The 72,089-nt window shown below is 35.8% G+C and overlaps 3 protein-coding genes and 1 long non-coding RNA gene across 4 annotated transcripts; 3 read left to right on the top strand and 1 right to left on the bottom strand.

The window, feature by feature from the left end:
* Positions 1–17,687: 17,687 nt before the first annotated feature.
* On the top strand, positions 17,688–18,386 carry LOC122584837. The gene has a single exon (XM_043756904.1). The coding sequence runs from the start codon at positions 17,688–17,690 to the stop codon at positions 18,384–18,386; it is 699 nt and encodes a 232-aa protein (XP_043612839.1).
* A 22,750-nt stretch (positions 18,387–41,136) lies between these two features.
* LOC122584818 (uncharacterized mitochondrial protein AtMg00860-like) lies at positions 41,137–41,619 on the top strand. The gene has a single exon (XM_043756883.1). The coding sequence runs from the start codon at positions 41,137–41,139 to the stop codon at positions 41,617–41,619; it is 483 nt and encodes a 160-aa protein (XP_043612818.1).
* A 24,818-nt stretch (positions 41,620–66,437) lies between these two features.
* LOC122584773 lies at positions 66,438–67,482 on the top strand. The gene is made up of 3 exons (XM_043756834.1): positions 66,438–66,593; positions 66,696–66,924; positions 67,034–67,482. Exons 1-3 carry the CDS (start codon positions 66,438–66,440, stop codon positions 67,480–67,482), a joined length of 834 nt encoding a protein of 277 aa, XP_043612769.1.
* A 908-nt stretch (positions 67,483–68,390) lies between these two features.
* On the bottom strand, positions 68,391–70,516 carry LOC122593501. Its single transcript, XR_006322839.1, has 3 exons — positions 70,290–70,516; positions 68,881–68,987; positions 68,391–68,654 (listed from the first exon to the last, which is right to left on the bottom strand). It is a non-coding gene; the product is annotated as an uncharacterized LOC122593501 (long non-coding RNA).
* Positions 70,517–72,089: the final 1,573 nt, after the last annotated feature.

Below are 72,089 nucleotides of genomic sequence, written 5' to 3'. Positions count from 1 at the left end.
CCAGATCGATTGCCAATGTGATGCGAAGATTAATTGTTGTTGTCGCTACTTATTTCATTTGGCATGAGAGGAACAATAGACCTTTTGCTAACCATGCTCGACCACCTAATCAACTATTGAAGATTATTAAAGATACTGTTAGATCGAGATTGTTGAGATTGAAGTTCAAAAAGAATGCTTGAGTAGAGAGTACACTTGAAGCATGGGGAATTCGTGGGGGTTTCCTTTTCCAGGATGGCTTATAGTTTTTATGTTTTTCCTTGTCCTTTTATATGCGCTTTATAGCATGTAGATAGGCTGGTTGGCTTTTATGTTTTTCTTTACTACATGTAGATAGGGGTTTCTTTACTACCATGGTAGTCGATTGGAAACCTTCCTTCCTCTTGCTGATTATGGTAGTCGATTGTGATCATTGTATCTCTTTTGGTGATCTGATCATCCTTGATTTACTAGTTTTTAGTTAAGGTTTCACGTTTTAGGGTTTCTTTCACCATTTCTTTTTCGTCTTCTAAACCCTAGCTTTGTTAACTCTTTCCTCCTGATCTCTTACCTGGTCTTTAATCGCGGCTACCTTGTGTAGTTTAGCTAGATTAGCTCATACTTGTTGAAGAGAGATTGTGCATTTAATTTTAAAGAGATTGAAGATCGTATCAATAGGTTAAAAACAGGTGGTGTTTCTAATCAGCCACCTATTGAGGAGATGTCAGGGAAGAAGAAAAAAGGAGGAAATCAAAATACTAGTCCTAGCTAAACAGTTAACACTATCGTTTCTGTTGAGGAGGGGAAGAAACCTATAGCGAATGAGGTGAAGATGGATAAACCAGGTGGGAGTTGCGATACTACCCAAAAAACTCCTGGTGGAGAAGCTTCTAAGTCGACGTGTAATCTGCTAATGAAGATGGGAAACTTAACTTTTCGGTTGATGATATCTTCAAAGTTGTTGAAAAGGATAAGGAAATGAAATCGAGCATGGATGATGAGCGAAAGAAGGATCTTAAGTTTTCTTTTGCTCCGAAACAACCTAATCCAATTGTTGAAGAGATAAACTTTGGCACATAGCTTCCTGAAAATAATGAAACAATTAATTAGAGGCTTGAACCAAAGGAGTATGACAAACATGGATACCCTTCGACCATGCCACAGTCTACTAAAATAGTTGATGAATCTGTTAAGAATAATAATCAGACTACAAGCTGAAAAAATGAAAACCGGTATTGATAATAACGGTGCTATTGGGCGTCAGAATCAAACTTCTCAAACTCCTGGTATGAACTCTTATGCTGCAAAACTTAAAGTTGGGTCCATTAAAGAAGTTGTCAATTTTAGGAAAGATGAAAATTTGGAAAAACGTGATGGTATTGATGTGGTTCCCCCCCCCCCCCTGAGTCTGTTCGAATTATTCAAGATAAGTTCTCGAGTACTTTATTTAGGTATTTCTTGGGGGATAGATTAGATTTTCCTGTTGTTGAATATTTTGTTAAAATGAACTGGAAGGAATTTGGATTGGAGAAGATTATGATGAATGCAAATGGGTTTTTCTTTTTCAAATTCGCTGAGAAGAAAGGGATGTTAGCTGTCATGGAAGGAGGACCTTGGGTTATTCGCAATATGCCCATAGTTCTAAATATGTGGTCACCTACGTCGCAATTGAAGAAAGAGAATATTAAAGAAGTGTCAGTATGGATTCAAATCCATGATGTACCGATTGCTGCTTATACTGATGACGGCCTCAGCATGCTTGCAACAAAGCTAGGTAATCCTAAAATGCTTGATACATTTACTAACTCTGTGTACAGAAGCATGGGGTAGAAGTAGCTAAGCTAGAATGCTTGTTGAAATATATGCTGATAATGAATTTATGAATGAACTGACGTTGGCCATTCCATATATGGATGGGGATGAATATATTAAAGAAACAATGCGCATGGAATATGAATGGAAACCACCTAGGTGTTCTCATTGTTGTGTGTTTGGGCATAATTCTAATGTATGTCCTAGACATAAATCTAAAGAAACTGTTAAGGCCCAAAAGGAGAATCCTAAAGTGGATAGAGATGGATTTCAAACTGTGCAAGGTAGGAAGAAGGCTGCTAAACAAGGTTTTTCAATGGGTAAGCAAAAACAGAAGCTTACTTTTATCTATAGACCTGTTGTTAAAACTAAAGGAAATGATGGTGAGGCCAGCACGTCCAATCTAGCTATAAAAAACTCGTATGATTTATTGAATGACTATGGGGATGGTGCAAATGAGCCGCTATTTGAGCATGCCCAGCCTAATGGGTTTGAAAGGAAGAAAGTAGGAAGTCGATCTAATGATGATGAATTTGATGATGAAGAGGTTGAGGATATTTTTGATGAATCGGATGACTTCATTAAGGCGAATAGCAAACCAAATAAAGTTTCTGAGGGGGCAAGCACTCCTGGTTCAACTGGTCGTAATGGGTAGTATCGTTTCATGGAATATTAGGGGGTTAAACCGCCCTCTAAAACAATATGAGGTTCGTCAGGTAATTCGGGAACATCGTTTGAACTTGTGCGCCATTATGGAGTCCCATAGTGATGTTAGCAAGTTATTTGATGTATGTAAAAAGATTTGTAGAACGTGGAACTAGACTTCCAATGGGAGCCGGTATAGTAGAGGTACGAGAATAATTATTGGGTGAGACACAGATTTGGTGGACTTAATGGTGTTATCACAAACTGATCAAGTCATTCACACTCAAATTGTTTTTAAGGTGGATCGAAAATCTATTTTCTGTTCTTTTGTTTAGGCAGATAATCACTACAAAAGAAGGAGGGAACTTTGGCATGAGTTGGGAAAACATAAGGTTTTTGTTCATGATCGACCTTGGGTAGTGCATGGTGACTTTAACTCTTCGCTGAATCTTGAAGATAGTTTAATGGGTTCCTCGACTATTAATATAGGTATGAGGGAATTTAAAGAGTGTGTTGAGGAGATTGAAGTGCTGGATATTAATAGTAGTGGCCTCCACTTTACTTGGAATAATAAACCAAAAAAGGGATTGGAATATTTAAAAAGATGGATAGAATAATTGGCAATATGAAGTTTGTAGATGATTTCCCGGTTGCAAACTCCCTGTCTGAGCCATATAGGGTATCCGACCATTTGCCATGTATTTTAAAACTTCCAGCAATTGCAAGAACTCAACCTAAGCCTTTTAAGTTTGCAAATTTCATTGTGCATAAGTCGGGTTTCAATGAGGCAGTAAAGTGTGATTGGGGTATAGAAGTGCAAGGCCATTACATGTTTCGGGTGGTGAAGAAACTCAAAACACTTAAAAACCGATGCGCAAACTATTGCGGAAACAGGGTAACTTGCATAATAATGTTGATAGATTGAGAAAGGAGCTGGATGATATTCAAAAGTCCATTGATACCAATCCTTTGGATGCGCAACTTTGCCAAAGTGAAGCTACATGTCTTAAAAACTTTAAAGAAGCATAGTTGGATGAAGAGATTTCTAAAGCAAAAATCAAAAGTGGAGTGGTTAGATGTTGGTGATGCTAACTCGACCTTCTTCCACAAATCTTTGAAATGCAAAAATCACAGGTCAAGGATTGAAGTAATAAAAGATGCCACTTGGAAAGTTCATGAAGGAGGGGATGCACAAAATGCTTTTGTGAATCATTACACCAATTTTCTTGGTGCGAGCTACTTCAATGATACGTAATGTCACAGATGATGAAATAAAGCTGGCTATGTTTTCTATTGGGGAGAAGAAAGCTCCAGGTCCGGATGGGTATACATCTGCGTTTTTCAACAGTGCATGGGATGTGGTAGGGCATGAAGTTTGTTTTGTTGTTCATGAGTTTTTACGGAATGGAAAACTTCTCCAACAAATAAACCACACCATTATTGCCTTAATTCCAAAGGTTACTACTCCATCATGTATTACTTATTATAGGCCTATATCTTGTTGCAATACTATTTATAAGTGTATCAGTAAGATTATTACAAACAGGATAAATGAAGGGTTGCATTAAATTGTTGCAATATCTTGTTAACTCAGGAACTTATGCATAATTATCATAGAGCTAGTGGCCCGCCTAGATGTGCATTCAAGATAGACATTCAAAAAGCCTATGATACGGTAGACTGGCATTTTTTAGAGTTGATATTGAAGGGTCTTGGTTTTCACCCTACAATGATCAAATGGATTATGACTTGTGTTTCTACAACATCATTCTCGTTATGCATTAATGGGAACTTGCATGGATATTTTAATGGAAAGTGAGGATTGAGACAGGGTGATCCTATTTCACCTTACCTGTTCACTTTGGTGAGGGAAGTACTAACACTTATTTTGAATAATTTTGTTTCAAATGCTTCTAATTTCAGGTTCCATAATAGATGTGAAAAGTTACAAATCACGAATTTATGCTTTGCTGATGACTTGTTTATCTTCTCACGGAGTGAAACGAGATCAGGGAAAGTCATTATGGAGTCTCTTAATCTATTTCGAGACATGTCTGGCCTAGTGGCAAGTTTGAGAAAGAGCACGGTCTTTTTTCTGTAATGTCCCCGATCATGTTAAATATGCTATTCTTGCTATAATGCCATTTAGGAAGGAAGTCTACCGACAAGATATCTTGGTGTCCCTCTAATCTCAACTCGTTTATTATATAAGGATTACAAGATTTTTGTGGAAAAAATAGAGAAGCAGATTACGGATTGGCGAAATAAATCCTTATCTTTTGCTGGGAAACTTCAATTGATTAGATCTATTATAGCATCTTTACATGTATATTGGGCATCAGTGTTTATTCTCCCGAAGCGTATTATAAAAGAATTGGAAAGCAAAATGAGGGGATTTCTATGGAATCAAGGTGGTTATGTTAAAGGCAAATCCAAAGTGTCATGGAAAGCAGTTTGTCTTCCAAAATCAGAAGGAGGACTTGGTATTAGACGCATCGCAGAGGTTAACAAAGCTTTAATGGTCACACATGTTTGGAGCCTACTTAACCATAGGGAATCCTTATGGGTTAAATGGATCCATAAATATAAATTTAAAGAGAGGAATTTTTGGGATCTACCAATTCAAGCGAACGGTAGCTGGAGTTGGAGAAAACTTTTACTCATTCGTAGTCAAATAAGGCATCATATTTGGACTAGAATTGTTAATGGCTTGAACACCTCTGTTTGGTATGACAAGTGGGCAGATTTATGTACTATTCGCAGCTATATTGCTCCTCGTGAGGTTAGTCATGTTGGTCTTACTCTTGGGGAATCTGTTGTTGATCTTCTTGATTGCGGGAACTGGAAATGGCCGGTTGCTTGGTTAGATTTATTTTCGATATTAATTGACCTGCCCAACATCCACCTCACACCGAATACCCGTGATACAGTATTTTGGAAGTCGTCTGATGGGAAAGAGCTTAAATTCTCTTCCTTGGCTGTTTGGGATACCATTCGATCCAAGCAAGAGGTGGTTCTATGGCACAGAGTTGTTTGGTTTTCGCAAATGATATCGCGCCATGCTTGTCTTGTGTGGTTGTTGGTTCGATGCAAATTGAAAACTCAAGACATTATTATGCAATGGAAGGGTGGAGGAAACATGAACTTCAATCTTGTTTGTTGCCCTCTTTGCCAACAAGGCCCGGACTCTCATAACCACTTATTTTTTGAGTGTTTGTTTTCATCACAGGTTTGGCTACGGGTTAGACACTTGGCTCAAATGCAGCAAGTTGATTCGAGATGGGATGACATATATGCTTGGCTGATTTCACGAGCTAAGTCCAATTCGGCTAGAAGTGTGATTGGGACATTACTTGTAGTTGTTTTTGCATATTTTATATGGCAAGAAAGGAATCAGAGGTTGTTTTCTAACAATTCTCGAAATCCTGATCAGATTCAAGACTTGATTGCCTCTACATTTCGATTAAAACTCGTTACTTTGAGGTTTAAGAACACAACTCAAGTTCATCGCTTTGTACAAGCATGGAATTTGCCCCGTCAGATGGTTGTCTTCGTTCAAATCCAGCGCTAAGAGTGATGCGTAAATCACGCGAAAAGTTAAGCACAACGGAATTTAAAATGACTCTTTTTGGTATTTTCTGATTTTATATGAAAACAAACAACAAACAAGACAATAAAAGTGAAAATGATAGATAAAGAATCCATCACCAAGACTCGTAAAGGCTAAGCCACAGGAATTAAGGATAAAGGAAACACTCCAACCCACCACTATGTTTGATAAGGGTCTAGCCACCACAAACACAGATAAAGGAGTCGAAGGTTTAAGACCTCACCACTATATTTGATAAAGAACAAGTCACCACAAATATAGATAAAGGGGCCACTCCAAACCACCAAGATCAAAGATCCATAAAGGTAAATGAAAATTTTGTAAGAAATAGAGGCTGCTCTATTAATTTCATTCAATTCAACATAACTTAAATTCTTAGAAGAAAAATGAGCCCCTATTTATAGATAACTACCTGCCTACGAATCATCGAAATTATAATAAAAATAATAAGGAAATAAAATAAATAAAAGGCAAGCACAAGGTGGGGACAACCACTAACAAAATGGACCAATAGAAAGAGCACACATAAAGCTTCTAGAAATATTCCTTTTGCAGCCGGGCCCACAAACCGTTAGGAATAACGTTGTCACACGCCCCTCTTTTTTTCTTTATCACAGCTGTCATCCACCTTCTCTTATTGGGTCCACCAGACACGTGACTTCAAGACCATTCTATTATTTGAAAACTGGAATATAAATCTGGAGCATTCATCTGAAGTGCTTCAGTACCACTAGAGTGCTTCAGTGGACTTTACTGGCGCGTCACGGCTTATTGTCACTGGAACTCCTTTCCACTGGAGAAGTGTTATCACTGGCGACTGGACTGGTTCAGTGAAGACTTGTCTAAAATGAGCCACTGCTGGTAGAATCAACATGGCTTGTTCAGATGACATCACCAGTTCACTTTCCTTCAAGTCATTTCTATTCTCCAGTTCACTGGTGCCTACCAGTTCATTGAGCCTTGCCATTTCCGCATCAAAGAGGCTTAGATTTATTTATATAGTTCTTTTTGTTATTCACTTCATATTAGGTTATACTTGTAACTTATATGTAGTGTGGTTAGCTTGATAGCTATAATAGCTTGTATGGTGTTAGAGAGTTTTACATATGTATGGCATGTTATATGTATGAGTGTGGTATTTCAGCCATACTACTTGATTTGTAATGTTTTTTGGTGATGGTATAAAATCCACCAGGAATATCCCATTAACCAAATATATATATATATATATATATATACTATATTATAAAGCAAATTTACTTTTCAATTTTTAACATTCAATTTCAACAATGTACACATGATAATGCATGATGTACCATACATCAATGCCTACAACTTTCTCGCTGCTCCATAAATCATTTTATTCCTCTAATTCTTTCAAAATCTTTTATCTTAATAACCGTACATCGATAAATTATAAAAATCATATGGGTGTTCTTAAAATTTCATGCTCTTTCATTAGAGATGTCATTCGATATACTTTCGACGAATTTTTAAATACGAGGATGGAGCCCGTACGGCTAAGACATTTGACTATGACACTCTATGACATATCACCTCTTATGACCTATCACACTCTATGACCTATCACCCTCATCATTTTACCACCACAACGTGTGGGTACTTGCTCTCGTATTGCTTAATAATATAAAAAATAATCAGGTTTTTGTAGAAGATAAGCATTGTGATGTAAATAATAGTAATAATAATCCACTTGGTAGAAAAAAGGTGAAAATCGAGGACCACAAACTCACAAAGAGGTCACTTCCAATGTCTTTTCACTTAATATTTTTTAAACTCAAAGGTATTTAATATTTATCGGTACGATTAGACTTGATTAAATTATTATTTCAAGAAAGTGATATCAACTAAGTATAGTAATATATATAAACTAATGTTTTATTGTGAAATTATATTTCCTTATTAAACTCCTAGTTAATCTTTATTTCTTAGCCAATGTATATCTATATCTATAAAATTTATAAAAAAAATAGCCCATGTTAAAAGTTACATGAAAAAACGTCTAAAATACCATAAATGATTATGTTACATTATCAGTCTTTTATTTTTTAAAATAAATCCATTAACCCTTTACATTATTGTTACATCAATTATCTACAATACTCGTCGTCTCTACCACCAAAAGTTGTCCCTCACCACCAAATCGTCGCTGCCATAAACACCGTCGCATTACGGATACCGTGCATAAAATATAAGGCTTATTCTAACCAGATTGTAATCCTTCGTTAATTAAATTATCTCTTTTTTCACTACTTCTTTCTTAATATTATAATAAGTAATCAGCATGATGTTTTTGAAACTAAATAAAATTGTTTGGCAGAATTATTCTTTTAGGTATACTTGCCGATTTTTCTTAAAAGATCACATGAATCTTTTCACATAGGTTTTCATTCATATTTGGTTTCTTTTAATTTATTTATTAAATATGATATATTTAACAAAGGTTTTTGTTTTGTTTCATTCAAATCTTGTTACCTTCTCACTTGAGTTCTAAAACACATAAGATAAATTTATTTTGGTTTTGAATCGTGGCTACGAAATTAATATGTTAAATATTATCTTTCTTGAACATAATCGATTACATGAAGAAAAGCGTAAGAGTTGAGCACCACTGATATTATTATCTTGCGATTAGTGCCTTTTAATGTATTATGTCCGATTTTCTATGTTATGAATATGTATACGGGTGTCTATGTAATATAAAGAACTTGTTATCTTTCGATATAACTTAGAGAGGATATGTTTTATCTTAGTTGACAATTATGAGATGATGTTATGTAGGATTTTGTATGATTTGTCATTATTCCATTAATTTTCTAATTTTAATTTGTCATGTCATTTATAATTTATATCATATTTAATAATAATTAATTATAATCATCATTAACTATTAAATAAAAAAATCTTCTCACATGCATTTAAAACTTTATTAGATATATATGTGCAAATATTTATGCACATCTTTAGTAACTTAGGATGGTCATAGAGTTTTAAAAATTATTTAAATTTTATTTTAATAATACATAATACGTTATGCAAATCTTTAATTAATAACTTAGGCATATTAAATTGATAAACTTTGTATATCATCATCTTTGTTATTTGTTACTAGCATATAAATTTTCTTAAATCAAGTTAATTCTATCATAATATCTACAATTTATCTTATATCTCTCTATCTATATAATTAAGAGATGATATGTTAGGGTTTATACGATTATCCTCTAATCTTAACAAATCACCATTTTGCATATGTGTCAAATAAATGTATTTTTCACATTTAAATTTTTCTATAAATATATTCAATTTAGCCAATATTAATCTTAATTACTAATAAGTTAGCAATAAGTAAATTGTCTTGTATTATTATTATTATTATTATTATTATTATTATTATTTCTATTTTAGTTCTTTTTCTTCTTATTATTACTATTATTATTTGATACGTTTCAAGATGTATCAATATACCAAAGTATATGGTACACAACACAGTTGTAGAGGGGGTAAATACAACTTTATTCGATCTTTACAAGTTTTAAATACAAGTTTTAAAGACTCAGCTTAGACATAACATATATTAGGAACAAGAATCAATAAAACAGTAAAGCAGTAATTATTAATAAATATTTTTGCACATAGATTGTAATATTCAATGTAATCCTGTTTGGCCAAAAATTGACATGGTATGATTTGTTTAGAAATAGTTAGAAGTTCAGTGAAGATACTTGTACAGAATTCTGAACCTCTTCAGAATTAAGTTCACTGAAGCTTCACTTTAGTTTCAAATCAGACTAAACTGAAACCATTCATTCTGAAGTCGAAGACTGAAGACCGAAGAAAGAGAATCATCTCAGTGTGAAGTACTTACAACACTTTACGCTTATTACGAGGAAGCCTTTTTACTTTATCTTCCTTTATCTAGTTATTTACACAACACATGGTTAGGTGATAGATTGAGTAAAAGGTTGGGAATAAAGTGTGAAACGTCACATCAAATGACTTTCACACTTAACCTTAACATATACTTTTTAAAGAATCAATTTGAATTCCTTAAAATGTATCCCAACTAAGTATAGTACGACCAAGTCCATGGACTTTGCCTATAAATACAAGGCTTCTCACAACTTGCAAAATGTTGGAACTTTTGGCATTGCAACTTGTGAGATATACTCTAAGTAATTCTTACAAGTATTTCCAAGTTATTAGATCACTTGTATTTCAAGGTTGTTTAGATATTTTAACAAGTGTGATTGTCCTTGTTTCGCAACAACCTTTGTATTTTATTTATAGAATTAAATACAATACATTGAAAAGTATATCGTGTCTCAATGCCACATACTTGAACTTATACATATTATTTATATAGTTTCAGCACTTTAGTTCTTGCATTTACTTTCAGTCATTTACTTTGTGTTAGTATCCATATCTGGATCTCATTCTTAACTGGTCATAATCCAGATCTGAATTGCTTGCCAGTCGGGTAAGTAATCTTATTTGGGACTCACATTTGGTATCAGAGCAGTAAGGTTGAATTTCTTAATTTCTACAACCTTTGATCTGCAAAGATATCTGACCAAGTTAACATTGATGGCACTAACCCTAACAACAATGCTAATCCTACTAACCCACCCCTTGTTATCAATAACAATATACCTTTGCATAATGTCCATGTACACTTTCCAAACAATCATGTTCCTAAATTTTATGGGAACAATGATACCTTTATTACATGGAAAACATGTATACTTAAGTATATTGCTGGTATATAAAGACATTTGACCACCATCTTAAAAGAAGGACCCCATGTTCCCATGAATGCCTCCTCTGTAGTCAAAAATGATGATGGGACTCCTAGGGTAACACCTAAGGAGAAGGATCATTGGTCTAATGAAGATCATAAGCTGGTAGATCTTGATACTAAGCTTCAGAATATGATCTTGTATGCAGTTCAGGAAACCCTTATGCCCACACTTGTTTTACTTAAAAACTCTAAATTAATGTGGGAGGAACTGATGACACACTTTGAAGGCACAAATGAGACAATTGTCACAAGAAAAGTTGCTTTAAACAAGAAATATAAAGCATTCTTTGCATTACCAAATGAAACTTTAACTCAAACTTATATCAGATGTACAAACTTGGTTAATCAACTGAAAGCTTTGGGTGTTGAAAAAGATAAAGGAATCTTGTTGGAAAATTTTTGTGACATTTTACCTTCAAAATGGGAAAATCTGATTTTGGACTTAAGACAAGGCAAAACATTGCACATTCATACTCTTGCATCCTTATGTGGAGCCTTTAGATACACTGAAGAAAACAAAGCAGAAAGAGTTGTGGCTGAGCAAGATGCCAAAAATCATGCCTCTACCAGTCTGGTGTAGTTCAGTATTCTGAGCCACATGGAACTGCCTTGCTATCTTCTGAGAGTGACAACACTGACTCAGTGAAGAAGATAGTGGCTGATTTAATGAAAACTAGTATTACTGATTATGCAACATAAGAATGTGATGCGGATGACAATGATGATCTGGTTGCTATGCTGGCTAAAATGTTCAATCGTTTAAAGGCCAAATCTAATCGATCTGGTAAGCCATCTGCTTCCAGCACTTCTATTGATAAGTCCAATCTTGAATGCTTTAAATGTGGCAAAAAAGGACATTTCATGGAGGAATGCAGATCTAGTCAACCATCCTCATCACAATCTGGTCCTAACCATTCTATTTTTCAGAAATCTGATGAGAGTTATAAGGCTAAGTATAAGAAGCTTAAAGCCCATATAACTCTCATGGCTCAGGAAAAATCCAACAACAATAGTTGCATGGTTGCTGATTCTAAAAAGTGAGAAGATTCTGATGAATCATCTAATTATGAAGAAGAGGTGAGGGATGTGTTTCATGGCTCGAGAATGACAAGGTCATCTGGTCAAATCTGATATTGAATCTGGTTGCTGGGTGGATATCATAATGAAGAAGGTTAGTGATTTTGGTTTTGAAAGTAATGAGAAACACAAACTGGACCTTTTGGTTCTTTTAGAGGCTGACATTGAAACTGTGCGTTCAAAAAGTTTTAAAATGTTTGAAAACAATGCTTCTGAACTTAATGCTAGTCAAGCCAGGCTGAAAGAAATGAAGGATGTTCAGTTGGCCCTAAAAAGTTATCAGTCTTTGGTTGCCAAACTTGAATTGAAAAAGGAAGAACTTCAAATCATCCTTGAAAAAGAACAAAAAATAATTAAATAATGGATGAAATCACCAAACCCAGATGCTGCCATTAAAAACCCAGATGCTGCCATTAAAACACTTTTTCAAATCAACAAGCAGCATATGAATATGGTGATCTTCACTTGGCATCTATAATCACCGATTTAGATGCACTTCCAAAAGAAATGAAGCCATAAATTATTTTTAAAGAAATTAGCAATTAGAAAACTTTGACTGAAAAGACGCAGGAACAATTTGAGAGTAAATCTGAAACAGCTCCGACCACTGTTTTAGATAAGAAGGCTAAATCCAAAAAGCCATCCTCTCAGTCTTCATATAAGGTTCCAAAAGACCAAAAGAAGTAGAAAAATGTCTCCCCCACTGAGCCGTCTACCTCAGATTCAGGTAAGGCTCAGGTGTCTAAAGAAGAATCAGTTTTGTTAAGGTTAGAAAGTCAATTCCAATTACTTTCAAGGCAGATGCAAAGATGTAATGACCGTTTGAAAATGTGGAAAGCACTCCTCTTCAACCTAAATAAACTGCAAAACCTTTTTCTAAGCAAATCAAGCAGAATTCTGAAAAAAAAGGTTGAAGATCCCATCAAACAAACTTTTTCTGTGTCATCTGAAGTGATGATTGGGATCCCTTTTGATCCTTCAGTTCCTCCTGAACCAAAGAAATCAGGGATGACTAAGGGAGAGTCCAATGAACCCATCAAAAGATAGGTTTTCAAAAAGAACTAATCTTTGTGTATGTGTAGGGAAACCGAAAGAAGTATTTATGGTATCTTGACAGTGCAGCTGGCATAATCAAGACTGGTAATAAAACCCTGCTGGAGGAATATAGGGTGAAAGAGGGGCCCTCAATAACATTTGGAAATGATGGAAATGGACAAACTAAGGGATATGGTGTTTTGAATAATGGACAAGTCAAATTTACACGTGTTGCATGTGTGAATGGTTTGAAATATAACCTTAACAGTGTCAGTCAACTATGTGATGATGGCTTTAATGTTTTATTTGATATTTCTCAAGGCACCATATTCAACAGAGATTGGAAGGTAGTATTTGTTGCACCCAGAAAAGGAAACATTTATGTCATTGATAGGGAAAGTTCACCCAGTGAACAATGTTTCTATATGAAGGTAGATGAGGACACAAACTGCTTATGGCACAAGAGGTTGTCCCATCTTAACTTCAAGAACATTAATAAGTTGTCTAGAAAACAACTTGCTAAAGCGATGCCTCCAATGTTTTTCAATAAAGACAAGCCATGTCCAGGTTGTGAAATGGGTAACTAGAAAAGAGCCTCATTCAAGACCAAGCAAAATTTCAGCATCACTGAACCACTTTATATAATTCACATGGATCTTTTTGGTCCTGTGAATGTTCATACAAGAGCTGGAAAGAAGTACACCCTTGTGGTTGTTGACGAATATTCAAAATATTGTTGGGTTGTCTTCCTAAGAACAAAAAGTGATGTTGCTGCTGAAATTAACTCAAGCACAAGCGAAAGGTTTTTCAGCTCAGAAGTGACAATAGCACTGAATTCAGAATTTCCACTCTGGAGTCCTTCTGCACTGAAACTGGCATATATATCAGAACTTCTCCTCAGCCCATACACCAGAGCAAAATGGTGTAGTAGAAAGACAGAATCAGATGCTGATTGAAGCTGCTAGAAGTATGCTAAATGAATCTGGTCTTCCCAAAAGTTTCCGGACTAAAGCTGTTGCAACTGCTTGCTGCACTCAAAACAGATATGTCTATGTTAAAAGACACAAGAAGACTACCTGTGAAGTAATCAGAAACAGAAAGCCTAACATTGGATATTTTCATGTATTTGGATGTCCAGTGTACATTCTGAATGACTCTAGTCAGCTTGGAAAATTTGATGCAAAAGTTGATGAAGGTTACTTCCTAGGATATTCAATAATTCACAAGGCCTTTAGAGTCTATAACAAAAGATTTGATAAAGTTGATGAGTCAATTTATATTACCTTTGATGAATCAAATTCTTTTTTTCAGTAAAAGGTCGTCACCCCTGGTTAGATTTTATATATCATCAATAAAAACAGGCGTATTGACTGACTTGTCAATACGACTAAGTACAACCATAATGCCAAAAACAGCAACAACTAGTATCATGCAATGTGACAAACCACATACATGACTAAAACAATCGCCTCTAGATCAACACAATACTAGACTCGAAAGAACACAAAACCTAAGGTGTTACATGCAACAAAAACTTAGGTAGTTTCCATACTTCCAGAATCCCTTCCGTTCGCGTCTTCTTCTTGAAACTAAAAGCAAGTAATTTAAAACGAACAGTACCCTTAATAACTTCAATTAATTGCTGGGCAGATCTCTTTTTTTTTGTTGAATAAACGCGAAATCCTCTCCTGCCAAATAAAATAAGTAGTAGCTGCAAGAACTAGCTTTGCAATAATAATATCAGCTCGTTCCCTCTTAGCAAAAGAGATGAAATAACTCACAAGAACATCCCAATGAACAGAATAATGATCCAACTCTGTATAGTCACAAATTGTAACACCCGTCGTTTAAAAATATGAATTTCCAAAAACTATCGCCTAACGGTGTCAAAGAAAGCGGAATTAAACTTTAAAAGTCCAAACCTGTAACAACCCTACTTTTTAAATATTATATACGTGCTAGTTAGGATGTCTATGTTCCTGCAAGCCATAGTTATACGTGATGCTAGTAGATAATGCCCCAGGATTTACAATCTAAAGCTATTGTTAGTGTTAAGTTCAATTCAATAAAATGCAATTGAACAAAAGTTTTAATTAATATTTAACCAGCTTATAAATAATAATATAAGTCTCACATGTTGAGCTAGCAATTAAAAATACTTGTAAATGCCCAACAATTTAACCATCAAGCCAACTAACCAATATTTGGTTATGGAAATAGTATGAGCATCTTGAAATATTTGTAAAGTTCTTTCTGTACATAAAATGCTTGAATAATAATAAGTATATGTATATATGTTTAATATAAATACAAGATTTACAACCAATGAGCTATGTAACAAATTAAAAACACAAAAATACATATATATATATATACTCAGCATACATATATACATACCTATACTAGATTAAATAAATCACCTACACTACAAATCTATACAAATTAATACTCTTACAAATATATACATACATCTAACTTATACAAATATCCTTACACTTTAAATATATAAAAAAAAATGAGAAACCCTTCATTACCCCCCTTTTGGCCGTCCCCCCTTCACAAACACACACTCCACATTTTGAATTTTTTACTTCTTCCAACTCACTCTTGAAACTCACACAAAACACATTTTTCACAAACAAGTCATCATTCTCTCTCAAAGAACTCTTTTCTCCCTCTCTTCTTCTTGAAATTGGCCAGCCAAAGAACAAGGGAACAACAAAGCAAAACTAATCTAAACACTTGTTAATAATAAGGGTTTAGGTTAGATTAAGCAAGGGTTACACTAAGCTACATAGTAAGGGTTATTTTAAGGGTAAAGTAAGGGTTATTTGGAGCCAAGAAGCCACGAAAATCAGCACCATTTTCATCACCAAAAAGTGTTCTTCAAGGGTATATAACTTCATCTTTTTACTAGATTAATCTTGTTCTTGTTCATATCAAAAAGGTTTTATCAAAAGTTCATGTTTTCCTTATGTTTTTTTTTGAATATACACTTGATGAGGGCAAAGTTGATAGGATCTTTCTTCCCATGTTCATGCATGTTGAATCCATGAAGAAAGATCCAAGGATTCAACTAGTTTAAGACCCAAAAGTGTAGATATAGATTATATAGCTTTTAAAGTAGTTTTTCCTTTGAAAGATGGTTATGTTTTTATATATTTTGAAGTTATGATTTCTGGAAATTTTATAAAAAATATGGACTTTTGATGTTGTGTTGTTGGATCTATAAAAGTTAGTATGAAAAGTGTTGAGATATGTTGATAGTTGAGATAATTGCATGTTTGATAGTTGAGATAAAATATGGACTTAGATGGATAAAGATTTATTGTTAAAAAGTTGAGATAATTGCATGTTTGTTAGATTTAAAAAAGTTGAATCTTTTGTTGGATTATGAGATGAAGCTAGGTTTGTCATAAGTGAAAAATATGTTAATCTTAATGATAAATATTCTGGAAAAATTTACAAAATGTCAAGGATATAAAGCTTGAATCAAAACTTGTTAAAATATGCTTGAAATCGTAAACCGAAAGCTTGCAAAAATGCATTTTTAGCACACACATGCACCATAATCTTTTGAGCAAGAAAATATGATGAACCTACTGGAAATAATGTGTTTTAAAAGTATAAAAGTCAAGTCATTTGATGCATGGCAATAACAAGCTCAAAAATCACATTTTCGGGTCAAACAATCACTAACCGAAAGCACAAAATTACACATATCACACCACCACCACTCTCATGACTTGAACCATCAAAATATGATGTACTTTCTGGACAAAATGAAACAAGATCAAAAATCCTTTTTGAAGTACCAAATTGCTTAAGAAATGAGGCTTAAAACGTTATTTCGGTAAACGATTTTTATGCTTAAAAGTCCTCAAATTACAAAGACACAAGAGAGGTTGAATTGATATAAATTTTTATTGATATAATTTGCCTAAAAGGCCTGGGATTTTTGGACAAAAGCTTTTGTGCTGATTTGTAAGAATTTCTATGATTTAATGAATTAAAATGGTAATTAAAAAATATATAAATTAATTAATAAATTGTATAAATTATGAATCTGATCAAAATTACATAACCAATGTTGAAAGTGACCAAAACCTACTGGGAAAAAATAATTATAAGTAAAGGAACAACAACTATACAATCTAAAGGTAAATTATTAAGTAAAAATCACTAATTAACCACTATTATTAAATAATTAAATAGAAGTGCATAAATATAAGTATAAATCATAATATTATAAATCAAGAAGTATAAAAATCAGTAAATAATCCATATATAATTATCCATAAATTTTAAAGATAATTTAAGAACTTAAGAGTAATTATAAGGAATTATTTAATTAATAAATCCATAAAATAAATAAATAAATAATTAAATAATATTAAATTAAATGAATACAAATAAATCAGTACAAATATATCAACATCCATACTATGAGAACACAAATGTCAAATATTATTATTAAGCAAAGTATGCAATGGAAATTATATATAAAACAAAGTCAAACTACCGAATTTCAATAAACGTATAAAATCGTACAAATAACCTTCACCACCAAACATCTTCCAAACAAATGATGTGAACAATATAATGCACTTGAATTCAATAATTAAACAACAACCAAAGATGGGCAAGTCTACTATCGTACATCTCATGATCTAGTTTACTATTTCATGCACCACACACTTACGCAGCATGCCTATTGTCTTGAATATATGGTCACCAAACAGTAATATGATGAAATCGGACTTGAAGAATGTTCCAGTTTGGGTTAAATTGCATGACGTGCCAATGGTAGCATACACTGATGATGGGCTGAATATGTTATTATCTAAGGTTGGTAACCCTAAACATATAGATTTGTACACCTCTACAATGTGTATAGATGCATGGGGAAGAAACAGCTATGCCAGAGCTATGGTTGAGCTGGATGCGTCTCATCCATTGAAAGAAAATATAGTTTTAGCTATCCCCAACCTGATTGATGAAGGATACACAAAAAATAATATTAGAGTTGAGTACGAATGGTCACCTCCTAGGTGTTCTGGTTGCTGTGTATTCGGTCATTCTGATACACAGTGTCCATTGGTGGTGACAGAAGTGAAAAAAGCTGATAAAAAAGTGGTTGATGATGGTTTCGAATTGGTCAAGTCCAAGAAGAAAGCTAAACAAGGGTTTCCAATTCCAAAACCTAAGCAAAAGGTTGTATATCGACCTGTTCCAAATAATAACGTGAATGGTCAGACTGTATTAAATACTAAGAATAATAAAGGTGGTGATAAACCGAGTACAAGTACTGTTCAAACCAGCAATACTTTTGGAGTCCTCAGTGCCGATGATGATCAAATAGATTCATCAAATGAATTTGGGGAGATGCAATCAGGGATTGAATAGCAACAAAGTTTCAAAAATAAAAATGAAGACAAACAATCAGATAGTACGGAAGTAATAGATAACATAACTGAAACGTCTGAATTCATGACTTCTGGTACTCACCTGGGGACTACAAACAAAGGGGCAAGCACTCCTGAAAATGTAGTGTCCAATGGGTAGCTTAGCCTCTTGGAATATAAGGGGGTTGAACCACCCTCTGAAACAAAAAGAGGTTCGTTAGGTGGTGAAGGATTTTCATCTCCATGTTTGTGCTATTATGGAGACACATGTTGATATTTCTCGAGTTTTTGATGTTTGCAAGAAAGTATGTGGAACTTGGGACTGGAGTTCGAATGGGAGTTTATGTTCTAAAGGAACCCATATTATAATCGGATGGAACACCGAGTTGGTTGATCTTATGGTGATTGCTTCATCAAGCCAGGTTGTTCATACGCAAATTGTATATAAGCTTGTTAAAAAATCTCTTTTTTGCTCCTTTGTTTATGTTGATAATCACTATAAAAATCGACGAGAGCTATGGGACAATCTGTCCTTACATAAATAGTTTGTGAGGAATAAACCATGGGTAATACTTGGAGACTTTAACTCATCTTTTAATCTTGAGGACAGCTTGTTTGGTTCTTTAAACATTACTATTGGAATGAGAGAGTTCAAAGAATGTGTTGATAATATTGAGGTTATGGATGTTAATAGTAGTGGACTCCATTACACGTGGACTCAAAAGCCAAAGAAAGGAATTGGAATAGTCAAAAAGATTGATAGGGTGATGGGCAACGTTGAGTTTATGACTGAATTTCCCACTTCTCGTGCTATTTTCCAACCTTATGGAGTCTCTGATCACTCACCTTGTATCCTCAAAATACCGGGTATTACTCGAGACAAACCAAGGCCTTTCAAGTTCTCTAATTTCTTAGTCCATAAACCTGCGTTTAAAGAGGAAGTAGAGACAGCATGGAAGACACATGTGGAGGGTTTTGCTATGTACCAAGTTGTGAGGAAACTAAAATTATTAAAGTCACCTATGCGTGAACTTTTGTATGCTAATGGAAACCTTCATGAACGAGTCAAAAAGCTAAGGAATAATGTGGATTTGGCTCAGAAAGCTATAGACTTGGACCCCAGAAATGCTGCCCTTAGAGAAGAAGAAGTGAAATTTCTGAATGCATATAAGGAAGCAGTTTTTGGATGAGGAACAATTTTTGAAACAAAAATCCAAGGTTGAATGGTTACAAGTTGGTGACTCGAACTCATCTTACTTTCACCGTTCACTTAAAACTCGTAACCATTTAAGCCGCATTGAACGAGTTAATGTAAGGTGCCCTATTATTGCGTGGATCGTAATAAGACGCGATTCGTTATGTCAAGAGTGCGGAATCCTCTTGAGATAACTAGATTGCTATTGCCTTTTGTTGATTAATAAGCAATTAACCAACCCAAGGAGATGCACAAGGCTTGTGGTTCGTGTAGGAGATCATACGAAGGAACAAATAACCTTGACTCGTAAATTCGTAAATAATTCGAAAACAATTAACCAGGATTAACCTAATTCCGTATATTAGGTCTTGTATTTATACTAGTTGATATTGGGTTGTGTGGGCTTCAGCCTTAATCGCGTAATTAGGCCCGAAATAACAATTAGCCAATGTACCTCGTGCTAACGTCAGCACGAGAGTAATCCTTCATGCTGATGACGTCAGCACGAGGGACGTGCCTTTGACTCTTTGTATGACTTCGTTTGGCTCGTACATAAAATCCAATCATCGTTTAAGTGTTCTACGACACTTATAAACCTTGATTCTATGTTCTTGTACCTGCAAAACAATATATAACACACCAACACAATATAAAACATAAACAGATATAATATTGAAGTTCAAACGTAATCATTAAATATCAACACAAGTTCTTATTTAAATGATTACAAACAAGTTCCTAAAAACATAAACGATAATCAAATTTATGTTGCGATTGTCACAACGAATCTGCATCTACAGACTCCCCCTTGACGATTGCAACTAGATCTCTTTAAAGTCTTCGAACTTGAACTTCAAAGCTATCCATTAAACAAAAGTCTGATGCTATTCGCATGAATTCTCTCTTGTAAACAATGAGCGAGAATGTTGCGATAGCGTCTTTCGTCTACTCTCTAAAAATCCACTGCTGAGCAAGGTGTATCCAAAAGTCTTCTTTGATCACCTCTTGACAAATTGACAACCAGCATTGGATCATACATGCGTAGCAACATCTGTTTTTGTGAATCATCAACAAACATCTGTGCTTCGCCTGACTTGATATCTATCTGCCAAAATGTCATCTCTGTCAGCATATCTTGATCCCATCTGATAGCGGGAACCTTCTTAACACATTTAATCCTTTTCTGTACAAACCGAAATGTGCCGTCTGGATTCTTAATCTTCTTCAAGGGTGTTGGCTTTATCAACCTTTCTTCTGGCTTCAGACCTTTATCACTGAAATACTTAATTATTTCATCTCTCAATCTATTCCAGTAGAAATCTGCAAGTCCATTGCTCTGAAGATTAACGAACCAGCGTCTTCCCAAATCTATCATGTCAGATTCACTAAGAGAGTGGAAGTGTCTTTGACTTATTGACATGTACTGGCATCCCTCCTTTCTCTTGATAATAAACAATTTGATTCTGTGATCATAGAACCAACTTTATATCACTGAGAAATATTTGGGTGCATCCTTGTCTGAGATATACTCCCAAAACACTGATGGTTTATACGTATCACGTATCATCAAACCAGTATGTCCTCTATAGCCTGAAATTAGTCTATTAACAATAAACTCATGATCTTGCTGCACCAAACGTATATTAAATCTCATGATCTTGCATCTATATTCCAGTATAGATTAAAAATATTATCATGTCCTTCATCAACTATATTTGCATATACAGCAAATCTCAAACTTGTAGCATTCTTAGGTTCATCTGGGCTATCTCTGATTGGATTGAGATTGAGATGTTCCACTTCAGCTATTGGTTCAACTTGAATGACTTCATCTTCATTAAAGATACGATCAAAGTCATAAGGTGTCTCAAGCAACCTTTTTCTATCAGCTTCTGAAGTAATGAACTCTCCTTCTTCCAAATCTTCATCATCGATACTTTCTAGATCTTCTTCAGCATCAAGATCGTCCAATGCACCTATCCTTTGAAGCTTATCTGCAATTCAAACGATTTACATATACAAAGATAAAGAACATAAATCATAAGTCAAGACATAATAAAATAGTATAAATACATAAAAGAAATTAAAATAAATAATACTATATCATAAATATAATGCAACAATTACATTAATATTTATCTTATAATCTTTATCTATTTTAACTTACAACAATAATATTATATCATAAATATAATGTAACAAATACATTCATATTTATCTTATAATCATTACAAAAACAAAGATAAAAAATCATTAGCACTAAGGTTCATAATCCGAATCTGACTCTGACTCTGAATATGTATGAGTTAATCCTGACTGTTCTTTCATTTGATCCCTAAGTGATCCATGATCATAATAATCATCATAATCCATAATCTCTGCTCTAGCTCTCATATGAGCTTGTGGATCATAACCCAATCTCTTTTCTAGTCTATGCACAATTAAAGGGTGCAAATCTGACTCTGTAGAGGCATTGGTAGTAGAATCAGTCTTAGTTGACTCACTACCCTGAGTAGATTTTCCTTTGCTAAGATTTTCTTTTTCTATATGATTATGAGGATCATTCACTATCTTTTGTCGAATCTCCCTTTCTATTCTATCAGAATTAGAATCGGAGTTACTTGAATTGGAATCTTCCTCATCATCATTGTTAGGATCATCAGGATCTGCATCTGGAGCGGTCATCACAACTTTGCCTTTATCTTGAGTCCTAGAAGTACTAGCACCAGCTGTACTAGCAATCTCTGACTCTCTTTGTCTTGATGACTCCCCCTGAACATCTGCAGTCTCTGTATCCATAGCATCATCATCAGCAGCATCTTGATCTTGACCTCTATTCTCTAGCTCACCAACTGATGGTTGTGCTTGATTAGGACCTTGAGCTGGATCTTGATCTTCATGATCATCATCTCTTGACTTCCTTGCTAGCTCATCATCCTTACAATCACTCTTATCTCCCCCTTGAGCCAAGAATTGGTCAAGTCTAGAACCAAGAGAATGAACAAGAGCTGTCATCATGTCCATCAAAAACTGAAGCTCTTAAAGCAGCAACCAATGGAGTATCACCAACATTAGGTGCATGAGACCTCTCCATGGCTTCATTATAAGCAGCATATTCTCTATCAACTTCAGCTTGAGATCTTGCATGTCTTCTTCTTCGCTTCGGCAGTCTTTCTTCCTCTTCTTCATCTTCTGAATCCTCAACAACATTAACAGGGACTTCAGAAGGACCAACATCAACATCAACTGGAGCAGAGGTAGAAGCAGAAACTCTAGTAGATGATGGTACAAGATTTGTAGGATAATCAATATCCTCCATGAGAGCATCCATATCTGAATCATGCTCTAGATCTCCAACATACAGAGGAACATCATTGAGTCCCTCAAATTGATCAGCTCGCTCTTCTTGAGGATCTTCTTGAGCCTGATCATCAGCAGCAGCAGCAACAGGTGCTTCATCTTCCCAACCTTGTCGAGGAGCAACATAGTCAGGATTTATGAGATGGCCGAATAATGCCGAATTGGCAACATTATCAGGAACACCATGACCTGCAAAACATTTCATACTCTCAACAAACACCTTATGAGTCAGACGACCCAAATTGAAAAGTAGGACCATCAAACGGTAAATCTGCTATTTTGCGCCGAATGATTATCATCACAAATCTTGGAAATAAGAAGAATTTCTTATCGTTTCCAAATGCTCTCAACTACTTTACAAAATTATCATATATGTATGGGAAAAGTTGTAGGGCTTGTTCAGCACAAGAGCAACCACCTGAGAAGCAGTAAAAATGTTCAACTGATCATGACCTACACTCCGATGACTAAAAGACCTCAATAAGTAGTAGGCAAACAATCTCCATTTGCCTAGAAGACGATTCTTGCGATAAGGATAAGTAATATCACCAACATATCCCATACGCCTGAGAGCACTGTCACAAAAGCTTTCTTCAAACTCAACAGGACCTTGCTCCATATCATCAGTTCCTAAGTCCAAAATAGTCCTTAAGTCTTCAGTAGTAAACTGAATGTTACGTCCAAAATAGTCCTTATGACCAGCGGAGGATTCTCGGTCAAAGCAAAATGAATACGAGAGCGTGCTAAGTACTGAAGAACACCATGAAACTCTGGTGTGCATCCTGACTGCGTAATGCTGAGGTCAATTGCAGCATTATGTTCCTTGACGAACACGCGAGCACCTTGTCCTGCCATACCTGCATAAAAACAAACAAAAACGACAAGAAAACGAAAAGTTAGAATAAAAGAAAAACAAAAGTTAGGGTTTTGACATTCTGCTTCGTGATAACGTCATCACGAGGAGGATCTCCTTCGTCGTGACGTCAGCACGAACCAAGCAAGAACCCAGAACACGAAGTACAAAACATCTCCATATGATGTTAAAATTAATCTACAACATCATCGTGGACTTGTTTATGGTTCGTGTATGCCCAGAAAAACTAAAAATCGAAACGAATTCAATTTAAATGAACACGAAGTGGATGTTCTTCGTGTTCTTTATCTGCTTCGTGTGAATAGTAAACGAGCCATAAATTCTTTGATTAATCTTGATTTTAAACATGTTAAGGTGACCTTTTAATAGATTTAAAGTGTATAAACATCAGGTAATCTAATTTTATGTCCAATTTCAGTCCAAATCATCAAAAATCAAAGATTTAATCCTTAGTTCGTTCATGGTACTGTTCACGTGAAGAACAAGTCAATCATTGGGCATTATAACGACTTGTAATCGTCAAATTTCATAGTCAAAACATCAATAATCTATCCTAGATCATGAATTTACCAACAAATCTAGATAAGAAACACGAAAAGTAGATGAAATCGATCGAAAAAGGAACGGATGAATAGTGTGCACGAGGAAGACGAAGTTCGTGTGGTTATTTAGGGTTAATTTTCGATTAATGGTAATTAATGAATAGTAATAACCCATATATATATATTTGGATCCACATGGGCCGGGCCGAACACTCAGTTCATGGGCTTCGTGATGACGTCAGCGCGAGACATTTTGACGTCATCATGAGGTGATTTCGAATTTTCAGATTTTAAACCACATAAGCTTCATTCCTTAGCCAAATTTCGCGAATTTTCCAGATATTTAAACAAGGAAAAATTCCAGAAATTCCAGAAACATAAACCTGTAGATACTCGTTACTAAAAACCTGTATCTACTCGAATATATAATCAAAAATCATCCGTACTAACTTGTCATTACAATAATGTATCAAATAAATCTTACATTATTATCTTGACATAAAATCGATTATTTCTTCATTGATGTTTAACTTTAAACAAATGCAAACTTACATTAAAACATATTTAATGTATAATGCATTACAAATACATCAAAATATCATATGAACAACCTATCACATTACATCTTAGGTTGTGATCTTGATAATAAAACAATAACCTATCACACTAAGTCTTAGGCTATTATAAAAATGCAATGATGCATTCCGCATGTAGAATAATCGTGATAAATCCAATCCGACTTGTTTCAACATGGTATTCAAATGAAATTTGATATCTGTAACCTGCACACTTAACAAACTTCATCAATGTATCAAAAACAATAAAAATATCATAAATATGCAAAACAACCAAAATCTTAACCTAGCAATCCATCTAAGGCAAGTCCAATCGTTGTCAAGCATACTTATCAACCAAAAAAAATTGAAATTTCAAAAAAATTTACTTGAAACACATTCAAAAAAAAAAAAAAAAAAAATTTGACTTTTCAATTTTCAAAACATTTCATTTTCTAAATTAAACAACTTATGTATTAATTAGAAAATCCATCTTTTATTTATACCGCAAGCAACAAGACTTATATAATTCACTAAGAATTATAACTTTAAATGCTTATCAAATCTCTCGTGCAATAAAAACTAGTTTGACACACAAACTGACACTTATTACAAGAACCAAAATAAAAAAATGAAAACAAAATAAACTACAAAATAAAACAATAACTAAACTACTTTATTTATTTACAAGAAATTCTAAGTTTCTGCAGATTAGATCAGATTAGCATTTACATAAGTCTGCAAATGAGAAATAATTCTCTTATTATTAGTTATGAACAGTGATTCAACCACGATTACCGGTATATTTGTCCTCTTAAACACTCAGTACTTCCAGTTTCCTTCGAATTATGACACTTTCGACATACCCTGGCCAAGGATAGTCACCATGTAACCCGAGTAGCCTAATATGCCATTGAATAGTTTGCGAACTTATGTGACCCACATTCAGATATACTTCCGTAATCGATACAAGCACTAAGATAACAAATATTCAATATATATTCAAAAACATCCTTAAACAAATCATGAGACACTTTTTAGATAACTGAATTTAATTACTTTGTGATTTAACTTAGTTGCTTTTGCACTTCATTATTTATAAGGAGCCCGTGATTTTCTATGAGACCCATGTAGCGAACTTTCTGACAACCTATCCCAAGTTGAAAGCTTTAGGTAGGCTAGGTATACAAAGACACCCCGAGGACATACTTGTCCGAATCTCAAAGACCACATTAGCCCCTTAATTTTCATTCATTTCATTTGCATAAACAATATCACATTTAACTTTCATGCTCATGATTGGTAGAGGTTTTTGCCTATACATTGAACAAATCTTATAGTAATGCTAGATCTTTCACAAAATTTAAGGACTAGATCAATTCATTACTGAAAAGAAAGCATTCTCAGCCATATATCTGAATATGTTTCCCACAAGACATTGTATAATTTAAGTTCAGATTAAGGAAACCTTGCTACTTTGTGTCTACCAATATATCCCAAATTGTAATCACTGAACTAAGCAGTTATATTACGATTAAGCAGACTTAAAAGCTAAGTATCCTCACTTCTAATCATCTGACAGCATTAACTTAAATCTCCCCCATATTTTTGTCATTTTCACATTTTTATGATTTTCATGACACTAAGAACTCTTTTTGTATTTTTATGACTCTAGCTATTTACAGACACAAACTTACAAAATTAGTTCTTTGAGAGATTTAATATGAATCAGCATTCTTCATCCCATTGAGAAGAATTAACTTCTCAAATCGAGTCTTATCAAATGCTTTGGTATACAAATCAGCTAAATTATCATCGGTTATAACCTTTTCCAAATGAATTAACTTCTTTTGGGCACAATCACGCAAGAAATGATGTCGAATATCAATATGCTTGGCGACCTTATGCATGACAGGGTTATTTGTAATGTCTATAGCTGACTTATCGTCTATTATAATAGGAGTATCAAGAAAATCCATACCGTAGTCACGAAGTTGTTGCTAAATCCACAATACCTGGGAACAGCAGCTACCAACAGCCATATACTCTGCCTCACATGAAGACTGAGCAACACATGTCTGCTTCTTGCATTGCCACGATACTAATCTTCCTCCTAACAACTGACAACCTCCACTCGTAGACTTTCTGTCATTGTTACAATTGCCAAAGTCCGAATCAGTATATGCAACAAAATCAAACGTTCCTCCCATTGGATACCATAGACCAAGCCCTTGGTTTCCCTTAAGATAACGTAGAATACGTTTTGCTGCAGTCAAATGCGACTCTTTCGGACTAGCTTGAAATCTAGCACAAAGACATACAGCGAACATAATATCTGGACGCGAAGCAGTCAGATACATCAATGAGCCAATAATAGCACGATAATAAGTTGCATCTACAAGTTCATCTTTCGGATCAAGAACTCCTAAACCATGATTTTGCTGAATAGGAGTACCATATGTCTTGGACTCTAACATTTGAAACCTCGCCAAGATGTCATCGACATACTTAGACTGGTGAATAAAGAATCCATCTTTCCTTTGATCTACTTGAAGTCCGAGGAAAAAATGTAATTCCCCCATAGCACTTATTTCAAACACATTCTTCATGCTCATCTCAAACTCTTTGCACATCCTTATATTAGATGAACCAAAAATGATATCATCCACGTAAACTTGTACAATGAGATAATCTCGCTTCTTCCACTTGATAAACAATCTGTTGTCTATCGATCCTCTTGTAAAACCATTTGTCAACAAATGTGTCGACAATTTCTCATACGACACTCTGGGTGCTTGATGCAATCCATAAAGAGCCTTATCCAATCGATATGCTCTTCTTGGATAATTCGGATCTTCAAACCCCGGTGGTTGGTGAACATACACTTCTTCTTTAACTTCACCGTATAAGAAAGCACTCTTAACGTATAACTGATACACCTTTATACCTTTGAAACTTGCATAGGCTAAAAATAACCTTATAGCTTCAATCCTAGCAACTGGTGCAAAAGTTTCGTTATAGTCATATCCTTTCTAGTAACGATCCCTTTGTCATCTCGTTTGCATTTATATACGCAACGAGTTCCAATCGGTTCTTTACCTCTAGGCACATCTACTAACTCCCAAACTCCAAGTTTTTCAAGTTGAGCTAATTCTTCTTGCATAGCTTCAACCCAACATGGATCTTGAAGTGCTGCCTTAACATTCTTAGGTTCTACTTGTGAAATGAAACAAGAATATAAACACTCAGTTATCAATCCAGTGTCTTTCACTTCACTAAACAAACTAGTCAGATCCTTATTCAACTGATTTCTAGTTCGAACAGGTTCTGTAGCATTTCCAAGAATATTCTTAACCGGATGATCCTTATTAATTCGATATTGAGGAACCGAATCAACATTCAGACTTTCTCCTAAATTTGTTCTAATCTGAAACTCAGGAGAGCTAAAACCATCTTCCGATTCTTCAGAAATAGGATCATCATCAGGCAGTGTAACCTTCAATGGAGTAGGTGGTGTAATGTTCTCGGGTTCACTATTATCTGAATCTGGTGTCTTACTCTTGTCCTTACCACTTTCATCAACATCAGTAGTAGACTGAATGTTGGTTGGAGTAGTATCGACATTTCGAGTAGGCGGAGATATAGGAGTATTATCCATGTGATCTCTTAAAATAATCACATCATCAACTGTCTCAAGATCTGAATAAGAATCAGGACCATGTAGTGAACTAAACACACTATCGTAATCGAAGTTTTTGCCACTTCCAGAATGAATAGCGGGCTTATGACTGACAATCTTGACATTTGTTCCCAAATCAACTTTGTCAGTCTGTTTGTTGTAAACCCGTCGAATTGATGTTCCCGGTTTATAACTCATGAGAAATCCCTTTTCAACCTTTGAATCAAACTTTGACTGAGGTAGATACTTCAAGAAAGTACACGGTACACCAAATGGTTCAACATTCTGTAGATTCGGTTTCTTCTTATGTAGAAGCTCATAGCATGTCTTATTATGACGCTTAACTACAGTAACCCTATTTAAATTATGACAAGCTGTATTCACTGCCTCCGCCCAAAACATAGTAAAAAGCCCAGAATCTGCAAGCATAGTTCTGGCTGTCTCGATTAGAGTCCTATTTTTTCTTTCAGCAACTTCATTCTGTTGTGGTTCATATAGAGAACTGTATTGATGTTGGATTCCCTTTGACAAACAAACTACATCCATCACATTATTCTTGAATTCAGTTCCGTTGTCACTCCTGATTCTCTTAACACGGACTCCATAAATGTTTTCAGTTTCGACAAAGAAATTTATCAAAATCTGCGGAGTTTCATCTTTCGATTTAAGAAAGAAAACCCATGAAAATCTCGAGTAGTCATCAGTAACCACCAAACAGTAATACATCCCACCGATACTTCTTACATTTACTGGACCAAATAAATCCATGTGAAGTAACTCGAAAGGATTGGCAATAGAATTTTCTTGTTTCGGTTTATGTGCAGACTTTTGCTGTTTACCTTTCAGACAAGGTACACATTTGTCTTCCATTCCAAACCGTTTCATGGGAACTCCGTCAACCAAACCATGTTTGACAATGTCATTCATCTTTCGGAAATTGATATGTCCCATTCTTCTATGCCATAGTAACGATTCAGATTCGTTTGCTTTCGTTAACAAGCAAACAGACTCCTCTGGATTATCAACACCTAACACAAGGCCATAGATGTCTCTCTTCCTAGGAGCTTTTAGCAGGATCCAGTCTTCAGGAATAACATATCCTGGTTTCAAAATAAGTGTTTCTTTCTCATTAAAATGGACAGTGTTACCCTTGTCACAAATCTAAGAAACACTTAATAAATTATGTGATAACTGTTCCACATAATTGACTTTTTCCAGCGTAATCTTCCGATTGACAACATCACCTTGGCCCGAGATGTTGCCGCCCTTGGGACCAACGAAACTAACATACGAACCATTTACATCTTCATAATTGGACAAAACATTCTTGTCCCCTGTCATGTGCCGAGAGCATCCACTATCAACATACCAAAGACTGATAGGCTTCCTTGGTTCTCCCTGCACATCAGACAATAAGATGGATAGTTTCTGAAGGGAACCCAAACCTTTTGAGGTTTAGGTTTGCCGAATTCATCTCTAATGATCAATTCGGTCCAATATCCATCGCTCTGTAATGGAGCCTTGGATGAAGATGGTGTCACAGACTGTTTCTTAGGTGAAGTGAAACGAGTCTTAGGAGGTGAATTCCTTGGTGAGTGAGTACCTAATCTAGGTTGACTTCCTAATCGATCATAGAATTTAGACGAACTGTTAATTCTAACAGGAGGAGATCGATTTTGTTGAGCCATCTTTCTAGGTGAATTACTCCTTTGAGGTGTACGGAACGACTCGGACTTACACTACTAGAAGTAGTATTCTGTGAAGGTCCCTGTCATTTTGGAGTCTTAGATCTATTGACACTAATCCTTTGATCTGTAACAATAGACTCTCCATATGACACATTTCTAAGTAACTTAACATAATTCTGTGCATTTTTATTATCAGGATGTCTTTTTGCATACTCCTCATAATAATCCCTTTTAAATGCACTCATAAATTTTGGTGAAGCTACTTGTTCAACTAGTTTACCCTTCCCTTTAGGATTAGGAATATCACTAACCTCCTTTGACGTGACTTGACTGTCATTCTTAGGATTCTTGACCTTCCTATTTGGACATTCAATAGTTATATGGCCTTTCTCACGAAAAGTATAGCACTTCTTTACTTGTTGTTTTCTAGATTGACCATTCTCTATTTCAGAGATTGGTATACCATACTCCTTCATTTCATTTATGGTATCAAGCGTCTGTATTGCTTCTTCCATAGTTTTTACAGGTTTAAAAGGAGCATAATGTCTATCCTTATATGGAATTTGTTCAGCTAACCATTCTTCTTTATTTTCCACACACCAAACTTTATCAATTCTTGATTTAGGTTCAATCCTATTTATAGATACTTCTTTATCATAGAAAACTGTATCACTGTCTTTCAATGTGTAGTATACTACTTCATCTGGATTAAAACCTAATTCAGTTTGTTGGTGATCTCTTTGTAGAAGTAAATCAGAATCTTTAGACACGTTACTTTCTTTCTTAAGAATAACATTTTCAGCAGTTAAACTAGTTAAATTTTCTTTTAATTTCAATAATTCAAGTTTTAAATATGACACCATTTTACATACGTCAATTATAGAAGATAAAGACCAAGATACCTTCTGATCTGCAGCCTTGCAATCTGCCATGTATGCAACAAAGTCTTCAGTTGTCATACCTTCAGGTATCACGAAGTTCTTCATTTGTTCTTTAATGCTCTTCATGGAAATGTCATCAACAGGACTTGATGACTCTTCCTTTTCTTCAGATGCTTTTACTGCTATCATTTGTTCACTCTCAGATCTTACGGTCTCAACAACATTACATATATTCTCCTGAACTATCTCAGATGCACTTTCTTCACTTGAGTACACAGCATAGTCAATTGTTGCAGCTACCTCATCATATAATTCTACCAAGTAGGCATGATTCGAGGTATCATCAGATTGTGTATCCCATTGATAAGTACCATCTGGATTTTGAACAACAGCCTTTGACTCCGAAAATGGTGACGAAACTGGCTGTTGTGGAGTAGCAGGATATGTAATCATTGCTTGCGTCTTATGATTACTCGGAGTAATACCGCCTTGATTGTAATTTTGACGACCAGCAACGGTATTATCAATCCTCTTAAGTCGTTGACACTCTCTTGCAAAATGACCAAATCTATCGCAGTTATAACATTTCACCTTGGATTTATCAAAGCCTTTAGTGCCATTACCTATAGGTCTCCCAGTTCTCTGAGTGAATCTTCTGACCTTAATAGTAAGCATAGCAAGCTGCCATTGTAGATCCATTTCTTCCAAATCATCAGGATCTATTTGATTGTAATCCTCATCAATTACTGCAGGATCAGTAATCTTTCCTCCAATAAATGCTTCATGAGCATTACAAAAGGCTGAGTAAACATTCATTCTTCCTTCTGCAGAACTCATACTCATTGGCATAGAATGAAAATATTGTACATTGCTCTTGAGATTCAAATGTGTATTGTCATAAGCAACATATCCAGCAATACCTTCAGCATCTACTATTGGTGTAGCTTCTGCACCATTTAGAAATGCATTGTTTCCTGAGCTAGAACTTGCTAAATGAACAGACTTAGCATGATATAAAGATGGATCTTGTGTAAAATCCGAGTGAGTATCTTTAATCCTTCTCTTCATGTCTCTGTTCTTTAGTTTGGAAACTACCTTTTCAAAGTCCCATGTATTGTATTCCTGATCATCTTGAAGTTGATGAACATAATCAGTCCATGTCTTAGGAAGTGAGTCCAAAAACGTATCAACTAGCTCAGTTTGAGGATAAACAACCTCAAAGTACGACAACTCAGTGGTCAAATGACTGAATCGAATAATAATCTCGTCAAGAGATTCTCCTTTCAGTCCATTAAAGGCTTCATACTGGCGCTTCAGAAGCTTGATACGATTCTTCTTCAAAGTTACATCTCCCTCACAATATCTTTCAAGAGCGTCCCATAAATCCTTTGAAGTAGTGTACTTTTTGAACAGATGTACACTATCTTGAGGCAAGGCCATAGTAAGAGTGGACAATGCCTTTCCCTCAACAGCGTATCTTTTACGTTCTTCAATAGGCATATCAACATAAGTATACTTACCGATCACTCCATTCTTCTCATATGAAGGCCAATCAAAACCTTGAGTTATCACAAGCCACATTTCCATGTCAGTGAGACGAATGTAGTCTTCAAAAACGTCTCTTCCACATCCAATAATTTTCCATACGAAAAAGCTTTGGAGGTGTATTACCCCGACCAACCTCATGATCGTGCATGATCATCTGGCTGATAAGTAGGGTATTGGGTGAGTTTGTAGCAGCTGGTAAAGTCGTCATTTCGAATCTTTTGAATTCAAGTAAAACGAAATACTACTTAGTTCGTGTGGCACTAAGGACACGTGGCACGAAGTACACGTGGCACGAAGCACGAAGTCACGTGGCACGAAGCTGTATGACTTCCATGAAGTACACGTCGCACGAAGCACGAAGTATACGAAACACTAGTCACGACCTAAGTCACGAAGAGTGGTTCGCGCTGACGTGGCACGAAGTTAACACAAAGTTAACTGATGACGTGAACACGAACACGAAGTTCACTTCGTGCTGACGTATGCACAAAGTAACACAAAGAAGAGCACGAAAATGCAAATTAACACGAATTTTGAACGAAATTGCAATCAATAGCTAATCAAACGATCTTAAACCTTCTGGTAATCAACCTTAGGGCTCTGATACCACTTGTAAGGTGCCCTATTGTTGCGTGGATCGTAATAAGATGCGATTCGTTATGTCAAGAGTGCGGAATCCTCTTGAGATAACTAGATTGCTATTGCCTTTTGTTGATTAATAAGCAATTAACCAACCCAAGGAGATGCACAAGGCTTGTGGTTCGTGTAGGAGATCACACGAAGGAACAAATAACCTTGACTCGTAAAGTTGTGAATAATTCGAAAACAATTAACGAGGATTAACCTAATTCCGTAGATTTGGTCTTGTATTTATACTAGTTGATATTGGGTTATGTGGGCTTCGGCCTTAATCGCGTAATTAGGCCCGAAATAACAATTAGCCAATGTACCTCGTGCTCACGTCAGCACGAGGGTAATCCTTCATGCTGATGACGTCAGCACGAGGGACGTGCCTTTGACTCTTTGTTTGACTTCGTTTGGCTCGTACATAACATCCAATCATCTTTTAAGTGTTCTACGACACTTATAAACCTTGATTCTATGTTCTTGTACCTGCAAAACAATATATAACACACCAACACAATATAAAACATAAACAAATATAATATTGAAGTTCAAACGTAATCATTAAATATCAACACAAGTTCTTATTTAAATGATTACAAACAAGTTCCTAAAAACATAAACGATAATCAAATCTATGTTGCGATTGTCACAACAAATCTGCATCTACAGTTAAGGACTGCCATGGGACAGTTTTTGAAGGAGGGGCGGCTATTAATGCATTTATTGATCACTATACAAAATTTCTTGGTTTGGAAGGTAGTCATGAGCCACTCAGCAGTACGAGTTTGTTTGTTAACAAGCTCGACCCACAAAAGGCTAACAATATGATTAGACAGGTCACTCAGGAGGAAGTTAAAAATGTTGTTTTTAGTATTGGAGAAAACAAAGCCCCTAGGCCTGATGGGTTCACGTTGGCTTTCTTTAAAAGTTCGTGGGACATTGTAGGTGCAGATGTGTTTAAAGCTGTACAAGATTTTTTTCAGAAATTCTCAATTGCTACATGAGGTAAATCACACCCTTATCTCTCTAGTCCCAAAGAAAACCACACCCAAAAGTGTGACAGACTACAGGCCTATATCGTGATGTAATGTTATATATGAAATTATAAGTAAGATCATAACTGCACGTATTATGGAGGGCCTTGATGATTTGGTTGATATTAACCAATCTGCCTTTGTTCCCGGGAGGAAACTTTCTGATAACATTTTGTTCACTCAAGAGATAATGCATAACTATCACAGGAATATAGGACCACCGAGATGTGCTTTTAAAGTAGACATACAAAAAGCATATGACACGGTGGATTGGCGATTTCTGAAAGCAACATTACTTGGTTTTGGGTTCAATGCAAAGATGGTGAAATGGATTATGGTGTGTGTCACTACAGTCTCTTATTCGCTTAGTATTAATGGGAACATACATGGCTACTTTAAAGGACGTCGAGGCTTAAGGCAAGGTGATCCTATGTCGCCCTATCTGTTCGCGCTAGTGATGGAGGTTCTTACTCTACTACTACGGAAAAATGCAACATCCTCTTCCTCTTTCAGGTTCCACAAAGGCTGTGATAAACAGGAGATCATCAATGTTTGTTTTGTAGATGACTTGTTTCTTTTTTCAAGAGGCGACACAAACTCAGTTAAAATAATCAAGGAATCCTTGGATATGTTTACAAGAACCTCTGGTTTAGTTCCTAGTGTAATGAAGAGCACAACATTCTTTAGCAATATTCCTGATCATACTAAGCAGGCCATTTGTTCTATGCTCCCTTTTGATGAGGGTAAACTTCTGGTTAGGTACCTTGGTGTTCCCCTTATTTCATCAAGATTATTATATAAAGATTGCAAGATACTTGTTGAAAAGCTTGACAAGCGTATTAGTGATTGGCGGAATAAGTCATTGTCCTTTGTTGGAAGACTACAGCTGATTAATTCAGTCCTATCTTCTATGCATATTTATTGGGCCTGGGTATTTACTCTTCCTGCGCGTATTATTAGTGACCTTGAAAAAAGGATGCGGGGATTCTTGTGGTCTCAAGGTGAGCTTAAAAAGGGGAAATCTAAAGCAACTTGGAAGTCTATTTGTCTTCCTAAATATGAAGGGGGTCTTGGGATTAAAAGAATTGGGGAAGTTAATAATGCTCTGTTGGTTAGTCACATTTGGAGCATTTTGAACCATCATGACTCTATTTGGGTTAATTGGATACATCTTTATAAGCTTAAAGGAATGAGTTTTTGGGATGTTAAACCTCAAGGAAGCATGACCTGGTGTTGGAGGAAGATGTTGGCAGTCTGAGAGTTGGCTCGACCTCATATTAAGAGTTGTATTGGTAATGGAATGAAGACATATGCTTGGCATGATCATTGGAATTCGATTGGCCCTCTTTCTACTGTTCTTAGTCCGAGGACTATCACCACTGCAGGTTTCTCTCTTAACGCTAAAGTAGCTGATGTATTGGCCAATGGTACGTGGAAATGGCCTACAGCGTGGCTAGATCTTTTCCCAGTTTTGATTAATGTCCAACCGCCACTACTACATGATCAACAGGATACTCTTAGATGGTATGGAATTAATAATCAAGAAGAACATTTTTCCTCTAAAAATGTTTGGGAAGTTTTCAGGTCATGTCAACCTGAAGTTGCATGGGTCGACATTGTTTGGTTCGCCCAGTGTGTTCCACGCTAATCCTTTCATTTATAGCTAGTGTTTCACCAAAAGCTTAAGACTCAAGATCGATTGAAGCCATGGGAAGCTGGGGGTGCCTACAACCTTAACCTGATGTGTTGCCCTCTGTGTCAACATGTGAGACTCTCATAACCATCTTTTCTTTAAATGTACTTTTTTGTTTCAGGTTTGGAATGATATAAAAGTTATGGCTGGACTACAACAGGTATCAGCAAAATGGGATGATATTGTTGCTTGTCTGACGCCTCTTTCCAAAGTAAATTCAGCTCGAAGTGTTCTAGGAAGGCTTATTGTTGCTGCATCGTCCTATTTCATATGGCAAGAGCGGAATGCACGTCTATTCACCAATAAAGCAAGAACTGTCCAGCAGATTCAGGAGCTGATCGTCTATAATGTCCGACTTAAGGTTGCTTCTCTTAAGTTTAAACATACTAGTGATGTTGGAAGCTTGCCGGAACAATGGAGACTACCAAAGGAGATACTACTTGTTTAGTTCTCTATCTTTTCGTAGTATGTTATTTGACTTGTATGTTGGCATTTCCCTAGTTTGAGGACGATCTGAAATGTCAATGTAGGATATTTGATAGTTGCTAGGCTACTGTCTTGTCTACATATACATGGCATGTCATGTATATGAACTAATATGGTTCTCTGCCATATTACTTGTACTAAACCCTTAATGTTGTTATAAAAGTTGATCGGGGTATCCCATTACCCAATGGATTTTAAAACGTTATCTTGAACTTATTATCTTTTGATTTCGAATGATAATTGAAACTTAATGTCGATGTTTTATTTTTAAATCTTTTGTACCATGTCGTTCTGTGGCACTTCATGTTTCCGCCTTAGTCGGAGTGTTACAGAATAATGGTATCAAAGCCAGGTTATAGAGAATTTTTACTATAACCTACGTATTTTCAAAACGAGTCGAATATTTCTTAAACAATTGAGTCGATCAGAAAGTATTCTTGTTTTACTTATGCATAGCCTGATCAACTATGCCTAATTAAAAATTTAATTTGGAATCACCGAAATGGTTGTCTAAAAAATATTCAAAATGAGTCTTTTGGAAATAAGCTTTAAAAACGATTCTTGGTGCAAAAGATACAAAACCAAATCCAGTGTTGGCATTACATATTAGAACCCTTAGTTAATACCCCCACTTGGCTAGTATTACTTTGCCTATTTAGATATAATACACAAGAGCTATGCACAAGTTAAATTCTAGTCATTTCGTTGATTAGAAATGATCATGTGAGTCGTGAGTGTTGAGTTGGTCGTTAGTAGTTTTGGTATACGTCGGTTGTGAATGGTCATGTCGTTGCTCGGTCGTCAGGCTTGGGAGCCGTTGGTCGAATGGGTTGGATGTCGTCGAATGGTTAAGGTCGTCTCGTGGTCCGTCAAGTCATCTTGCTGTCCTTAAATGGTCAAGTCGGTCGTCAATGGTCGTCTAAGCGTCAAGTGGAGTCGTCGTCTTATGTTTTATGTAACTGTGTAGGAAACGATATGTCACAAAGAAGCGGAGCATCAAGATATTCCGGACACGCAAGAGACATTTATGCGTTTGTGGGCATGGTCCGTGAAAGGCAAGAAAGACAAGAGAGCGAGTAACGGAGCCCATGAAGGACTCCCAACAGCCCTCACAAGAAAAATAGGAGTCCGAGCCGATGGAGGACCCGTCAAACGGTGGTGATGCTAGCAGCGTTGCTTCTAGCCAACCGGCACGCCGCTCGCCCTCACCTCCACCATCACCACCAGCCCCTAGAGCTCCTCCACCACCGAGACAAAATGCGGCCATGAATGTAAGTGATGGGCGCTTCCAAACCCATGAGCCATACTTCCATCCACGCCTCCCTCGCGATCATCCTTACCACTTCGGTCCAAGACAAGGAGAGATCCTCCACCGTCCCATTTATGGAGTACCTCCTCCACCTCCCGTTGGCATGACTCGGGAGGAAAGGGAGCGGGTATGGGACATAGTCGGCAGATTGAGGGATGCAGGAGTGTGAGTTCGACATCAAGAAGTCATGATGGAAAAAGCCTTGGGAGCAATGAGACAAATGGGAGACGATACGTGCATGGCAATAGATGGAGTGCGCCGGATATATGAGGTGATATTCATGATGGGATTTGTACTTGCAGCGGTGTGCTCCATTGTGGTAGTTCTTGTGCTTAGAAAATGACCCTAAGGATGTTTTATTCATGAACCTATTCGATAGACAAATGTTTGTACTTCTTATGATTTTCTTAAACTTGTTTGTGGTTGTGTGACTATGATCACATGGTTGTTGGCATATGGCAATTTTGTAAACTGATATTGGATTATTTGAATGTGAGCTTGATGCCTTTATATGATTATACAATGTGTTAATCTCTACGTGTTATAGTTATGCCTATTGCAAAGTGATAGTTTCAGCAGGAAATCAGTTCTGACCACTTTTGGTAGAACGGCCATATCTGGATTTCTGTTTGGTCTTTTGACCTGATTCCAGTTGGAGGTAAAACTTAACTCATGCGGTTACATTTTAAATTTTATGAGTTTTGTCCAGTTCGTCCATCTTGAGCCACTTTATCGTGCTCCAAGTTCGTATACAGATTCTTGAAAAATCTGTCTAGCAACCCAAAAACAAGATTGATATATTTTAAGCTTACCCAACCATTTGTAATTCATAGTGATAAGTAGGTTGTGATTAAAGGAAGGAATATGAATTTAGAAATATATGTATACCTATGCATACAAACGAGGCCTTACTACACTAAGTAACTTAAATGAACACGTGTGAGATCGAAAGTTGCGAGTCTGGTCTATGCCATATAATCCTATATACGAATGACTAAACTATGTTCTCCTTTGTAGAGACATGGCACCACGAAGGACCGGAGAAGAAACGAATGCTGAGGCTAGGCGCCAGGAGGAAGAGGCCCGAAGGAGGACCGAGCTAGCCGACCTCATTTCTCAACAAATCAACTCCATTATGCCAGCCATTGCTACTCAAATTGCGGAGAGTGTGACCGCCACACTTAACACGGCCCGAAGGCAAGCTGGAGGAGGTAATGTGAATGATGAAAATGCTTACAAGACTTTCACCTCGTGCAACCCCAAGGAATTCTATGGGACGGAAGGTCCTGTTGGTTTGCTTACATGGTTCCAAAGCATGGAGGCCATCTTGAACATTATTGATTGTGCACCGGCCGACCGTGTCAAGTTTGCGGCTAGCAAGCTCCAAGGAAGGGCACTCGCTTGGTGGAACCTCCAAGTCACTACGATGAATGCCTTGACTTGGGAGCAACTCAAGGAAGAAATGAAGCGGGAGTATTGTCCTAGGCTAGTCGTACAAAAGTTGGAGATTGAGTTTTGGAACCATGCTATGAAGGGAATGGAGTTGGAGACATATGCAATTTGTTTCCACGAGTTGTGTGTGCTAGTGCCTGACATGGTGAATACTGAGGCCAAGAAGGTTGAGAGGTTTATTTATGGATTGGTACCGGAAGTAAGGTTGATGGTCACGACAGCAAACCCCACTACACTTGAAGAAGCAATAAGTTTGTCAACAAGATTGGTTAATGATTTGGTTAGAACCGGGAAATACTCGCGAGGCGAGTCAAGCTCAAGACAAGTAGGAGGACACCGATTCGGTGATCGAAAGGGTAATGGGCCGGATAAGAGACAAAAGGTAGCGAGAAACTATGGTGTTGTTGATCCCAACCCCAACCCAAACGGTCAAATGCCGCCAAGGTGTAACCGTTGTGGCAACCCCCATCGAGGAGAGTGCAAGCAATGCACAACTTATGACAGATATGGATACCTAGCTGCCTATTGTCGAACTGGAGCAAGAGTTGGAGGAAATCCCGGAGCATGTCGTGAATGTGGAGCTATGGATCATTAGAGGAACGCTTGCCCTAGGTTGGGACGAGCTCAAGGAGGTCGTGGAAACATGAACAATAACCGTGGGAATTTTCGAAATGTTGGCAACCGTGGGAATCAAGCAAATCAAGAAAACAATAGGAACCAAGTGAACCGAGGTAATGGAGGAAATCGAGCAAACAATGGAAACAAGGTAACAACGTGAATCGAGGAAATCAAGGAGGTCAAGCAAGAGGACGAGTGTATAAAATGGGAGCAAATGAGGAACGTGATGACCCTAATGTCATCGTAGGTACGTTTCCCTTAAATAATGTTTATGCCTCTATGCTATTTGATTCTGGATCCGAAAGAAGTTTTATTTCTTTTGAATTTAAGGAAATGATTAATAAGAAACCTAGTGAGCTTGAGGAAACCTACTATGTTGAATATGCTAATGGAAACGAGTTTAAGACTAAGGAAATTATTTTTGATTGTAAGTTAACTTTAGACGAGAAAGATTATACTATAGACTTGATTCCCATTGAGATAGGAAGTTTTGATGTGATAGTAGGAATGGATTGGTTGTCTAAAATGCGTGCTGAAATACTTTGCCATGAAAAGGTCATTAAATATCCCTTAGATAATGATGAAGTTCTTATAATACAAGGCCATAGGGCGGGAGTCCAACCCAAGATAATGTCAACTATGAAAGTAAGGAAATATTTACGTAAAGAATATCACACATACTTGGCACAAGTAGTGGATAAGCAAGTAAAAAGTAAGGACCCTCATAAGGTCATGGTGGTTAGGGACTTTCTAGATGTGTTCCCTGACGAACTACCTGGACTTCCACCCACGAGGCAGGTGGAGTTTACGATTGATTTAGTTCCCGGGGCAGCCCCCGTAGCTAAAGCACCCTATAGGTTAGCACCTTCTGAAATGCGAGAACTTTCTGAGCAATTGCAAGAATTGCTTGATAAGGGTTTAATCCAACCTAGTTCTTCGAGGATGGATCTTTGAGGATGTGCATAGATTATAGGGAGTTGAATAAATTGACAATCAGGAATAAATATCCGCTGCCACGAATAGACGATTTGTTCGATCAACTTCAAGGAGCGTCGCATTTCTCGAAAATCGATCTTAGATCCGGCTATCCTCAATTGAGGGTACGAGAAGAAAATGTACCTAAAACGGCTTTTAGAACTCGCTATGGGCATTACGAGTTTCTGGTGATGCCATTTGGTCTGACAAATGCGCCTGCCGTTTTCATGGATATAATGAATCGAATTTGTAGGCCATACTTGGACAAATTCGTGATAGTATTCATTGATGACATTCTGATATACTCTAGAAGTAAGGATGAACATGAGAAACATCTGAGAATAATCTTGCAGTTACTTAGAGATGAAAAGCTATACGCTAAGTTTTCTAAGTGTGAATTTTGGCTCCGACAAGTCCAATTTCTTGGACACATTGTGAACGAAGAAGGAATTCATGTAGATCCAGCTAAGATAGAAGCGATCAAGATATGGGAAACGCCCAAAACACCTACAGAAGTGCATAGCTTTCTAGGTTTAGCGGGCTATTATAGGAGGTTCATCCAAGGATTCTCTAAAATTGTGGTGCCTTTGACCCAAAAGTCGAGAGAATTCGAATGGGGTGAAGAACAAGAGCAAGCGTTTCAAACGCTTAAGAACATGTTGTGTGAAGCACCAATACTAGCCTTGCCGGATGGAATGGAAGGATCTGTAGTATATTGAGATGCGTCGAATAAAGGACTTGGATGTGTGCTTATGCAAAGAGACAAGGTCATTGCGTACGCGTCTAGGCAATTGAAGCCACATGAGAAGAATTATTCAACTCATGATTTGGAGTTAGGAGCCGTGGTATTTGCCTTGAAGATATGGCGACATTATCTCTATGGCACTAAATGCTCAATATTCACCGACCATAAGAGCTTGCAACACATCTTTGATCAAAAGATGTTGAACATGAGGCAAAGGAGATGGATGGAGTTACTAAATGACTATGAGTGTGAAATAAAGTATCATCCGGGGAAGGCAAATGTTGTTGCCGATGCATTTAGTAGGAAGGTGAATACTAAAGTGCCAAGGGCAAGAATTAGCCACTTACAAGTAAGAATGTCTCTAAGAGATCGTTTCTTAAAAGACTAAGCAAAGGCCTTTGAAGGGAAGAACATTGAGGATGAAGCATTGTGTGGTATGGAAATGAGGTTTGATAAGGATGATGAAGGTATTCTATACTTCAAGGGGAGAGCTTGGGTACCGAAAGTGAATGATTTAAGAGACGTACTTATGAATGAGGCTCATAATACGAAGTATTCAATTCATCCGGGCGCGGATAAGATGTATCAAGGCCTAAGAAGGGATTTTTGGTGGCCTGGAAAGAAAGGAGATGTAGCTCAATATGTGAGCCGATGCATGACTTGTGCGATGGTCAAAGCTGAGCACCAAAGCCATTTAGTCTTTTAAAGCAGCCAGAAAATCCAGGATAGAAGTGGGAGCAAATAGCAATGGACCTAGTGACGAAATTGCCTCGAACAAAGAAAGGTCATGATGCTATATGGGTGATTGTTGATCGTCTTACGAAATCAGCCCATTTCATTCCCATCAAAGAAGATTGGAATACCGAGCGTCTAGCTCGCTTGTACGTTGAGAAGATTGTAACGTTACATGGTGTGCCTTTGTCCATAATATCCGATCGGGATGGTAGATTTACCTCACGTTTTTGGGGTCATGTGCAAGAGGCAATAGGCACAACATTAGCACTAAGAACGGCTTACCACCCTCAAACGGATGGACAAAGTGAGCGAATGATACAAACGTTGGAGGATATGTTAAGAGCTTGTGCATTAGAATTTAGTGGAAGTTGGGATGAACACTTGCCATATGCTGAATTTACTTACAATAATAGCTATCACTCTAGCATACAATGTGAACCGTTTGAAGCCTTGTATGGGCGTAAAAGTAGATCACCAATGTGTTGGATAGAAACGGGTAAAAGAAGCCAAGCTACCGTTGATTTTGTCCAAGAAATAACGGACAAGGTAGCTATCATTAAAGAAAAGCTTAAAGCCGTGAGAGATCGGCAAAAGAGTTATGCGGATCAAAGAAGAAAGTCGCTAGAATTTGAAGTTGGCGACAAAGTGCTCTTAAAAGTGTCGCCATGGAAAGGAACCGTAAGGTTCGGCAAAAGAGGGAAGTTGAGCCCTCGATACATTGGGCCATTTGAAATTGTTGCTAGAATACGCCCCATAGCCTATAAGTTGAAGTTACCCCAAGAATTGGGAGATGTTCATGACACATTCCACGTGTCAAACTTGAAGAAATGTTTAGCGGATGATTCGAAAGTAGTCCCACTTGAGGAACTACGAGTGGAAGATAAGCTCCAATTTCGTGAGGAGCCAATAGAAGTTCTCGATCGCGATGAGAAGTGTCTTAAGAGAAGCAAAATCCCTATCGTCAAAGTTAGATGGGATACAAAACGCGGACCCGAATTTACGTGGGAACGTGAAGACTTCATACGTGAAAAATATCCGCACTTACTCCCCAAGCAAATTCAAATTCCGGGACGGAATTCTTCTAAGGGGGTAAGGATGTAACAACCCTACTTTTTAAATATTATATACGTGCTAGTTAGGATGTCTATGTTCCCGCAAGCCATAGTTATACGTGAAGCTAGTAGATAATGCCCCAGGATTTACAATCTAAAGTTATTGTTAGTGTTAAGTTCAATTCAATAAAATGCCATTGAACAAAAATTTTAATTAATATTTAACCAGCTTATAAATAATAATATAAGTCTCACAAGTTGAGCTAGCGATTAAAAATACTTGTAAATGCCCAACAATTTAACCATCAAGCCAACTAACCAATATTTGGTCATGGAAATAGTATGAGCATCTTGAAATATTTGTAAAGTTCTTTATGTACATAAAATGCTTAAATAATAATAAGTATATGTATATATGTTTAATATAAATACAAGATTTACAACCAATGAGCCATGTAACAAATTAAAAACACAAAAATACATATATATATATACAGGGCATACATATATACATACCTACACTAGATTAAATAAATCACATACACTAAAAATCTATACAAATTAATATTCTTACAAAATATATACATACACCTAACTTATACAAATATCCTTACGCTTTATATAAAAAAACTTTTTTCTCTCTAAAAGAGAGAGAAACCCCTTCATTACCCCCCTTTTGGCCGTCCCCCCTTCACACATACACACTCCACATTTTGAATTTTTACTTCTTCCAACTCTCTTGAAGCTCACACTAAACACACTCCTCACATTTTTCACACACAAGTCATCATTCTCTCTCAAAGAACTCTTTTCTCCCTCTCTTTTTCTTGAAATCGGCCAGCCAAAGAACAAGGGAAAAACAAAGCAAAACTCATCTAAACACTTGTTAATAATAAGGATTTAGGTTAGATTAAGCAAGGATTACACTAAGCTACATAGTAAGGGTTATTTTAAGGGTAAAGTAAGGGTTATTTGGAGCCAAGAAGCCACGAAAATCTGCACCATTTTCATCACCAAAAGTGTTCTTCAAGGGTATATAATTTCATCTTTTTACTAGATTAATCTTGTTCTAATTCATATCAAAAAGGTTTTATCAAAAGTTCATGTTTTCCTTATGTTTTCTTTTGAATAAACACTTGATGAGGGTAAAACACTTGATGAGGGTAAAGCTGATAGGATCTTTCTTCCCATGTTCATGCATGTTGAATCCATGAAGAAAGATCCAAGGATTCAACTAGTTTAAGACCCAAAAGTGTAGATATAGATTATATAGCTTTTAAAGTAGTTTTTCCTTTGAAAGATGGTTATGTTTTTATATATTTTTGAAGTTATGATTTCTGGAAATTTTATAAAGATATGGACTTTTAATGTTGTGTTGTTGGATCTATAACAGTTAGCATGAAAAGTGTTGAGATATGTTGATAGTTGTAAGATAATCTTTTTGCATGAAATGATGGACATGTTTTATATAATTTTTATGTCCATATTTCTGGAATTTTCTGGAATTTTTCATAAAAGTATGTTTTTATGTTCATGGGTTATAGATGGATAAAGATTTATTGTTAAAAAGTTGAGATAATTGCATGTTTGTTAGATTTAAGAAAGTTGAATCTTTTGTTGGATTATGAGATGAAGCTAGGCTTCTCATAAGTGAAAAATATGTTAATCTTGATGTTAAATATTCTGGAAAAATTTACAAAATATCAAGGATATAAAGCTTCAATCAAAACTTGTTAAAATATGCTTGAAATCGTAAATCGAAAGCTTGCAAAAATGCATTTTTAGCACACACATGCACCATAATCTTTTGAGCAAGAAAATATGATGAACCTACTGGAAATAATGTGTTTCAAAAGTATAAAAGTTAAGTCATTTGATGCATGGCAATAACAAGCTCAAAAATCACATTTTCGAGTCAAACAATCACTAACCGAAAGCACAAAATTAAACATATCACACCACCACCACTCTCACGACTTGAACCATCAAAATATGATGCACTTTCTGGACAAAATGAAACAAGAGCAAAAATCCTTTTTGAAGGACCTAAATTGCTTAAGAAATGAGGCTTAAAACGTTATTTCGGTAAACGATTTTTATGCTTAAAAGACCTCAAATTATAAAGACACAAGAGAGGTTGAATTGTTATAAATTTTTATTGATATAAGTTGCCTAAAAGGCCTGGGATTTTTGGACAAAAGCTTTTGTGGTGATTTGTAAGAATTTCTATGATTTAATGAATTAAAATGGTAATTAAAAGATATATAAATTAATTAATAAATTGTATAAATTATGAATCTGATCAAAATTACATAACCAATGTTGAAAGTGACCAAAACCTACTGGGAAAAAATAATTATAAGTAAAGGAACAACAACTATACAATCTAAAGGTAAATTATTAAGTAAAAATCACTAATTAACCACTATTATTAAATAATTAAATAGAAGTGCATAAATATAAGTATAAATCATAATATTATAAATCAAGAAGTATAAAAATCAATAAATAATCCGTATATAATTATCCATGAATTTTAAAGATAATTTAAGAACTTAAGAGTAATTATAAGGAATTATTTAATTAATAAATCCATAAAATAAATAAATAATTAATTAAATAATATTAAATTAAATGAATACAAATAAATCAGCAAAAATATATCAACATCCATATTATGAGAACACAAATTTCAAATATTATTATTAAGCAAAGTATGCAATGGAAATTATATATAAAACAAAGTCAAACTACCGAATTTCTAATAAACGTATAAAATCATACAAATAACCTTCACCACCAAACATCTTCCAACCAAATGATGTGAACAATATAATGCACTTGAATTCCATAATTAAACAACCAAAGATGGGCAAGTCTACTAGCGTACATCTCATGATCTAGTTTACTATTTCATGCAACACACACTTACGTTGTGTATATTTGAATACCATGGTTTAGGCTTGCTTAAGGGGCGACACCACTAGGCACTCTTCACGCATTTGAACAGCTCTATATCCCTCTTGAAACATGTGAGTCATAGCCCCCTTTCAAACTATTTTATGTGTTTAACTACCGGGGTGAAATGCATGAGATATAAATGAAATTGCTTTTTATGTTGACAAAGTTGCTTATCGTTTGGAGTTGCCAGATGAGCTTTTGGGAATTCATCCTACTTTTCATGTGTCACACCTTAGAAAAAGCTTTGCTGACGAAGCTACCTATGTGCCTTTTAATGAAATTGAAGTCAACAATAGGTAAAAATATGTTAAGGAACTCATTGCCATAGTAGAAGAAGAACTTAGGACAGTTCAAAATAAAACAGTGAGGACCTATAACTTTTGTGAAAGCATGGAAAGTTGTCCGGTTGCACGTGGGAGTCCGAGCATGACGTTCTTGTTTACTATCCGTCTTTACATATGGCTTGGATCACGAGGCCGTGATCCGTTTCAAGTGGGGGATAATTGTAACACCCCAAAATTTCTTAAGGTAAATAAATTATCCCTTTTTTGTACTTTTGACATTAAATTAATTTCCTAGTATTTTATTTTTGTTATGGGGTTAATTTAGTTGGAACCTTAGTGGATAGCGGGTAAAAATTACCCACAAAAAGAAAAAGAGGCGTGGCTTCTCAAGAAAGTGTCAACCTTCTTTCCCCTCCCTTAGTCACAACCCACTAATTCTTCTTCACTCTTTTTGTATCTTCTTCTCTTGAATCTTTCAAATCAAATTCTATTCTCAGCTCAATTCAAGAATCCTTCAACTTAAATAACAATAATTATCTTTTATTATCTTATAAGAATTCAAAGTGAGGGCTTGAGTATGGGTTTAACCGTGGGTTTAAATTCAAGATTAAAAGAGGAAGAGAAGAGTTTGTGATTTTAATTCTTGAAATACTCCCTTGAATGCTTGAGGTAATAACCTTTTTTAACCTAATTTTGATTTTTTAGAGAATTTAGGGTTCTTTTGGTTAAAGGGATACCCTATTTCACTTTTATAACAACAAACCAAAGTTTTACAAGTAATGTGGCAGAATACCACATCAATTCATATACATGACAACCCATGTATATGTAGAACAAGCAAAATGCAAACTCAAAAACCTATTACATTGTTATCTATAAAAACAAACAAAGATTCCTATGTAAGTTCATCAATTGACACCACAGAGTCAGCAGTCCATATTAATTCTTATTTGGTAGATTTCAAGCCTCAAGAATACTCATGCCACTGCTACGCTGTTTAAACTTGCCATATAAAGTATTAAGCCCATCCATGAGAATTCCAGTGGAAACAATAATGTCACGCATTCTTTGCTGTTGTCGAAAAAAGTCTTCCATTTCTTTCTTGCCATATAAAGTATTAAGCCCATCCATGAGAATTCCAGCCGAACAGACATCTCCCCTAGAAAACAAAAATAAGTCATCTGCAAAACATAAGTTAATAATCCGTTGTTTTTCACAACGGTTATGGTATTTGAAACCTATTGAATTGTTGATCTTATTTTGAAGGATGAGTGATAGAACTACCATAACCATAGTAAAAAGATAAGGGGACATCGGGTTTCCTTGGCGCAATCCTCTTTTCCCTTTAAAATAACCATGGATAATCCCGTTCACACTAATTTAAAATAATGCAGTCGATACACAAGTCATAAACCAGTGAATTATTTTGGGGTGGAAACCATAACCGATTAGGGTAGCTTTTAAGAACTTCTAGTCAACAGTATCATAGGCTTTCTGGATATCGATTTTAAAGGCACAACGGACCAAACTCTCTATGATAATTGTGCATGAGATCCTGGGTGAGTAGTATATTATCAGAAATACACCGCTCAGGAGTAAATGCAGACTTGTTAATTCCCACTATATCATCAAGTCCTTCGTTTATTTTATCCGTAAAGATCTTGGTAATGCAGTTATATAATACATTGCAGCAAGAAATAGGTCTGAAATCAGTAACAGAGTTTGGAGTAGTAACCTTAGAGATACCCAAATTTGGGGACCTTGCTAAAAATTGAGATTTGTATAATTTTTCCTCAAATACTTGTAGAACCTAATTTGTTATTGAGTTGCATGATGAGTTTAACTAAGAATATGTGTTGACATGTAAATCTTGATTTTTTGAAAGAATGATGATTTTCACTAGTTGAATAATATTGATGCAGAAATGTCTAGATTCACCGAACTGACCGTTGCAAGTGAGCTGAGCAAATCGACTGAACTGACCAGAATTTCTGAGATAACAAAAGATTCCGAAATGAAGTTAAATTATGAGCTAAAGTCCATTTATGAGCTAAAGCAGAATTTTAAGCCAGTGATGCCATCTGAGTAAGCCATGCTAATTCTGCCAGTGATAGCCCATTTCAGACAAGTGTTCGCTGAACAAGCTCAGCCACCAATCCACTGAAGCTCCAGATACAACCATCAGAAATCCATCAGTGAAGTTCTCCACTGAAGCCCACCAGTCCACTAGAAGCTCTCTAGTGACCAGTTCCAGTCTCTAGATGGATGCTCCAGATGTACGTCTCCAGTGAAAGTCCATATTTCAGTTTTTCCAGTTGCCTTAATAAAGTTTGTTCTGACGCGTGTTCGTGGGGTCCAATAAAGAAGGAATGACAGCTGTTAACAGGAAGAAGGAAGGAAGGAGACAGGTTATCATTTTGTTTTTTTTACGCCGTGCTTGAGTTATTGCATTTTTTACCCATCAAATTTGGTATAAGAGACAGGTTTCAAAAAAAAAAGATTTCTTAATCTTTTAGTCCTTGGTTGTTGTTTGGTTTGTTGGGTCAGATTCGATTAGTTGGAGTTGTAGTTTGTTTTGCTTAAATTTGTTGGTGTTGGTGTTGTTTTGTTGAATATTAATGGCTTTTCTAAGAAATATGACATTAGAAGAAGCTCATAATATTAGAAGGGATAGGCAGATTGAAGATCTACAAGAAACACTTGGTAGAGTTCTTAATCTATTAGAAGATGGTGGTTTAAGGTTGATTAGAGAACGTGTTGTAGGTGAAAGAGATGATGAGTCTCAAGGTCCTAGTGAGAGATCTAATGATACACCCATATCCTCTAGTGATTCTGATGAGTCTAATCAGTCTAGAAGAAGGCATAGTCTAAGGTGGATGATACAAAAGATATTAAGATAGATCCCCCAGATTTTATTGGTTCTTCAAACCCTGAAGAGTTCTTTGAATGGGTCCACCAGATACAAAAGCAAGGAACTAAAGAAGTTGTAAAGTATATCAGAGAAATTGAGCAACTGAAGACTTGAACTGGTGTGAAAGAAACTGAAGAGCATACTATCCAGATTCCTTGGTGGGTTGAATGCTACCATTGCTGAGAAGTTAGAATTGCAGCCCATCTGGACATACGAAGGTGCTTGCAAACTGGCCCTCCAGATTGAAAAGCAACTAATGAAGAAGGTCCAGTACAAACCTTTTGCTAAGGTTTCTTCCAGTTCCAGTTCTTAAGCTTAGTGCAACTAGTCAACAGTCCTTCAGAGGCAAAGAGAAAGAAACTGGAGGATCAAAAGAACCAGTTGGAAGGAAATGTTTTAAGTGTCATGGTTTTGGTTACTTCCAGGCCCAGTGTCCCAACCAGTGAGCACTTACTGCTAAAGAAATTGAAAGTTTACCAGATGTTGATACTGAAGAAGGTGAACCAGTGTACGATGATGATGAAAGTGAAGAAACATATGTTGGTCCAGATGTTGGAGAAATGCTGGTAGTCAGAAGAGTGATGCATGCTAATGAAGTTGCAATTGATGCTGCCCAGAGAGAAAATATCTTCCATTCCAGATGTACTATTAAAGACAACATGTGTGATCTGATTATTGATGGTGGAAGTTGTGCTAATGTTGCTTCAACATATATGGTAGAAAAACTGGAGTTACCTACCACAAAACACCCTCGTCCATACAAGTTGCAATGGCTTAGTGAAGGATCTGAGGTAAAAGTTAATCGACAAGTTACTATTCCTTTTTCCATTGGATCTATTTATGAAGATAAAGTTGTTTGTGATGTTGTCCATATGGATGCTTGTCATATTTTACTGGGTAGGCCTTGGTTATTCGATAATTATATATTTCATAATGGTCGTGCAAATTCTTATTCATTATTTGTAAGTGGTAAGAAAGTCACTCTGACTTCTCTAAAACCCAACGAGTTATTGAAAGTTAGTAAAAAATACCAGCATAGCAAGTCTTTGTTTATGTTCCAAACTCAGGTTGAAGAAGAGTTAACTGGACGCTCTCCAGTTATGATATTACTGGTGCTTGAACGTACTGAAGAGAAGGAGTTCACTGGTGTCCCCAGTCTCCTAAAGTCTTTATTGAAGGAATTCACTGATGTTTTCCCAGAAGACCTACCTGAAGGTTTACCGCCAGTTAGAGGTATACAACACCAGATTGACCTGGTTCTAGGTCCAATTCTTCCTAACAAAGCTGCTTATCGATGATCACCAACTGAAGCAAAAGAGTTACAAAGGCAGGTAGATGAGATGGTTGTTAAAGGTTATGTGAGAGCAAGTATGAGTCCTTGTTCAGTCCCAACTTTCTTGGTTCCAAAGAAAGATGGTTTAATGAGAATGTGTGTTGATAGTAGGGCCATAAATAACATAACTATTGTATAGATATCCCATTCCCAGATTGGATGATATGCTTGATGAGTTACATGGCTCCAATGTGTTTTCAAAATTTGATCTCAGAAGTGGTTATCACCAAATTTGAATGAAAGATGGAGATGAGTGGAAGACTGCATTCAAATTTAAAGGAAGCCTTTATGAATGGTTAGTAATGCCTTTCGGTTTATCTTATGCTCCCAGTACTTTCATGAGACTGTTGAATGAAGTTCTCAGGCCACTTATTGGTCAGTTTGTTGTTGTTTATTTTGATGATATTCTGGTATATTCTAAATCTGAAGCTAAACATGTTAATCATTTGAGAAGTGTGTTTGATTTACTGAGAAGACACCAGTTGTATGGCAAACTAGAGAAATGTGATTTTATCGTTGAAAGTGTACTTTTTTTTGGTTATGTAGTATCAAAAGAAGGTATTTCCATTGATCCTTCCAAGGTAGAAGCCATCAGATCATGGCCAGTTCCTACTACCATCACTGAAGTAAGAAGTTTTCATGGACTGGCATCTTTTTATAGAAGATTTATCAAGAATTTTTCTATTGTTGTGGCTCCAATTACTGATTGTCTGAAGAAAGGTGTGTTTGACTGGCCAAGTTCAACCCAGTTGGCATTTGAGTCACTGAAGGAAAAGCTCACTTCAGCTCCAGTATTATCTTTGCCAGATTTTGATCAGTTATTTGAGTTAGAATGTGACGTCAGTGGTGTGGGTATTGGTGCAGTTCTGGTGCAAGCAGAGCGTCCAATTGCTTATTTTAGTGAAAAGCTTAATGGTTCTAAATTGAAGTATAGCACTTATGACAAAGAGTTTTATGCAATTATTCGTGCAATTACTCACTGGTCACATTATCTGAAGTCAAAACAGTTTGTTTTATTTTCTGACCATGAAGCACTAAAGTTCATAAATGATCAACACAAGCTTAATGCCAGACATGCAAAATAGGTAGAATTTTTGCAGTCATATTCATTTGTTTCTAAGCACAAGGCTGGAGTGGCTAATGTTGTTGCTGGTGCACTTTCTAGAAGATACCCCTTGTTATCAATTCTAGAAGCAAGAGTTCTTGGATTTTCTTTCATTAAGGAGTTGTATGCTGCTGATCCAAACTTTGCTGATCGTCTCACTGAAGCTAACCAGAAAGGACCATTTGTTGTTCAAGATGGTTTCTTATTTAAAAATGGTAAATTGTGTATTCCAAGGGGTTCTATTCATGATCTACTAAGAAGGGAAGCACATGGAGGAGGTTTGGCTGGCCATTTTAGCATAAACAAAACTGGAGAGATTCTTACTGAACACAACTTTACTGAAGGATGTTCAGAATATTATCAGTCGCTGTCCAACTTGTCACCAGGCGAAGGAAACTTTTCACAGGGGTTTGTATACTCCTCTTCCAGTTCCAAGTCAACCATGGGAAGATCTTAGCATGGATTTTATTGTTGCATTTCCCAGAACTCAAAGGGGAAAAGATTCGATAATGGTGGTTGATCAATTTTAAAAATGGCACATTTTGTTCCTTGCAATACTACAAATGATGCTCTAACAGTGACAAACTTATTTTTCAAGGAAATTGTTCGTCTACATGGAACTCCAAAGACTATTATTTCAGATAGAGATGTCAAGTTTCTGATTTATTTCTGGAAGACATTATGGAGATTGATGGGAACCAGATTAATGTTCAGTACGTCTCATCACCCTCAAACTGATGGACAAACTGAAGTCACTAATCGTACGATTGGCATGCTGTTGAGAACACTGGTGAAGAAGACACTAAAGGATTGGGATCTGAAGTTTGCTCATGTTGAATTTGCCTTCAATAAAGCTCCTACTTATTCCACCAGTAAATCCCCATTTGAAATTTGTTATGGTGTCAATCCATTGACTCCCATTGATTTAATTCCATTTTCAATTGAACCAAAAGCAAGTATTGAAGCTGAGGCCAGAGCTAGAAAGATAAAGAAAATTCATCAACAAGTGAAGGCCAAAATTGAGAAAACAAATGCTGAATAAAAGGCAAGAGCAAATAAGCATTGGAAAACAGTCCAGTTTTGCCCCGGGAGATCTAGTTTGGGTGCATCTGAGGAAAGAAAGATTTCCAGCAAGAAGAAAGAACAAGTTGATGCCCAGAGCTGAAGGACCATTCAAAATTCTAGAGAGATATGGTGAAAATGCTTATAAGGTTGAGTTACTTGGAGATATGTCAGTTTCAAGTACATTTAATGTTGGTGATCTGATGCCTTATCTGGAAGATGAGTACCTCGAGGACTTGAGGGCAACTCCTTTTTCAGAAGGGGAGAATGATGCAGAAACGTCCATATTCACCGAACTGACCGTTGCTAGTGAGCTAAGCAAATCGACTGAACTGACCAGAATTTCTGAGATAACAGAAGATTCCGAAATGAAGTTAAATTCTGAGCTAAAGTCCATTTATGAACTAAAGCAGAATTTTAAGCCAGTGATGCCATCTGAGTAAGCCATGCTAATTCTGCCAGTGATAGCCCATTTCAGACAAGTGTTCGCTGAACAAGCTCAGCCACCAGTTGTAACACTTCTCAAGTGGCAAGAAGCTCCAGATACAACCATCAGAAATCCATCAGTGAAGTTCTCCGCTGAAGCCCACCAGTCCACTGAAGCTCTCTAGTGACCAGTTCCAGTCTCCAGATGGATGCTCCAGATGTATGTCTCCAGTGGAAGTTCATATTTCAATTTTTCCAGTTGCCTTAATAAAGTTTGTTCTGACGCGTGTTCGTGAGGTCCAATAAAGAAGGAATGACAATTGTTGACAGGAAGAATGAAGGAAGGAGTGACAACGTTATTCCTAACCATTTGTGGGCCCTCTTGCAAATCGAATCTTTCTAAAAGCTTTATCTGTCCATTTCCTATTGGCTAATAAACAAGTGACTGTCCTTTGCCCATGATAGCTTTTAGATTATTTTATTGTTATTTCGATAACTACTAGGAAATAGTTTATGTAGCTATAAATATGGGTTGTATTTCTCATTGTAAAAGGAGTTGATGATTGAAATTGACTGAACTAATAGAGTGATGCGTAAATCAGCTAAAACTTAAGCACAGCGGAATTAAACAACAACTTGAAAACTAGTTTTGGTATTTTTCTGATTTTATATGAAAACAACAACAAAACAAAACAATAAAATAAAGAATAGATAAAAGAATCCACCACCAAGACTCGTAAGGGCTAAGCCACCGGGATCAAGGATAAAGGAAACACTCCAACCCACCACTATGTTTGATAAAGGTCTAGCCACCACAAACACAAATAAAGGAATCGAAGATTTAAAGACCTCACCACTATAATTGATAAAGGACAAACCACCACAATTATAGATAAAGGGGTCACTCCAAACCACCAAGATCAAAGATCTATACAGGTAAATGAAGATTTTTAAGAAATAGAGGCTGCTTAATTAATTTCACTCAATTCAACATAATCTGCTTTTACAAAGAGAAATACAACCACTATTTATAGCCACATAATCTATTTCCTAAGAGTTATTAAAATAATCTAAAAGCTGTCATGTGCAAAGGACAACTACTACTTTATTAGCCAATAGAAAATGGACAGATAAAGCTTCTAGAAAGATTCCTTTTGCAAGAGGGCCCACAAACCGTTAGAAATAACATGGGCACTCATTCCTTTGTTGTCATCTTCTTTGGAAAGCTGTCATCCTTCTTTTATTGGGCCCCACAAACGCAGTCAGAACACTTTATTAAGGTAACTGGAAAAACTGAAATCTGGACTTCCACTATAGTCGTACTGAAATCTGGACTTCTACTAGAGACTGGAACCGGTCACTGGAGAGCTTCAGTGGACTGGAGCACTTTAGTGGAGACTTTCTCTGATGGTTTTCTCAGGGTGGTATCTGGAGCTTCTTGCCACTGGAGAAGTGTTACAACTGGAGGCTAAGCTTGTTCAGTGAACACTAACAACAAAACAATAAATTTGACTCCCCTCTCCAACTTTGAGCCAACAATGCTCAAAACTAGAGATAAGTCCATTAGTCCAATTATATACTTCCTTCTCTCTCTCGCGGGGTTAACACAAATAAACAAGTTAATACAAACCCCACCCCAACTTTGACCATGTCAAAGTTGATGAACTATTGTTTTATTGGTGACATAACTAAAAGAAAACAACTAAAATAGAAAGACTCAAAAAAAACTAACTAAATTAATGGGTTGCCTCCCATTCAGCGCTTAGTTTAATGTCATGAGCCTGACTCACACCCAAAAGATATGTCATGATTGGGTTTTCAACACCCCTACACCTAAACAGTCGGGTGGTCTACACCAATAAGGTGAAAAATAGGTGAATTTAATTTTTATCATTACCCAGTCAGTCAATTTCACCTTTTCAGAATTTCCTTTCAATAAATAAAAATCATTTATCTTTTTATGAAAACCCATGGGAAAAATCAATCCTTTCATCCGAACATACAAAATCTTAAAACTTCTGTTGTGATGTGGAACTTTCAAATGATTAATTTTAGAACTTATATTCGTAAGTTTGAAAGGATCAGGGACTAAGGGATCAGGGGCTAGTTTAAGGAATAAGAAATATGGCATAAAATTACTACTAGCCAGTGGATTAACTAATTCATCACATTGAAAATTAACTAAAGTATAAGGAATTAGAGAGCTCCCTTGATAACACAGCTTGGTCAGAAAATGTCCTTGCCTTGTATCCACATATTCAGCCTTTGTAAAAGTTGTGATCTCCTTGTCTGGCTGTTTCTTCTTTTCCATCAACATCAAGCTCTTGAACGATTTGTCAAGTTTTGGCATACCTGAAAACAAAATAAACAAAGGCACATTAATTTTTATAAAATTGATTATGTTTGGGTACTTACCAATCTTTTCTTGAATCTTTTCTTTCTCCGTTTGTTGTGAGATAGTAATTAGAGCTTGATCGGCATTGAATTCGAAAACTTTAACTGACTTCAACGGATTAATGTCGGCCTGATAGACACAGTGTGGCGCAACATCAAGAACAGGTTCGACGCTTTGAACAATGTTTGGCTCCTCGAAATCTCTTTGATCACAATGTAATGTACCATTAGAAATCGATGGCTCATCTTCTTGGAAACTCATCTAGTGAGGTGCATCAGTAGGATCAGATGTAGCACAATTGACTACTAGATCAGGTTCCATGCTTTCTTTCTCGATCTCGATTCCCTCATGTTCGACCTCCTGTATCTGCACATATTTTTCAATAAGTAATGGGAAATCAGAGACTAAGTCTGAAGACTCACCTGAATCAATGAATATGTCGTTCATTGTCACGTTCCCCGCTGATCCGTATTCATCTATGTGACTTGAAGACGCCTCATCTTCCCTCTTTAACTGCTCAGTATGTTCCTTATTTGACTCTCTCAATTCTTCCAGAATCCTATCCAGGTTTGATTCAAAACTAGATAACTGATTATAATCTTGATTCTGATTTTGGCATTGGAAAGATCCTTGACTTTGGCTCTCATACTGATACTGATTTTGATACTGATTTTGAAATGATCCTTGGTATTGGTTCTCATATTGGTTCTCATACTAATATTGGCATTGGTATGGATCTTGTTAGTACCTATAATCTTGACATTCCATATAATAGTTGCCCTGACTTTGATAATCCTGTTGAGGCCATTGTTGGTAAGATCTTTGATGGTGGTTAAACTGTTGGTATGCTTGATTTGGATTCAGTATTATATCACCATGCCATCCAAAGTTTGGTTGATCCATCCATCTTGAGTTACAACTATTTGCATATGGATTATATCTCCTACCTTGCACTTCATTCCTCTGTAAAACATTAGCACTACCATTCCCAAATTTTTGGAATAAAAGATCAAGTTTCTTACTAATTGAATTTATATTAGCCCGAATTTTATTAGCGAAATTTCCTGAATTAGAGACATCATTTGAAGAGTAGTAATCCATCGCACTATAACTAACTGAATAAAGAAAAAAAACAAACAAAAAAACAAACCCGTAAAATAGAACAAAAAATAATAAATGCAGAAAATAAACTAAAATAAAAAAAAAATCTTTGTTGTATTTTTTGGGTTTTATAATTTTTTTATTTTTTTGGTTTTAAAAATAAAAAAAAATAACTAACTAGAAAAGATAAATAAAGAAAAATAAAACTTGAACTACAAGCGCACTCGCTCCCCGGCAGCGGCGCCAAAATTTGATCGACGTCGAAGTATCAATCAAAAATAATCCTAAATACCTTATACTAGATAGGGTAAGTGGATATCGTCCACGAGGAGCGTCTGTAGTTATAGACAAGTTTTAACAATTTTTGTTTGGTTTTGAAAGTAAAAAGAAAACTAAATTTTATTAATCAAAATAGCTAAACTTAATTTAATTAAACAAGAGAAAATTAAAAAGAAAACTTGTAAACAATAATAAAAAGTGCATCCCTCCCGAATCCCAAAAGTCACGTTATTTTACTTAATAAACTTTACCGAGTATTATTCTAAATTACATAGACATAATTTTATTACTTGACAAGAACATATTTAGGCACAACCTATGTTAATTATATGACATGTCTTAATCCCTAAACTAGGTGGACTCGGCACAAATCATTAACTCGCAATAAGTTGTCTTACGAAAATCCAAATCAAATAATAGTGAATAAATACCCAATCAGTCATATGAATTATAATCCAAAAAGAACAATGTTTACGCGACTGAAAGTAAAGTTCATCAAATAAAATTAACTATCAATTGTTCATCGAGAGAGATTACAAAAACCTTAGCCGGACATAATCATCATCAAGTCACCAACAATTGATAAAGAAAAGCTTTGTTGCATGGTTGTTGTTGATCGACTCCAAATTATGTTCGTTCGCACACTTTCTTCGCTCAACTTACTTTTGTTCGAAACCCCTCTAAAATTAATTGGAGCCGACTATAATGTGTCGACCAAAACCCCCTTCGAAATTAATGAGAGCTCCCTCTCAAACGCAGCCAAGATAAATATATATATATCTTTATTTCGTTGAAACCCACATAGCCGACATAAACAAAAATCAATATATGGGCCTTTTCTTTTCTTGCTTGGGCTCAAATCCAAAGAAAAATAAGAATAACATGGATTTTAGTCTTGATGTTCGTATGGCAAGTGTTGTTCAAGTGACCTTCTTAACCGACATCACTAAAACAACAATTGATGGACTTCTTTTTATGATCATCCAAAATAACGAGAACATGCCCAAAGCAAAAACTCTTTCATAAATCCTCAAATTGTAAAATGAGTTAATGTGTCCATCGATAGCATCATTTTTGTCATGCCATAATTGAATGTTGTAACTTCACTCTTAATCCCATAATTTATTCGTTTTAACTCAAACCTGAAATTTAAAAAACATATATCAAAGTAGGTCTATTTTAATAGAAAATTAATCTATATAATCATTTTTACACCATTTAATATATATCCTGACTTATCACTTTGTTGAAGGCAAACTCAACATGAGCTAACTTCAGATCCCAATCTTTCAACGTCTTCTTCACCAATATTCTCAACAGCATACCAATTGTACGATTTGTCACTTCAGTTTGTCCATCAGTTTGAGGATGATGAGTCGTACTGAACATCAATCTGGTACCCGTCAATCTCCATAAAGTCTTCTAGAAATAACTTAGAAATTTCACATCTCTATCTAAAACAATGGTCTTTGGAATTCCATGTAGACGAACAATTTCTTTGAAAAATAAGTTTGCCACTGCTGAAGCATCATTTGTAGTATTGCAAGGAATAAAATGAGCCATCTTCGAAAAACGATCAACAACCACCATTATTGAATCTTTTCCTCTTTGAGTTCTGGGCAGTGCAAAAATAAAATCCATGCTAAGATCTTCCCATGGTTGACTTGGAACTGGAAGAGGAGTATACAAATCTTTGTGAAAAGTAGCCTTCACTTGGTGACAAGTTGGACAGCGACTGATGATATTCTTAACATTCTTCAGTAAATCTCTGATGGAACCTCGTGGAATACACAACTTACCATTTTTAAACAAGAAACCATCCTGAACAACATATGGTCCTTTTTGGTGAGCTTCAGTGAGACGATCAGAAAAGTCTGGGTCAGCAGTATACAACTCCTTAATGAAAGAAAATCCTAAACTCTTGCATCCAGAATTGATAGCAACGAATATCTTCTAGAAAGTGCATCAACAACAATATTCGCTACCCCAATTTATGTTTAGAAACAAACGAATAAGACTGCAAAAATTCCACCCATTTTGCATGTCTGGCATTAAGCTTGTGTTGACCATTAATAAACTTCAGTGCTCCATGGTCAGAAAATAAGACAAACTGTGTTGGCTTCAGATAATGAGACCAGTGAGTAATAGCACGAATAATTGCATTTAATTCTTTATCATAAGTGCTATACTTTAGTTTAGAACCATTCAGCTTTTCACTGAAATATGCCACTGGACACCCTGCTTGCAACAGAACTGCACCAATACCCACACCATTGGTGTCACACTCTAATTCAAACAACTGATCAAAATCTGACAAAGATAATACTGGAGCTGAACTGAGCTTTTCCTTCAGTGATTCAAAGGCTAACTGGGCTGAACTTGGCCAGTCCAACACACCTTTCTTCAGACAATCAGTAATTGGAGCCACAACTGTAGAGAAATTCTTGATAAATTTTCTATAAAAAGATGTCAGTCCATGAAAACTTCTTACTTAAGTGATTATAGTAGGAACTGGCCATGATCTGATGGCTTCTACCTTGGAAGGATCCATGGAAATACCCTTTTTTGACACCACATATCCAAGGAAAATTACACTTTCCACCATAAAATCACATTTCTCCAGTTTACCATACAACTGGTGTTTCCTTAGTAATTCAAATGCACTTCTTAAATGATTAACATGTCCAGCTTCGGATTTTGAATATACAAGAATATCATCAAAGTAAACAACAACAAACTGACCAATAAGTGGTCTGAGAACTTCATTCATTAACCTCATGAAAGTACAGGGAGCATTAAATAAACCAAAAGGCATTACTAACCGTTCATAAAGGCCTCCTTTGATTTTGAATGCAGTCTTCCACTCATCTCCATCTTTTATTCGAATCTAGTGATAACCACTTCTGAGATCAATTTTTGAAAACACACTAGAACCATGTAACTCATCAAGCATATCATCCAACCTGGGAATGAGATATCTATACTTAATAGTTATATTATTTATGGCTCTACTATCAACACACATTCTCATCGAACCATTTTTCTTTGGGACTAGGAGAGTTGGGACTGAACAAGGACTCATACTTGCTCTCACATAACCTTTAGCAACCAACTCATCTACCTGCCTTTGTAACTCTTTTGCTTCAGTTGGTGAACATCGATAAGCAGCTTTGTTAGGAAGAACATAACCTAGAATCAGGTCAATCTGGTGTTCTATACCTCTAACTGGCGGCAAACCTTCAGGTAGGTCTTCTGGGAAAACATCAGTGAATTCCTCCAGTAGAGACTTCAGGAGACTGGGGACTCCAGTGAACTCCTTATCTTCAGTACGTTCAAGCACCAGTAACATCATAACTAGAGAGCCTCCAGTTAACTCTTCCTCAACTTCAGTTTGGGACGTAAATAAAGACTTAGGCTGGTCTTTCATATTGATTTTCAGTAACTCACTAGATTTCAGAGAAGTCAAAGTGACCTTCTTCCCATTTACAAATAATGAATAAGAGTTTCCACGACCATTATGAAATACATAATTATCAAATAACCAAGGTCTACCCAATAAAATATGACAAACATCAATAGGGACAACATCACAAACTATTTTATCTTCATAAAGATATCCAATGGAAAAAGGAATAGTAACTTGTCGGTTAACTTTTACCTCAAATCCTTTACTAAGCCATTGCAACTTGTATGGACGAGGGTGTTTTTTGGTAGGTAACTCCAGTTTTTCTACCATATACGTTGAAGCAGCATTAGCACAACTTCCACCATCAATGATCATGTTATAACACGATTTCTTCTCTGGATTTGATCTCAACAATGACGGATCAAGTGTGTGTGTTCTTGGTGTATTTAGTGTGTGTGATTTCTAAAGAGAGGGAGAGATTGGAACGAACTGTATTAAGTGTGTGTAAAAAATGGATCAAAGGCTTATGATTTCTAAGGAGTTGAGGGTATTTATAGTCTAAATCTACAATTAAGCTAATTAACACTCCTAGTCCCTCAACCTTAGAAATCATTTCACCATGTCTTAACAACAACTAAGTCCACTAATTTAAACTACAATTTATCACTATTTTTGGATTTCTAACATTCTCCCCCTTAGTGATATATTGTAATGAATGAAGTACGTGTTATTTTGTCTTGTAGGAATTAAGTTGATGAGCCCGATGGTGAAGACAATTGGTGTGATGAAACAAGTCTTCAAAGCTTTCTCATCGTCTCTGGAGAACTTGAATCAATCTTGGTCTTGGACTTCTCGAAGTTAAAACATGATGAAATTCTCAATGTTCTTTTTGAACAGAGAATAAAATGAATGACTCTAGAATCTTTGAAAAATTGATGAACCATGAATCAGAGTTGTATTTTGAAGTGTGGAAGGTATAAACTTGGCTTTGGTTCTTCAATCTTTGATTCTCGAATGAAAATTTGTTTTCTTGAAATGAAGTATCAAAATGAAGTATCAAAAACTTGTACTCTCCTCCTTGATGTATGCTTTGGAGCTTCTAGACCAAGTATTATCATATGACTTTGAAGATCATGAATGAAATGTGTTGATGAAGACTTTTTCGAAGCTTTACTTCTTTGTCTTGAATCTTCCAATCAATCTTTCAACTTTTGTAGCTTTGATCTTTGTTATTTTGATCTCAACAATGACGGATCAAGTGTGTGTGTTCTTGGTGTGTTTAGTGTGTGTGATTTCTAGAGAGAGAGAGAGATTGGAACGGACTGTATTAAGTGTGTGTAAAAAATGGATCAAAGGCTTATGATTTCTAAGGAGTTGAGGGTATTTATAGTCTAAATCTACAATTAAGCTAATTAACACTCCTAGTCCCTCAACCTTAGAAATCATTTCACTATGTCTTAACAACAATTAGTCCACTAATTTAAATTACAATTTATCACTATTTTTAGATTTCTAACAGATCAGATCACACACTTTGTCTTTAATAGTACATCTGGAATGGAAGATATTTTCTCTCTAGGCAGCATCACTTACAACTTCATTAGCATGCATCACTCTTCTCACGACCAACATTTCTCCAACATCTGCACCAACATATGTTTCTTCACTTTCATCATCATCGTATACTGGTTCACCTTCTTCAGTGTCAACATCTGGTAAGCTTTCAATCTCTTTAGCAGTAAGTGACCAAAACCATGACATTTAAAACATTTCTTTCCAACTGGCTCTTGTGATCCTCCAGTTTCCTTGCCTCCGAAAGACTGTTGACCAGTTGCACTTAACCTTTGAACTGGTTGACCAGTTGAGCTGGGCTTCAGAACTGGTTGACTGGAACTGGATGGAATCTTAGTGAAAGGTTTGTATTGGCCTTTCTTTTTTAGTTGCTTCTCAATCTGGAGAGCTAACTTGCAAGCACCTTCATATGTCCAGATGGGTTGTAATTCTAACTTCTCAGAAATGGTAGTATTTAACCCACCAAGGAATCTAGCGATAGTATGCTCTTCAGTTTCTTTCACACCAGTTCGAGTCTTCAATTGCTCGAATTCTCTGATATACTCTACAACTTCTTTAGTACCTTACTTTAGATTATTCATCAGAAGATATTGATCTTGCTTATACGAATGGGGAACAAATCTCTTTTGCATAACTTCTTTCAGCTTGTACCAGGTCTTAATTTTGCTTTTACCCTTATATTCTCTTTCAGACTTCATATTATCATAACAAGGTGAAGCATACTTTTTCAACCTAATAATGGCAACTTTAAAGCTTTTCTAATCATCATAACCTTTTATTTCCATTATTCTATCTATAACCTGAACCCATTCAAAGAACTCTTATGGGTTTGAAGAACCAACAAAATCGGGTGTATCTATCTTGATATCTTTCGTGTCATCAACCTTATGCCTCCTATGCCTTCTTCTAGACTGATTAGACTCATCAGAACCACTAGAAGATCTGGGGGTGTCATCAGATCTCTCATTAGGACCTTGAGACTCATCATCTCTTTCATCTACAACACATTCTCTATTCACCCTTAAACCACCATCTTCTAATAGATTAAGAACTCTACCAAGTGTTTCTTGTAGATCTTCAATCTTCCTATCCCTCCTAGCATTATGAGTTTCTTCTAACGTCATATTTCTTCTAAAAGCCATTAATCTTCAACAAAACAATACCAACAATACCAGATCTAAACAAAACGTACTACAACTCCAACAGATCTAATCTGACCCAACTCACCAAACAATAACCAAGGACTAAAAGATTAAGAAACCTTTTTTGAAACCTGGATCTGATACCAAATTTGATGCGTAAATCATGCTAAAACTTAAGCACAACTGAATTAAACAACTTGAAAACTATTTTTGGTATTTTCCTGATTTTATATGAAAACAACAACAAAACAAAACTCGTAAGGGCTAAGCCACCGGGATCAAGGAAACACTCCAACCCACCACTATGTTTGATAAAGGTCTAGCCACCACAAACACAGATAAAGGAATCGAAGATTTAAAGACCTCACCACTATAATTGATAAAGGACAAACCACCACAATTATAGATAAAGGGGTCACTCCAAACCACCAGATCAAAGATCTATACAGGTAAATGAAGATTTTAAAAAAATAGAGGTTGCTCTATTAATTTCACTCAATTAAACATAATCTGCTTTTACAAAGAGAAATACAACCACTATTTATAGCCACATAAACTATTTCCTAGGAGTTATCAAAATAATAATAAAATAATCTAAAAGCTGTCATGTGCAAAGGACAGCCACTAATTTATTAGCCAATGGAAAATGGACAGATAAAACTTCTAGAAAGATTCCTTTTGCAAGAGGGCCCACAAACCGTTAGAAATAACATGGGCACTCATTCCTTTGTTGTCATCCTTCCTTTATTGGGCCCCACAAACGCAGTCAGAACACTTTATTAAGGTAACTGGAAAAACTGAAATCTGGACTTCCACTAGAGATGTATATCTGGAGCATCAATATGGAGACTGGAACCGGTCACTGGAGAGCTTCAGTGGACTGGGGCCCTTCAGTGGAGACTTTCTCTGATGGTTTTCTGAGGGTGGTATTTGGTGCTTCTTGCCACGAAGAAGTGTTACAACTGGAGGTTGAGCTTGTTCAGTGAACACTTGTCTGAAATTGGCTATCGCTGGCAGAATTAGCATAGCTTGCTCAGATGGCATCAATGGCTCAGAATTATGCACCAGCTCAGAAATGGACTTCAGCTCAGAATTTAACTTCATTTCAGATTCTTCTTTTCCCTCAGAAATTCTGGTCACTTCAGTTGTTTTGCTCCGCTCACTAGCAAGGGTCAGTTCAGCGAAGCTGGACATTTATGCATCATAGAGCAGTGTCTATTTCTTAAAAATCTTCATTTACCTTTATAGATCTTTGATCTTGGGGGTTTGGAGTGATCCCTTTATCTATCCTTTTGTTTTATTGTCTTGTTTTCTTGTTTATATCATAAAATCCAAAAAATACAAAAAAATTTCTAATTCCATTTTGTTTTTTTTTCCGATGTGCTTGAGTTATTGCGTGTTTTACGCATCAAATAGGATATGAAAAGGATGACTTGAATTATCAAGTAAACTTTAGGAAGACAAAGCAACTCAATTACAAAATAAGATGGTTCTGGGTTAGGAATGCTAGTGAAAAGTTGTAAAGCTAGGTTGACAAGAATGGTGAATATTGTCTTATGTGCATATTGTGTTGACATTATACGTTGAAACCTTGTTTATTGCACTTGCGAATATTTTGAGTTGTTGATTGTGTCGTGAAGGAGGTACTCTTGCATATCCTTGTATGTATGTCAGGTCGATTACCATATGATGGTGGATACCATGTATGGTAATCGATTGGGGTTAAGCCTAAGTAGAGGCTCTATTTGATTACGTGCGTAAGTAGTAGCCATAGCCTATGTGGAGCAGTGTTTATGTTTATATTTGATTGAGATTGTAATCATATGCTTATATGGATCCATGTAGTTAAGTGCAAAGGTTAGCATGTAGATATGGTACGATGGTGCCATAGGCTACATGTGATAGCCCTTTGTACATTGGCCCTCCTTCGTATATATGATGATATGCAAGTTTATTCACTAAGCATTCGCTTATATTTTAGATGTTTACCCTTTTTATAAGGTGGTTCCGGAAGAAGGAACTAGTGTTGTTGATTGAAGTTTTAGAAGGAAGGTTGATTTAGAAGACTTGGAGGTATTTATCCATTCTTGAAAGAATAGAACTTTTGTTTAGACACCTAGTTATCATACCTCATATGGCTCTTGATACTCTTGCCATTTTGGTAAACTTGGTCTTATTACATTTCTACAAAATATGTCATATGTATGGTCTTTTGGTACTTGAAAAGTTTTGGTTGGACTTGAAAGTCTACGTTTTGGGTAAACGACCCATTTGGGTGCGTAAATGAATGTATAGTCGAAAGAATACTCGAATTATGCTTAAAGTGAGGTCATGTAATGGCTTGAATTCAGTAATGTCATGTAACGAAGTTTGTGTACATTCAAATTTTGTATCATGGTCATGAGTTTAGTGTCAAAATGAAAGTTTGGTAAAATGGGTAAATGACCCATTTGATTGGGAATATAAAGACTTACCCAAATGAACAATATAAAGACTTACTCATGTTTATGGTATCTTTAGTCCATTTTTTAAGTTTGACAATTGTTTTTAATTAGAAAATAAATGATGAAAGTTGCAAGTCTTTTTAAGTTTTCATCTGGGTTGTCTTTTAGTTCATCTAGGTTGTCTTTTGTTCATCTGGGTTATGTCATTTCTTCATCTTGGTTAAAAAAAAAATTACGTTTTCAGGTTGAGTCGTTTCAATTAAAAAATAAATTGTTTTCCTTTATTAGGAAATTTGTGTAAAAATGTTATTTTTATGTTTTTTCCTTTAAAAATATAATGATTTACATCAATTATTGATCGTAAAGATAAAATAATAGGAGGAAAAGGAAAGACTTTACAATCGTCACGATCCATGTTGGCAAAAAGAACATAAAGTGATGCACGGAGGATATAACTCGTCCATGTCATACAGGTGAGGCCCACCCACTCCCTCAGACTTTGCTATTAAAGCAACTGTGATTCCTTTAGAAAAGTATTCTACAAATTAATTAAAAAGTACGAAACAAATAAAAGTTTAGCTGATATGATATTCGAATTCCTAGATGAGAATGAACTTTCCTCAGGAAGCTCATACAATTCAGGCGACGATTATATGAGTATCGATTTAGAAGAAGATGAAGATTCGTGTGATCCGGGGGAGAATAAATTGTTTTGGGAAACTCGGGAAAAACTACTCACTGTAAGTATTCTTTGGCTGTGAGTTAGATTTAAAGAACTAGTTGCTTACTGATTTATTAAGAGTTTTGTTAAACATATTCTATATATATATGTATTTTTGCAGGATAATCTGTTTAGAACTAGTTCCATGGAGTTGAAAATTAGACTAGCAACGAAAGAGATTGTGAAGGAGATTAAATCAGCAAAAGTTGGTGTTTGTAACTGTGGCAAGACCGAGATTAATGGTTGTTGGCTGTGTTTTCAGAGGGAAGTATCTGACCGACTACGAAAGGCCGGATATAATTCAGGCATTTGCAAGGCCAAGTGGACTAATATTAAAGAAGTTTCAGCAGGTAGAGAGGTTTCCACTGCATATTATATATGTATTAATTATTTATCAAATTTCAAACTAATTAGGTAAATTACAAATTACTGATCATCGTTGTACTGAATCTTTTCTAGGAGAACACACATACATAGAAGTATTGGACACTTTAAGTTCTAAAAAACGGGATATAAGAGTTATTATTGAGTTGAATTTCCGGTCTGAATTTGAAATTGTCAAGGCTAGCCAAGAATACAACCATCTCATAAGCTGGCTACCCGAAATTTATGTTGGAAAAACAGAAAGACTGGAATCATTGATCAAAATACTATGCTTAGCATCAAAGAAATGCATGGAAGATTGTAAAATGCATATAGCTCCATGGCGTAAGCTCAAATATATGCAAGCTAAATGGAACGGGATACGTGAATCAAAAGTCGTTTTATTACAAGATATATTCCCTGGAGTACTCAAGCGTTCAAACCGTTTGTCAAGGACGACAATGGTTTCATTACTTACTTTTGATTTGGTTGAGAGCTTAAACTCGTCATCCTGTCTAAATTCTATGGCAATTGAAGTTTTGTAACATATTATAACTAGTTCTACGGGTATGGGTTAGTTAGGGTGGGGGAAGACCCGGGTACAGCCCTCCCCACCCTCCTCCCCGCCTATTATGTACCGGTACCACGGGACGATGTTCAATTAGGTACCGGATCGATACTTATCTCCTCTCCGACGCGTCCCAGTCCACCCTAAAAGTAATTAAAGGTAATTTTGAAAAGTAAATGGGTTAGTATATGTTGGGTTTTTTTTTTAGTTGATTAGCATAAAAGATTGTCGGCAAGTATCTATGCTTTTGTTTATTACGGAGTACATAATTTCTTAATCAAGTTCTAAGTGGAATTTTTTCCCCATTAAAACCCGTCACCTCTGGTTCAATATTATATATTACAAATAAGTTCTGGCATCTTATCTCGGTGATAAGATAACAATTTACAGCCATGTGGCGACGGTCGTCGCAACGACGGTGTGGTGATATGAGCGACTGTTGGTGGCGGAAGCGGTGTCAAGTAGTGTATTTTATTGATGTAAAAGTAATAATGGATGTAAAGGTTTAATGGAGATATTTTGAATAATAATAAAAAATTGATAGTGTAATGTAATTTTTAATGTTAAGGAAGTAGTATAGGTGAAAATACTTTTGGGGTGCTAAATGAAAATATTACACAAGTTTCAATATTTCCAAAACTAAGTTATCTATATATATATACTAGACTGTTGCCCGCGCTTTGCGGCGGATTTACGGTAATCACAATACAAAACATGCGAGGTGAGACGACGACAATATTTTCAAACCAAAAACTTGTGTTAAACTGTAAAAATTATCATGACATGTTCACGTCAAACAAAAGAAACATAGCTTTTTTTGTAAAATGAGTTTCGATTCAGACGTGTTGGAACAAAAGAAATATAGTAGTTTATTATATGGAATACTCCGTAAAAAAACATAGTTTATTTAAAGCTCAACAAACTATAATAGACGATCACTATACATAAATAGTCAAAATAGCTATACCAATAATATGATGACATATTATGATTTAAGGTAAACATGATCAAGGTGTTGTTTCTGTCGACGAATCCATCAAAAAATCAAGTTGAGTTCATTTAGATGATCTTTAGTAACTGGATATCATCATTTATCTCGAAATAAAGTGCGTAGAACACCCTGGCACAACCAGGCCAACGATCGTACTCCTATATTAAGAAATACAAACAGAATGTTATGATATCGCCAAAAAAAATGAGGTACAATTAAAATACAGTGTGTAGTATTTGAAATATGTAAAATGACCAGCGAAGGACATCTTCTTGAGATAAAATTTCAATAACCACGTTTAATGGGTAACTTGGTAACATTGCAGATAGTCCCTGCTCAAAAACTACTTTTCTAACTTTTTTACGAAAGAAGATATATAGTTACCGGGTAATGAGAGCAGAAGGCGGTGTGGGACTTCGTCCAGTAACAACACTCACAGTAGAAGATAGGGTGGGAGAAACTGCAATACCTCCGAGGTCCTTCATTAGCAACTGTTTCGGCCATTAGGATGGGTCAAAAGTATGAAAGTATGCAAATGCAATCTCAATAATTACTTAAAATATAATGATTTGTAACCAAAATTAATAAACAAAAAATACGTATAATTGGAAATATTATTACCAAAAATAAGTAATTGAAACAATTTAAGATCAATGCATTTCAATCCCTTTTTTGTAAAAAATATAATACCGAAAATAATAATGCTAGACATTAAATTAAATACCAAAATAACAAAGTTGAGAGTTAACATACATGGTGTGTATAGAGAGTATATTCATATCATCACTAAGAGTCAATTTATCGCCATTTCAACCTTATTAGTACACCCATTTACATTATCTATAAATAGATAATAAAATTGATCATGCTACAAACCAATACCATCATAACTTCAACCGGAAAACAAAAGGCAAAATCCCTTGTGACTATCAAAATGCATCACATACGCAGATGCGGTACCAGAGAAAAATCTCAGAGGGGCAAAATTAAAAAATCCGTGAAATATAAATATAAAAGGGGTCAAAATGTTAAAAACCTATAAGAAAGTTTTTTAAATTGATGAACAATTTGAAAATACATGACAAAATCTAAATTTTGAAGGGGGCATTTGCCCCCTTTGCCCCCATGTGGTACCGCCCCTGCACATACGTATCTATGTCCATCCAAATCAAGTAATAAAAACATATTATATATATATGTGTGTGTGATATATATCATCAAATTATAATGCATTACAGCAATAATACTACTCCAAACTCAATGGACAAAAAGTGAAAATTGAATGTGAAACCCACAAAAACAAAGTAGTGAACCTCAATGGTGATTTTCCGAACAGAAAATCTCTTCCATACTAATACATAAACAATAAACAAATATATGAAACAAATAAATGTATGGGTAATTAATATGTATAATGGCACCGTTGAATCAAAATGACAAAAACAATTAACAAACAAATGAAAGAAACAAACGTACATGAATTTAAAATGTACTCACGGCAATATTTGAATGAAAATGGTAGCATTGAATCAAAATGAACCATCAAAATTATAAAATACCTAAAGTATAGATATATAACCGTAACGAATCGTGTTATAAAATCCGGCCTATAAAATACCCAAAAGTATAGATATATACACGTGTAGTGAATCGTGTTATAAAACCCTAAAAAGCATTTGGGGATGACAACGGTGACGACTTTTTCCAAGCATCGAAAATAGAGAATGGTATAGATATATACATATGTGACAAATAATAAAGATATAAAAAAAATTATAGATATATAAATATACCTCTGTGACGAATTGAGGTAAAAAAAAACGTAAAGGCATTTCAAGATGACGGCGATGGCTTTTCCGAGCAACGAAAAAAAAAATTAGCAGGACGGTGGTTGTGATTTGTGGTGGTGGTGTCAGAGCTAGCCCGGAAGAACGTGTTTGAAGAGAGAGATGTGGTGGCTGCTAGGGTGTGTGTTTGAAAGAAAGACATGAAAGAGACGATAGATTTGGGAAGTGGTGTTAATGAGCAGGGGCATTTTAAGAGTTTTTGAAGGTGATGATTCTAGTGATTCTAGCAGCCACATGCGAGAAAAAGGAGACAGTAAAATTCTCGTGCGATTGTGTTTTGCCAGTATTTTTGGTTTAGGGGATACCATATTTTAAGGGTAATTATGGTATTTCAAGGCTATAAGAAGTATAAAAGTGGAGGATAAACTTGGCATTTTAAAGGTAGATTAGTTACAAGAAAAAAAATCACTTTGTTTATATATGTAGTATATATATAATATATATATATAAAGTTATTTTGAGAACCTTTTTTTTGCGAGAACCTTTGAGAAACTTTTCAAATCAAGCCCAACCGATGATTGTTCTTTAAATGAAAATTGTTTTTTGATTGTTTTCTTAATAACTTATGTGTAATTTTGAAGTTTATAATTGTGTGGAGCATGAATTATCATCCGTTATACAATTATGTGGAGATTTAGATTCTTGATCACATGTGCAAGAATATTGCTATGATTGTACGCAAGTCGATCACATGTAATCATAGCAATATTCGTGCACATGTGATCAAGAATCCACATCTCCACATAATTGTATAACGGATGATAATCCATGCCTCCACACAATTATAAACTTCAAAATTACACATAAGTTGTAACAACCCTCAATTTCCAACTAGGACAATTTACTTAGATTTATCTAGGTATCTATCCTTAGAGGTTTATTAAGGGAATTGACTTTCTAAACAATTGAGGCATAGTGATAATTGCCTTCTAGTATAATGAAATGCTTAAAAATAGCTAGTCATCTTAGAAATGCCTTACAAACTCTAATTGAATAATCAAAGCCAATCTCAAAGAAAATATAATCTTGAATTAATGCATGCACTATCTATCAAGCAAGAATTCAAGTATCCCAATTAATCCAACAACCCAAATAATAATAATAAGCATTTGGAGTTTATGATAATATGAAATATATAATTATATACACATATAATACAACAAATATTAATAAAAAACATTATATAAATGAGTTCATAAAAAAGTTAAATATTTAAAACACACCACATGCATACATATCAACTAGCCAATAGGATTATGATTAGTTTATTACATTCTACACTTTTAAAACATGTATACCCACATGTATACAATTACCTATTTGTATGTCTCAATACTACTTAGGGAACTAACCCAACACCTCACCACATGAGTTAACCAACCCAAGACTTCCCAACACCCCTCCTAACCAATAACCTCACCCCACACCCTCTATTTGCTGCCCTAGCCACGTTTTTTAGGGCTCAAGACCTGCTCATTCTTTAATTTTTACACTCAACCAAAACACACACACTCCCCAAAACACTCTCTTCCTTTCTTGTTCATAGCAGAAATTCTGGGCAAAACTTAACCCTAAATCACGAATTTAATCATCAAACTATCATAATAACACAATAATCTTGTATGGGGATCAATCTATAATGATTTGGGAGCATGGGAGAGCTGCGAATAGCCCTTGGACAGCCTTCAATCTAACCGATTTTCATCATCTAAGGTAGTTTTCTCAAAACCGATTTCAATACTCTTT

This window comes from Erigeron canadensis, chromosome 1 (assembly GCF_010389155.1).
Source record: "Erigeron canadensis isolate Cc75 chromosome 1, C_canadensis_v1, whole genome shotgun sequence".
NCBI lineage: Eukaryota > Viridiplantae > Streptophyta > Magnoliopsida > Asterales > Asteraceae > Erigeron > Erigeron canadensis.
The sequence above is the reverse complement of the archived record's forward strand: the minus strand, read 5'-3'. Positions and strand labels throughout refer to the sequence as shown.

Bases quoted from the DNA above. Each gene is read 5' to 3' on its own strand.
- LOC122584837 (XM_043756904.1), top strand. From the start codon at position 17,688: ATGCCTATTGTCTTGAATATATGGTCACCAAACAGTAATATGATGAAA.
- LOC122584818 (XM_043756883.1), top strand. From the start codon at position 41,137: ATGAATCGAATTTGTAGGCCATACTTGGACAAATTCGTGATAGTATTC.
- LOC122584773 (XM_043756834.1), top strand. From the start codon at position 66,438: ATGATATTCGAATTCCTAGATGAGAATGAACTTTCCTCAGGAAGCTCA. The intron at 66,594-66,695 runs GTAAGTATTCTT...GTATTTTTGCAG, and splicing joins CTCGGGAAAAACTACTCACT to GATAATCTGTTTAGAACTAG. The intron at 66,925-67,033 runs GTAGAGAGGTTT...AATCTTTTCTAG, and splicing joins TATTAAAGAAGTTTCAGCAG to GAGAACACACATACATAGAA.